This window comes from Coregonus clupeaformis, chromosome 14 (assembly GCF_020615455.1).
Source record: "Coregonus clupeaformis isolate EN_2021a chromosome 14, ASM2061545v1, whole genome shotgun sequence".
Classification (NCBI taxonomy): domain Eukaryota; kingdom Metazoa; phylum Chordata; class Actinopteri; order Salmoniformes; family Salmonidae; genus Coregonus; species Coregonus clupeaformis.
Window position 1 is genome coordinate 20432629 of NC_059205.1, and position 72089 is coordinate 20504717.

The 72089-nt window shown below is 43.5% G+C and overlaps 2 protein-coding genes across 6 annotated transcripts; both read right to left on the minus strand.

Annotated features, from left to right (window-relative positions):
- Positions 1–7164: 7164 nt before the first annotated feature.
- LOC121581609 (SLAM family member 6-like) lies at positions 7165–14003 on the minus strand. Of its 3 annotated transcripts, none has more exons than XM_041897101.2 (7): positions 13862–14003; positions 11096–11419; positions 9471–9613; positions 9111–9228; positions 8475–8606; positions 8168–8214; positions 7165–7885 (listed from the first exon to the last, which is right to left on the minus strand). In XM_041897101.2, the coding sequence occupies exons 1-7, from the start codon at positions 13947–13949 to the stop codon at positions 7724–7726; spliced, it is 1014 nt and encodes a 337-aa protein (XP_041753035.1). In that variant the 5' UTR covers positions 13950–14003; the 3' UTR covers positions 7165–7723. The 3 variants fall into 3 exon arrangements, with proteins under 3 accessions (XP_041753035.1, XP_041753036.1, XP_041753037.1); XM_041897102.2 differs by lacking the exon at positions 13862–14003 and adding an exon at positions 12717–12860; XM_041897103.2 differs by having other exon boundaries at positions 7779–7885; positions 9107–9228.
- A 15773-nt stretch (positions 14004–29776) lies between these two features.
- LOC121581283 (ATP-sensitive inward rectifier potassium channel 10) lies at positions 29777–40384 on the minus strand. Of its 3 annotated transcripts, none has more exons than XM_041896801.2 (6): positions 40082–40384; positions 34687–35032; positions 33608–33819; positions 32789–32920; positions 31405–31582; positions 29777–31018 (listed from the first exon to the last, which is right to left on the minus strand). In XM_041896801.2, exons 2-6 carry the CDS (start codon positions 35030–35032, stop codon positions 30615–30617), a joined length of 1272 nt encoding a protein of 423 aa, XP_041752735.1. In that variant the 5' UTR covers positions 40082–40384; the 3' UTR covers positions 29777–30614. The 3 variants fall into 3 exon arrangements, with proteins under 3 accessions (XP_041752735.1, XP_041752736.1, XP_041752734.1); XM_041896802.2 differs by lacking the exon at positions 40082–40384 and adding an exon at positions 37586–37773 and having other exon boundaries at positions 34687–35000; XM_041896800.2 differs by lacking the exon at positions 40082–40384 and adding an exon at positions 37586–37773.
- Between the last annotated feature and the right edge of the window lie 31705 nt (positions 40385–72089).

Consider the following 72089-nt stretch of genomic DNA (forward strand, 5'->3'; position numbering starts at 1 on the left):
GTGCGGTGTCAAAATGGAGTTTCCTGATTTTTATGTGTGTAGTGTTTTGGACCCAATTCTTGTAAGGGTTGGTGTGAGGTGTGACCCAGGTGTGGTGCAGGATATACAGTAGGCAGTAGGCAGAGATGGTGAAACAAGGATCTTTACTGGTGGTCCCGAAGCCAGAATACAAAATAACGGACTTATCACGATAAAAGAAAGGCGGAGCAAATAAGTCTCCAAAAACCGTCTGACAGCCAAAATACGAAATACTACCTATGACTGAAACAAATAACGAAACAGGGAGAACACTTCTCAAGCACCTGTACATATGTCTCTGACCAGACACTGAGTAGTACTGCTGGACATAGAGAAACTAACAGAGAAAACTGAGCAAGGGAACACAGGGAAGTGAGGGCATAAATACACAGGTGAACAGGTAGACACAGGTGACACCAATAGGATACTGATTAGTCCAGACTGTGAGTGAGGAGGTGCCTAAGGTTGTCGGAGGATGACACCTAGTGGGTCGCTCCGGAACTGCGACCCCCTCCTGTAACAGGTCTATTACTGTTGACAGGCAGGGCCGGTGGCGTCATTAGAACTGGGCTTCCGGTCCTTCAGCCCCGGATGTTTTTAGTTCAGCCCCAAACCTTTTGATGGTAAAAAATAATACTATTCTGTCTGATATGAGTTTCCACAACCACACATCATTGTGCTATGCAGTATTTTTTCAAAATGTTTTACTGAGACATTTTAATGACAAAAATAAACAATACAACATACTGCACTAGGCAGTAGCAGGCACTACAAGAAGCCCATGGAGTGATGCGGTGCCTGCTGTGATTGGTCAAGATTTCACAACGCAGTGGACCGTTCATGTCCCTTGACCCTTCCCCCACCCCAACCACACAGGTTAGATTTCAAGGTCATCAATCAGCAAAATGCCTGTCACTCAGTCAGTCTGCAGCATAGCAAAGAGCAAATATGGATATTCTGAACTTCTTCCAAAATAGGCCAAAAAAAATGGTGGAGAGGGCAGAACAGCCAGAAAGTCAAAGTGCAGCAGCAGTTAGCCACAGGGTTGTGCAGGGTTGGCGGTAGCTAACTAGCTAGTCTCCCTCAGCATAAGGGTTGGCTAATGCTAATAAACTAGCAATTATTAGCATTAGCTAATAAACTAGCATTAGCGCTCAGCATCCTTAAGCTATTGGTTGTCAGTCAGAGTTTTTTAACAATATATTTAGTGAATGGGAAAGCTAAGGATGCTGATATAAGTCATGATATTAGGAAAAGTGTTTATTTCCAGCGAGTGTATTTGATGGGTTTCGTTTTTGTAGCTAACTTGGCTGGCTAGCCACTTCGGTAGCTACTGGCTGGCTAGCTAGCTGAGACCAAAGAGATGAGAAAAAAATTCTGACTGAAACACATATCTGCTGACAGTCACAGAGAGCCCCCCATGTGGACTAAAGCTGAACTTTACTACAATGTTATATTTAACTCAGTATAAATTATCAATGTTGAGGTGGTAGAACTGACAAAATGAAATTAATCGTAGAGGCCTTATAACCTATTCCATTCCATGCTCATGTCTGTTATTTCGATGTAAAAAAATAAATAATAAAAAGCCTGTGAAATTATTTAATTGAGCTTTTATTTTTATTATTATTTTTATTCACTTCGGTACTTACTTTTTCTATTGTTGTTGCATTTTCAAGAGGTTAACCTACAAGTAAGCACTTCATTGCATGGCTAAGCTGGTAGAGCATGGCGCTTGCAACGCCAGGATTGTGTGTTCGATTCCCGGGGCCACCCATATGTAAAATGTATGCACGCATGACTGTAAGTCGCTTTGGATAAAATAGTCTGCTAAATGGCATATATTATCATGTGTATATGACAAATAAACAAACTTAAAAGGTAAAGACAAGGGCAGCCAGAAAGAGAGGGGAAAAAATGGCCAGCTTTGTGGTTAGATTGTAGGTGAACAAAACATTGAAAATGCATAGGCCCTTAAATTATGTGTCCTCAAATGTTATGTAATCTAATCTCACATTCGCTGGTAGAACTGATTAAATGAAAATAATCATAGATGTCTTATTACTTATTCCATTCAACAGGTCAATTTTTTGTCTCATGTCTGTTTATATTCATATAGCCTAAGGGCTATGTAGCTTCTAATCTGTCATGTTTGGAGTTGTGTTGCATCGTTATGGGGACCCTTGAAGTTTTCTTTACAGTTGAGTTGCCCTGGTCGTGTCAGTATACAGTAACTTTAAAGAGCAACTGCCCCTAAAAACCAACATCTCATTTGAGTCAGAGACATTTATTCTACTGTCAAAATTGACAACAAAGTGTAAATAGGATAATTTTGGTCATTTACATTTACATTTTAGTCATTTAGCATACGCTCTTATCCAGAGCGACTTACAGTTAGTGAGTGCATAATTTTTTTTTCATACTGGCTCCCCGTGGGAATCGAACCCACAACCTTGGCGTTGCAAGCACCATGCTCTACCAACTGAGCTACACTCGTCCAAAACTGAGTTTGTGAGAATTTTTGTTTCAATCCTGCCCACATGCCCATAGCTGGCAGCACACAATTCGGAGTGCAGTTGAACGCGACCCAGTCGTAATGCCTGTGGTAAATTTGGGTTGACTTTGGATATCCCTATGGGGCTAGTTAGGGACCATCGGTAAATTACACAGTGTAGATGGGACAATATGTTAAAATTCCAATAGCTCAAAATTTCAATGACTTAAAAACCTCAAACCAAAAATAAATTGTAGAAATTCATATACAAATATTGAAAGCATTAATGAGAAGACTAAAAGGTGTGCAACGTGAAAATATTATCTAATTTACATTGTGTAATTCATTGACGGTCCCTAACTAGCCCCAGAGATAGGCTATCAAAAGTCAGGTCGCACACCAGCCAGCTGACGCTAATTGGCAAAATAATTTGACTAACTCTTCCCACCTGCGAACACATACGAGACATCCACATCAAACCACACCCCCAAACCAACCCATGTTTGAATTCAGCCAAATCAGGAAGTGCAGTCGCCCTTTAAAACTAATCAATGACATATTGCACCTCTATCTTGCTACCTTTCAGATGAGCAGAGGAGGACAGATGCGAACAGCAGGCCAGTGGAGCACTTAGAATAGCAGCAGCCAGGGGGCAACTGGTAGGGAAGAGGATGATTTAGGTGACCCAGACAGGCTCAAAACAAGTTAAACTACCCCAGTATCCCCTTGACCATTTTGGATTGCAAAACTAAACAGACACACCAGACAAGACACAGAGACAACAACTGAAGAGTAGATGATGGAGAGAGACACCAGACAAGACACAGGGACAGCAACAGAAGAGTAGGATATGATGGAGAGAGACACCAGAAGAACAGAACATGCCATAACAGAAGAAGATAGACAAAGGAGACAGTAACAAACAAGAACCTGATAAAGCAACAGACAAGAAACAGACAGCAACAGACAAGACACAGAAAAAGTGACAGAAGAGGGCAGATGGAGAGAGAACAGAGGTGGGTTGAGCACACAGTAGACTGTATAACCTCAAGCTGCTCTAGATTTATTTGCACAAATTATAAAATAAGTGAAATACAGAAATTGAAGGAGTAAAATATGGTTTACAAAGAATTTGCAGGTGAGGTGAAAAGGCCTTAGAAATTACTATTAAAACAATAGTTTACATTGACACTTTTTACAACCAGGACAGAACGAGAGAGGGTAGACAAGAGACAGCAACATAGAATACTAAGAGACAGTAACAGAAGAGGGCAGACGAGAGAGACAGCAACAGACGACACAGAACAAGCGATGGAGAGAGGCAGAGGAGGGGTGAGCACACAGTAGACTGTATCACTTAAAGCTGCTCTATGGATTCTAATTACTGCGCGTGTGTGTGTGTGTGTGTGTGTGTGTGTGTGTGTGTGTGTGAGGGTGTTTGTGTACTGAGGGATTCTTTAATCAGTTAGGCTCTGACCTGTCCAATAAGCCAATGTTTAAAGTTGTTGAGTGGTTTTTGGTAATACACTGTAGATGTATGTGTTCCAGTGTAGAGAGTAGAGAGTGTTCCAGAGTAGAGAGTACCCACATTAGCAACTGTAATTGAGTACTAGCAGTGTCTGCTGTGGCAGGTGGGAAGGTGCAAGTTACCTGAAAAATATCTAATCTCTCAATGTCCTAATCTCTTAATGTTCATCTCAAAGTACACCAAATTCATGCATTTAGCTGTTTGTTTTTTGGCTTGGGAGAATGACGCTGGACCCCCCTAATGGCTTTGGGCTAAACCCGAAATGTCTTCATATCCTAGAAACGCCCCTGGGCAGGGCATGCTCTACCTTTACAGTTGACATTCCTGTTAACCTTGTTCAATAATTATGGAAAAAAGGTTAGGAGATCTCAATCATAGACAGACTGATTAGACACAAGGAAAACCTGCCCATAATGTGACAATAAGAGAACCGTCCTCCTCACTGAAGTTCACAACATTTTGTAATGGTGTAACACCATATTGGGATTGGTAAAAATTGTTCAATCAATTTGTAATAAAACCGATACACAAGTGTTACACTGGAAAGTGAGTAAAGTGCTGTTTATTTTATTTATTTTAAGACATTCACTACAAAGTATTATGTAGCCTACTTAAGTAATGGCCTGCTTTCCAAAGACAAACAAAATAGAGAGTGCATTTATATATTAATGTTCTAATGACTCTATTGATATGGACATTTGAAAATATAAGACAGTTGAATGTCTCCCATAATGGATTAATCAAACACAGGTTACACACTTACACATTATGTATCAAAGATGTAACTGCAGATGTGGTGATTGTACGGGTCATCTCAGAGGTAGCCAGGTTAACACACACAACCAGCAAATTAAACATTTGATATTTACATTCATGTCCTTTTTAAAGCATAATACTTAGCAATATAATGTAATCTAACAAATTGGACCAACACCTCTGCCTATAACTTTGGTTAATAACTTTAGTCAAAAATGTTTTAATAACTTTGGACCCAATACATTTTATAAAAAGAAGGACAAATGGCATTGCTGTTCAATCTATGGAAAGTCAAGTGTATCATTCACTGTGCATTCACACATTTTCTGCCAGACATTTCAAAAGTCTAATGCTGTTCCTTGAATTTCAGACTTGAGGTTTAGTGGGTTCATTGGAGCGCTATGGCTGCGTTTACACAGGCAGCCCAATTCTGATATTTTTTCCACTAATTGTCCTTTTGACCAATCAGATCAGCTCTGAAAAAGAGCTGATGTAAAAGGTCTGATGTGATTGGTCAAAAGACCAATTAGTGGAAGATCAGAATTGGTCTGCCTGTGTAAATGCAGCCATTGTGACGTACATATTTGATCCAGCATGACCCAAGATGGCAGCCGTAGCCTAGTTATTTATTAAAGTCCCAGTGCAGTCAAAAATGTGATTTTCCTGTGTTTTATATATATTTCCATGCTATGAGGTTGGAATAATACTGTGAAATTGTGAAAATGATGATAATGCTGTTTGAAAAGACCGCCTGAAATGTCAGCCTTTTTTGGTGGGATGGAGTTTTGGCCTGCCTGGTGACATGGACAGGCATTAAATTAGTTAATAGACCAATAAGAACCTCTCAGCTTGTGGTCCTCTGTAGCTCAGCTGGTAGAGCACGGCGCTTGTAACGCTAAGGTAGTGGTGTTCGATCCCCGGGTTCACCCATACACAAAAAAAAAATGTATGCACGCATGACTGTAAGTCGCTTTGGATAAAAGCGTCTGCTAAATGGCATATTATTATTATTTCCAGTTGTATCCTCCCCACCCTGGCAGTCCTAGCAAAATTCTTGCTTGAGAAATTGCTCTTTGCTAAGAAGCTATTTTATTTTAAGTTTTGGCCATTTTTATTTAAAGCAATCACGTTAAGGTACTTAATTGTTACCCAGAAATTATTTGATATTGAGATTTTTTTAAATGGCTGAATTTGACCTTTAAAGGACACCCCAGGAGAAGGTGCCGTCACTATTTCGACCTAATTTCCTGTCCTAGAGAGGAAATACACGTTTAGGTTCCACCTCCGAAGAATGACAAAGGCTACTTATACATATTCACGAATTGGGTAGGGGAATTTCCACGTGGAGTTGATAAACATCAACAAATAGGGCTAGCTAGCATGCTAACCCAATCTAGCTAGCTAATGTTATCTGTTGCTGCTGGGTTTTTTAAACTACACCGTATTCAAAAGATGGCTACTAGTTCTGGAGCTGGATTTGTCATAAACATTGATTTAAATTGCGGCCGCAAATCCGCCATTGAAATAGTTTGAAAGAATAACATGAAGCTTTGGTACTATGGATAACTATTGAAAGATATCTGATATGCGTTGGTAGGTAGGCTGTTGGCAGGCTTAGACTGCAGTACAGCAAAGTCAGTCCGTGCTCATGATTCTCAGAAGGGAAGTGAAATGATAGGCTACAATGACTTTGCTCGTGATCATGCACGCCGCAAATTACATGTAACTATAAGTTCCTTGAATTTTCTTTCACAGGTGCTTTATCATTATCTGGATAGACACTTGTGGTTTCTAGCTAATGTTACTACACTCAAAGCAGTGGAGAGTGTAGAGAAGCAAAACTTTAGTGGTCTAAACCATTCATCTTGGGGCGACAGGGGGAGCGGTTTTGCAAAATGCTATCATATCATGCAATTATACCTTATATTAAATTGTCAGATATAGACTCAACAACAAAATTAACGGAAAATGCAACAATTTAAAAGATTTTACTGACTTACAATTCATTTAAGGAAATCAGTCAATTGAAATAAATAAATTAAGCCCTAATCTATGGAGGTGCAAAAACATATGTTTGCACCACCTATTTTAATTTGCTCCATGGCTCAGCCAGCCAGCCAAGTGGACACAACATTTACATTTTAGTCATTTAGCAGACGCTCTTATCCAGAGCGACTTACAGTTAGTGAATACATATTTTTTTATACTGGCCCCCCGTGGGAATCGAACCCACAACCCTGGCGTTGCAAACGCCATGCTCTATCAACTGAGCTACATCCCTGCCGGCCATTCCCTCCCCTACCCTGGACAACGCTGGGCCAATTGTGCGCCACCCATGAGTCTCCCGGTCGCGGCCGGCTGCGACAGAGCCTGGATTCGAACCAGGATCTCTAGTGGCACAGTTAGCACTGCCTTAGACCACTGCGCCACTCAGGAGTACAAGCCTGTTTGGCTCATCTCAGTCGCAAAGAGAAATAACTTTGCAGCTGTTTCTGATTAATAAACAGTGCCATGCCGGTGGGTGGTAACATTCAATTAAAACCCAGCCCTGAAACGAAATGTAGGCTGAATAGAATGTGTCTGTCATATCACAGGAAAATACATCGCATTCACATGGATTTGCACGAATTGGGCCGTTCGGATTTGTCCCTTCAAGACCAAATATATAATACTTTGACTAAAATTATGACATATTGACTTAAATCATTGTTCAAAATCATGGGTAAGCTCTGGCCATCTTCTTTCAGCTAGAAAAAGTGGATTTCTACTGGTGTGGGCATTTAAGGCTCTCCTTGGTTGTGCAAATCTGCCCTCTTGTGGATGAGAGTATGTGTTTTATGCACATACTGTATGTCTTCTAACTTGAATATTTTATTTATTTCCATAGAGAAGATGAATTGTGTAGATGACTGAACTGAGGTGTCTGTCTATAGCTTCGCCAATTTGTACTTGTCCATGGAGTCCCCAGGCAAAGGGAGGGGTAAAGGGGGTTTCCTTCCTCCTGATATACTGTAGACCACTCCGTCCTTCAAGTACTCTGGCAGGTATGGGTACTTATACACTTCCTGAAACTCATGCACGTGCAGCAACTTGGAACGAGAAGGAACACAGACACACACAGAGAGATTTACTACGAGAGCATTGCAAATCTGGGTTAAAATACTATATATTTATATGCTATAATACTATACTATATATTTATTAAATTACTTTCAAATACATTTCGAAATAATTATCTAGACTATGTTTATTTGAAAATACATGTAGTTGAATATTGGAATGTAATTGGGAAATATATTTTGAAAGAGCAATACAACATAGAATTCTGATTAAGGTAATAATTATAGCACTAATAACCATGACAACCATACCTCGATTGAAGCATATTTTATTTTCAGTGGTGTAGCAGTCTTGAAGCCTGTTGATTTGGAGAGAATATGAAACCATGTCTTTAATTAATTATTTTAACAACACACATTTTTCAGATGGCCAAAATAATATTTAGGAAATAAGAACAAGGGGTAAATTAATTGTGAAAATGTGTATGGTTCAATGATGCAGTAATGGTGAGATGTTTCATACAGGGCCTTGAGAGGGGTGAAACATGGGCCGGTGTGTTAGAAATGCACAGGCTGATTTCTGGTCCCAGACTCTAGCTGTGAAACATGTAAAGCGTACCTCCAGTGTGCTTGGGTCGTATGAGGAGGAAGTACAAGATCAGACTTATGAGGAGAAGAGGTGTGATGATGTCTAACACGATCAGGGTGGGTCCCAAGAGTGACATCTTTGTATAGACCAGCACCTCTGTGCCTGAGAGGAGAGGAGAGGAAACACAAGGTCAAGTCGTTATTGTAAAAGAGAATATGTTCTCAATTACTTACCTGGTTAAATAAAGACAAAATAAATACTCTTCAAGAAATGACTGTAATTTCAACACTTAAAACAATGTAAACACACACTTTGTCTTTGCTCACAGGAACACAGTCTATGCATTTATGGATGATCTACTGTATCTATGGATGCCTGGACACCCTTATTCATGCCATCCATTTAAAAGGACATACATCTATGTACTGTAGAAAATACATGGAAGTGTGCACTCTATTTAGTGATCATTCGTCGAATCTATCCATGTCTAACAGAATTATCAACCTGCTAGCCTTTCGGTAGTGTTGTTGGCTAAGATGATGTCAAGGAGGGCGGTCACATGTGTTTGCGAGGCAGTGGTCCAGGGTTCTAGTCTCGGTGTGAGCTGGTGCGGGAGGATGTGGTACGGCTAAGCAATGCAGAGTAACGCCCTTAACACATACTTACACACGTCCCCCATGCGTCCCCACTGGCTCTTCTTGCTGACCAGGTTGCTGGCATTGCACATGATGGTTCCATCGCTCCCGGTAACAGTCATAACCAGGTGGGGCTTGTAGAGAACCACCTGTGTGATTATAACAAGGACCATAATGAAAATGAGTTTGTGTTTTTAATCCTCAATGATTTTTTATGTATGTGTTGTTGTACTCCAATGGCTGCGACAACTCTATGGGCCGGTTTTTAAGCCTAGTCCTGCACAAAAAATCATTATCAATAGAGATCTTCTGAGAAATTGGTCCTATATGTATTTTAAGTATGTCAAATATAATGAATTACTTAATTATATGTATACATTAATTTGTTCACCTCGTCCTCAGTGCAGCCGGACAGGTCACAGGTGTAGGAGGCGTAGCTGTCGTGGGCCGAGCAGGTCACAGAGACGTTACAGAATCCCTCGGAGGAGTTCAAGTAGAGCAGCAGCATCCTCAACTCCACATCCGGTACAGCCTCTGAGAACACAAGGACAGGATGGATGAGAAGGCCGGCCATAGAAATATAATTACTAGAATGAGAGAGCCATGTATTTAGAGAGTTGGGACATTGAGGTTTCTGCATTATGATGCATTTACATTACACTACAACATTATATGGCAGCGGTGGCAGCGCCCCATTAACATTACATGGGGAATATTTAAACAATGCTATGTAACTGAATGTCTAGAATTAGAACTATATTTGAAATTCTAAAAGTTGTCCCAAACTCTCCAAATATATGGCTCTGGGCACCCCTATTCTAGCCAATGATTCCATTTCTATGAGGCAGACATTACAGGCATCATCACACCTTTAGAATCGCTCTGTGTGAGAAGATGAGAAGATGCATGAGAAGATGTGGTTGTTTTTACCCATACTAAACTTAGTTGAATGCACTGACTGTTAGTCACTCTGGATAAGAGTATATGCTAAATGACTTACATGTAAATGTAAGCCAGACATACAGTAACAGACATCATCAGACCTTTCTTTATAATCCCTCAGTGTGCCTATACTTGGGTACAGAGACCTCACACATCTCATACTAGCTTTGTCCCAGATCTGTTTGTGCATGTCTTGGCAACTCTCTATGCTAATTGTCACACCAAAATCAACATGAACATTTCCAGCACACTGAGTAATCTTGATTCTTCCAAAATGTAATGGATCTAATAAAGTTCTTAATGCACCTGATAGCACAGCCTGGTCTCATAGACTAGACCTAACATAGTAAATGTATATCAGGGACACTGAAATGAGTATGATGTGTAACGTTTGGTATGGTTACATAAGACAGATGGATACTTAAGACAAAAATGTAAGTAAGTTGGTTGGTCGGGTGGATGGGTAGGTAGGTGTATAACGTGAACGTTTAGCAACTCAAAGGTTGCGAATTCAAATCTCATCACAGACTAACTCATCTCAACTTCAGCTAATTAGCAACATTTCAACAACTTGCTACTTTGCAACTACTTAGCATGTTAGCTAACTACTTAGTATGTTAGCCAACCTTAACCATTTTAGCTAACTCTTCCCCGAACCCTAACCTTAACCCTTTCAGCTAACCCTTTCCCCAACCTTTATCCTTACTCCTAAACTTAACCTTAACCTTAACCCTAGCCCTAACCCCTAGCCTAGCTAACGTTAGCCAGCTAGATAACGTTAGCCACCTAGCTAGAATTACATAATATATCATAAGTTTAACAAATTTGTAACATATAGTACATTTTTCAAATTCGTAACATATTGTACGTTTGGCAAATTCGTAACATATAATACGAATTGTAATTCGTAACATATACGAAATGGGCATCCACAAATGAATACATACCATACGAAATGTAACATATCATATTAAACGGAGTGTCTTGGTTTACGTACAGAATAATACAAAATGCTCTGATACCAGGTTGGGTAGCACGTTAAGGTGTGCGAGTTTACTTTCTAAATCGACTCACCATGAACAGCCAGCACATGTCTGGCCACGTCCTTCTCGTACCCTCGGTGGTCTGTGATCTTGGCACTGTAGATCCCATTGTCTGTTTCCTGCAGGTTCTTCAGCTCCAGGGTGTAGGATCTGGGGTCCATGCCCACACGGTTCTCGTAGTCTTGGTAGGCTTTCATGGGGTTCTTGGACTCGTTGCTGTAGCGTACCACACTGTGTGTCAGGTTGTACCTCCAGAAGATGTACTCTATGTCCATGCCCTCCAGGGATGTCTGGACGTCCAGCTGGACCGAGCCTCCCTTCACTGCCAGGACTACCGGGTCATCTTCACCAGAGCCTGTGGGAGAGGGGGAGCATTAGTGGTGTACCGTAGTTTGTCATGGAACAAAGAGAAAAATGTGCAGCTAATTATAGCTAATCTCATGCTATTCTACACATTTTGCCATGAGTCTGGGAGTAATTTGTTTCTTAAAGCTAATTTCCGGATATTCTACACATTTTGCCATGAGAGAAAATGTTGCAGTTTTACAGTTAATTTCCTGTAATTCCAATCCAGAGCCCTTGCGGGGGGGTGTGGTACGCCAGTGGGGAGCATAGAGATCTGTTAGTCTCTGTATGTTCCTACAGTAGGTCTCACCCATAGAGATCCTATAATTCAATAGAGTGGATGATTTCATAGACCTGCCCTAGAATGTGCCCTCCATGCCATCTTGGTCAGGAATACATTGGATTGGAATTTATGGCAAGAAAGGCATAGGATATGCATTTTCTCCTTTAATGGAGAAGAATACTGGGTCATCTGCACCAGGGACCGTGGGAGAGGGGGAATGATAGAGATATGTTAGTCTCACCCATATAAATACATAGAACACTAGAATGGATGGACATTGGCATTCTAGGAACATGACTTAAAAATATCTGCCATCTTGGTCAGGAAAACTTTAATTGTAGAAAGTGATCAAATATGGTAAAACATTTTATAAAACTGTGTTTGTAGATGTCTATCATCCACTCTAGTGAATTATTAGATCGTAATGACAAAGGAGATTAATACAGTTGATCTCTAGAGATGGATGTGGTGTGATTGGCTGAATTGTGGTAATGTGGTTAGAGTGTATTTAACTAAACATACATGGGTATTTTGGTGGAAATGGCATTCAGGGTTGGGGTCAATTCCATTTCAATTCCAGTCAATTCAGAAAGTACACTTAAATTCCGATTCTCTTCAATGCTTTTTAGTAATGGAAATTATTAATTGGAATTGGAATTTAGAATTTATTTACTTTCTGAATTGACTGGAATTTAAATGTAATTGACCCCAACCCTGGTGTCATTTCTATCTCAGCAGTGTTTTCTGTTAAGCGCAACACCCCACAACACCACCCTACACAATCAACACCACCCTACACAATCATGTTGCACAACTGCCCCTACACAATCAAGTTGTACAACGCTTTTGGTTGTGACGCAACAGAGAGTTTCCATGCACAAAAACAATGACACCAAACAATTGTTGTTAAAACATTTTTGTGTAGACTAACTCTCTGTTGTAACACAAAAATAGCTGTTGTGTCACAACCATTGTGTCAAATGCGTTGTACATCAGTTGTACAATCCGAGTGAGCCTGTCCTACCTGCTTGCTGAGTCATCCATCCATCTACTCTACTCTCTCTGGTGTCACTCCCCGTCAGAGTTACATCTGGTTACATAAGCGTCAATGTTATGTTCTGTAAAGCAACCTGTCCCAAATGAACATGCCACTTATCGGCCCATCTTTGTGATCAGGACGGTGTGTGCAGGCCAGGCAGGGGTTCTGAGAACCATGAGACGTAGCCCATGTGTAAAAGGTTATGGCTATTTTTAGCTGTGCTCTATTGGTAGAGTACATGGGTGTGGCAGGGACAGGAGTGTGTGCTGAGATAACAGAGACACATCTGGAAACATAAGAAGTGGCTGGTGGGGGGAGATAAAAAAAAAAGGACGTTATCGTTGTAATGGCTGGAATTAAATAATATATGCCATTTAGCTGACACTTTTATCCAAAGCAACTTAAAGTCATGCATAAAACATAATAATATGGGTGGCCCCAGCAGGAATCAAACCCATAACTCTGGAATTGCAAGTTCCATGCTCTACCAACCGAGCCACAGAGGACCACAATAAAAAGAAAGGCATCAAACACATCAAATCCATGGTTGGTTTCTATGTGTTTGATATCGTTGCATTTATTCAATTTCAGCCATTATAATAAGCCCATCCTCTGATATTTCCGACCACCAGCTACCACTGACACACATGTTGGAGACTGATGGACTTCATTGATTTGAATGACGTAAAGGGCTAGCTAGTTTTGCATTTGAGATATTATCAATATCAAGTCATACCAAAACCATCACCTAATGCCAAATGAAATGTCACCATATATTTTGACCCACCTTCTGTATAACATATTATATTGACAGACAGATGTAACAAATTCCACTAAACAAAAACACAGACACACTGATTGAAAAGAGCACTGCAGTCAAACGCAGGGCAGAAGATCATAAAACGCAACATCAAAAGTAATATTACACATAAATGTACTTGAGTAAATAATGTTACCAAAGGGATTGAAGCAAACAGTTTTCAAAGAATACTTCAGTCACACTGCTGATATATATATATATTATTTACTATAAGAGCGAACTACAGGTTTCATGTTGTAACACAATCTAAGAAGATATAAAATGTGATACTACTGTAAGAAAATAAATTACATTTGAATTGTTACTGTACCTGGTTCCAGGATGACAGCCAGTGAGGCAGCACAGAAAATCAGAAGAAAATGTTTCATTTCTGAAGATGGAAGTGGTGGAGAACCCATTCGGCCAAGCACGGCAGTCAACTGTTAGTTACTGTTAAGCTGTTTATCTGTTGACAGTAGCTAGTTAGTTGCTGGATTGAGAGTGAAAGACACAGTAGCTTATTCTCCTAGTACCAAGTTTCACCTAGGTACAGATCTAGGATCAGCTTCCCATCCCCAAATCCTAACCTTAACCGTTAGTGGGGGAAATGCACAACTGACCCAAGATCAGTGTCCAAGGAAAACATCACCCTACACTGGCCCCTTGAGAGGAGGGAGGGACATCACAGACCATGTGATGCACTGTGGACCCTTTGACACAATACTTCTACATAGGAGCAGTTCATATCCTTACAGTGTCAAATACTTTTTTCCCTCACTGTAGTAACCAATAAGTGTTAAACAAATAAAAATATTTTATATTTGAGATTCTTCAAATAGCCACCCTTTGCCTTGATGACAGCTTTGCACACTCTTGGCATTCTCTCAACCAGCTTAATGAGGTAGTCACCTGGAATGCATTTCAATTAACAGGTGTGCCTTCTTAAAAGTTAATTTGTGGAATTTATTTCCTTCTTAATGCGTTTGAGCCAATCAGTTGTGTTGTTATACGGTATGGGGGTATACAGAAGATAGCTCTATTTGGTCCATATTATGACAAGAACAGCTCAAATAAGCAAAGAGAAACGACAGTCCATCATTACTTTAAGACATGAAGGTCAGTGAATACAGACATTTTAAGAACTTTTAAAGTTTCTTCAAGTGCAGTCGAATAAACCATCAAGCGCTATGATGAAACTGGCTCTCATGAGGACCGCCACAGGAATGGAAGACCCAGAGTTACCTCTGCTGCAAAGGATAAGGTCATTAGAGTTACCAGCCTCAGAAATTGCAAATAAATGCTTCACAGAGTTTAAGTAACAGACACATCTCAACATCAACTGTTCAGAGGAGGTCGTGTGAATCAGGCCTTCATGGTCGAATTGATGCAAAGAAACCACTACTAAAGGACACCAATAATAAGAAGAGACTTGCTTGGGCCAAGAAACATGGACATTAGACCAGTGGAAATATGTCCTTTGGTCTGGAGTCCAAATTTGCAATTTCTGATTCCAACCATCGTGTCTTTGTGAGATGCGGTGTGGGTGAACGGATGATCTCCGCATATGTATTTCCCACCGTAAAGCATGGAGGAGGAGGTGTTATGGTGTGGGGGTGCTTTGCTGGTGACACTGTCTGTGATTTATTTACACTTAACCAACATGGCTACCAAAGCATTCTGCAGCGACACGCCATCCCATCTGGTTTGGGCTTACTGGGACTATAATTTGTTTTTCAACAGGACAATGACCCAACACACCTCCAGGCTGTGTAAGGGCTATTTTACCAAGAAGGAGAGTGATGGAGTGCTGCATCAGATGACCTGGCCTCCACAATCCCCCGACCTCAACCAAATTGAGATGGTTTGCGATGAGTCGGACCGCAGAGTGAAGGAAAAGCAGTCAACAAGTGCTCAGCATATGTGGGAACTCCTTCAAGACTGTTGGAAAAGCATTCCAGGTGAAGCTGGTTGAGAGAATGCCAAGTGTGCAAAGCTGTCATCAAGGCAAAGGGTGGCTATTTGAAGAATCTCAAATATAAAATATATTTTGATTTGTTTAATCTCTTAAGGATCGGACCCTTTTTTTCAATTTTCGCCTAAAATGACACACCCAAATCTAACTGCCTGTAGCTCAGGACCTGAAGCAAGGATATGCATATTCTTGATACCATTTGAAGTTTGTGGAAATGTGAAATTAATGTAGGAGAATATAACACATTAGATCTGGTAAAAGATAATACAAACAAAAAAAAAAATGTTTTTTGTTCCATCATCTTTGAAATGAAGAGAAAAGCCACAATATAATATTGCAGTTTAGGCGCAATTTAGATTTTGGCCACAAGATGTGTGTGCAAAGTTTTAGATTAATCCAGTGAAGCGTTGCAATACTGGACTATTTTGTATCAAGTCTGCCCAAATGTGCCGAATTGGTCAATTGATACATTTTCAAGTACATAACTATAGAGAACATACAAAAATGATATGATAATACAAAATGTAAGTTTACACACTCCCAGGACTGTCATACATGATGGATCATTAGCTTATACACTAACTTTCACACATTTAGATGGCCGGGCAGGGTGGGTGTGGAGCCAGAGACAGCAGGGGTTTAAACTGTAGAACCCAGTTCCTATATTTGAATATAAAAATGGATTTTATCAAACAAAACTATGCTACATTTTATCTCTGGATCTCAGGATGACAAATCAGAGCAAGATTACTGAATGTAAGTACATTGTTTACCTTCAGAGGTGAATGTATCAAACCAGTTGATGTGCTAAGTTTTTTGTTGTTGTGCACTCTCCTCAAACAATAGCATGGTATTTTATTACTGTAATAGCTACTGTAAATTGGACAGTGCAGTTATATTAACAATAATTTAAGCTTTCTGCCCACATAAGACATGTCTATGTCCTGGAAAGTTTGCTGTTACTTACAACATATACGGGACACCGATCCCGTAGAGGTTGACACTTGTTTGGTTACTACATGATTCCATATGTGTTATTTCATATTTTTGATGTCTTCACTATTATTCTGCAATGTAGAAAATTTTAAAAATAAATAAAAACCCTTGAAGGAGTAGGTATGTCCAAACTTTTGACTGGTAGTGTATATATACAGTTGAAGTCGGAAGTTAACATACACTTAGGTGGAGTCATTAAAACGTGTTTTTCAACCACTCCACAAATTTCTTGTTAACAAACTATCATTTTGGCAAGTCAGTTAGGACATCTACTTTGTGCATGACACAAGTAATTTTTCCAACAATTGTTTACAGACAGATTATTTCACTTATAATTCACTGTATCACAATTCCAGTGGGTCAGAAGTTTACATACACTAAGTTGACTGTGCCTTTTAAATAGCTTGGAAAATTCCAGAAAATGATGTCATGACTTTAGAAGCTTCTGACAGGCTAATTGACATCATTTGAGGCAATTGGAGGTGTACCTGTGGATGTATTTCAAGGCCTACCTTCAAACTCAGTGCCTCTTTGCTTGACATCATGGGAAAATCAAAATAAATCAGCCAAGACATCAGAAAAAAAATGTAGACCTCCACAAGTCTGGTTCATCCTTGGGAGCAATTTCCAAACGCCTGAAGGTACCGCGTTCATCTGTACGCAAGTATAAACACCATGGGACCACACAGCCGTCATACCGCTCAGGAAGGAGACGCGTTCTGTCTCCTAGAGATGAACGCACTTTTCTGCGAAAAGTGCAAATCAATTCCAGAACAACAGCAAAGGACCTTGTGAAGATGCTGGAGGAAACAGGTACAAAAGTATCTATATCCACAGTAAAACAAGTCCTATATCGACATAACCTGAAAGGCCGCTCTGCAAGGAAGAACCCACTGCTCCAAAACCACCATAAAAAAGCCAGACTACGGTTTGCAACTGCACATGGGGACAAAGATCGTACTTTTTGGATAAATGTCCTCTGGTCTGATGAAACAAAAATATAACTGTTTGCCCATAATGACCATCGTTATGTTTGGAGGAAAAAGGGGGTGGCTTGCAAGCCGAAGAACACCATCCCAACCGTGAAGCATGGGGGTGGCAGCATCATGCTGTGGGGGTGCTTTGCTGCAGGAGGGACTGGTGCACTTCACAAAATAGATGGCATCATGATGAAGGAAAATTATGTGGATATATTGAAGCAACATCTCAAGACATCAGTTAGGAAGTTAAAGCTTGGTCGCATATGGGTCTTCCAAATGGACAATGACCCCAAGCATACTTCCAAAGTTGTGGCAAAATGGCTTAAGGACAACAAAGTCAAGGTATTAGAGTGGCCATCACAAAGCCCTTACCTCAATCCTAAAGAAACGTTGTGGGCAGAACTGAAAAAGCGTGTGCAAGCACGCCTACAAACCTGATTCAGTTACACCAGCTCTGTCAGGAGGAATGGGCCAAAATTCACCCAACTTATTGTGGGAAGCTTGTGGAAATCTACCCGAAACATTTGACCCAAGTTAAACAATTTAAAGGCAATGCTACCAAATACTAATTGAGTGTATGTAAACTTCTGACCCACTGGGAATGTGATGAAAGAAATAAAAGCTGAAAGAAATAATTTTCTCTACTATTATTCTGACATTTCACTTTCTTAAAATAAAGTGGTGATCCTAATTGAACTTAAGACAGGGAATTTTTACTCAGATTAAATGTCAGGAATTGTGAAAAACTGAGTTTAAATGTATTTGTTTAAGGTGTATGTAAACATCTGACTTCAACTGCATACATACATATTTTACAAGGTATATTGACTGAGAACACATTCTCATTTATAGCAATGACCTGGGGAATAGTTACAGGTGAGAACTTGTTTTTGTATTATTTCAACATTGTATTATTACAATGAGTTTGAGAAGATTTTACAAAGATCTCATCAAAGCTCATTTTGTATGTTTTACTACCACCACATGTTCTCGTGTGTGAGAGGTTCAACGGGATTTTAGTTTTTCTTTTCTTTACCACATTTCGCCAGTTTCCATCAATTTTTTTTCAATCTTTTTAAAATCAAATGAAAAGCTGGTGAATTTGAATATCAATATCAGAGTCAGGTGGCAGTGAAAGCTAATGATAATAAATGCAAAGTTATGTACTGTAAATACTAAATATGAATACATTGTCTTAGAAAAGACGAATACCAAAATCTATATCATATTTCAAATACCAAGACTGTACAAATTGTACCTATATGGAGATCATTATACGTTATTAATCACATCATCCAGTTTGTTTACCTGTAATTGAAGAAAATCATATATAGCATGTTCATATTGATAAATAGCAATTCAACCAAAATCTTTCTGTAGAATGCAATTCATAGACTTTCAGAGGCTTTCACAGGCACAGTTTTAATTTATTTTTACTTTCAGAGAACAGTATACACACAAACAGGACAAGTGTATACACACTCGGCAAAAGAAAATGAAGCTTTCAACACACAAATTACTGGAGACGGAGACATGCTAAAACGTACAATGCACAGACAAGACACAGCCGTGTCACTCTACATAACCCAGACTGGGTAGTCTAACACATACTGGAATAAGATTATACTATTTCAGCCTGAGGAGCAAGTATCTAAACTACCAAGTATCTAAACCATAAACCAACTAACTTGGTATCTAACACATCCCCCGTGCTTAAGACTAATCAACGCTGTTTGGACCAATTGGAATCCACGCTTCAAGATTGTTTTGATCACGCGGACTGGGATGTTCCGGGTAGCCTCTGAGAATAATATAGATGTATATGCTGATTAGGTGAGTGGGTTTATAAGGAAGTGTATAGGAGATGTTGTACCCACTGTGACTATTAAAACCTACCCTAACCAGAAACCGTGGATAGATGGCGGCATTCGCGAAAACTGAAAGCATGAACCATGGCAAGGTGATGGGGAATATGGCAGAATCCAAACAAAGTGGTCTTTCCCTCCGCAAGGCAATCAAACAGGCAAAACGTCAATATCGAGACAAAGTGGAGTCGTAATTCAACGGCTCAGACACGAGACGTATGTGGCAGGGTTTACAGACGATCACGGACTACAAAAGGAAAACCAGCCACGTTGCGGACACTGACATCTTGCTGCCAGACAAGCTAAACAAGTTCTTTGCCTGCTTTGAGGTTAACACAGTGCCACCGATGCGGCCAGCTACCAAGGACTGTGGGCTCTCCTTCTCCGTGGTCGACGTGAGTAAGACATTTAAACGCGTTAACCCTCGCAAGGCTGCCGGCCCAGGCGGCGTTCCTAATTGCGTCCTCAGAGCATGCGCAGACCAGCTGGCTGGTGTGTTTACGGACATATTCAATCTCGCCCTATCCCAGTCTGCTGTCCCCACATGCTTCAAGATGTCCACCATTGTTCCTGTACCCAAGAATGCAAAGGTAACTGAACTAAATGACTATCGCCCCGTAGCACTCACTTCTGTCATCATGAAGTGCTTTGAGAGACTAGTCAAGGATCATATGACCTCCACCTTACCTGTCACCCTAGACCCACTTCAATTTGCATACCGCCCGAATAGGTCCACAGATGATGCAATCGCCATTACACTGCACACTGCCCTATCCCATCTGGACAAGAGGAATACCTATGTAAGAATGCTGTTCATTGACTATAGCTCAACATTCAACACCATAGTACCCTCCAAGCTCATCATCAAGCTTGAGGCCCTGGGTCTCAACCCCTCCCTGTGCAATTGGGTTCTGGACTTCCTGATGGGCCGCCCCCAGGTGGTGAAGGTAGGAAACAACATCTCCACTTCGCTGATCCTCAACACTGGGGCTCCACAAGGGTGTGTGCTCAGCCCCCTCCTGTACTCCCTGTTCACCCATGACTGCGTAGCCATGCTTGCCTCCAGCTCAATCATCAAGTTTGCAGACGACACAACATTAGTAGGCTTGATTACCAACAACGATGAGACAGCCAACAGGGAGGAGGTGAGGGCTCTCGGAGTGTGGTGTCAGGAAATAATCTCTCACTCAACATAAAAAAAACAAAGGAGATTATCGTGGACTTCAGGAAACAGCAGAAAGAGTACCCCCCTATCCACATCGACGGGACAGCAGTGGAGAAGGTGGAAAGTTTTAAGTTCCTCAGCGTACATATCACTGACAAACTGAAATGGTCCACCCACATAGACAGTGTGGTGAAGAAGTCGCAACAGCGTCTCTTCAACCTCAGGAGGCTGAAGAAATTTGACCTGTCACCTAAAACGCTCAAAAACTTTTACAGATGCACAATTGAGAGCATCCTGTCGGGCTGTATCACCGCCTGGTACGGCAACTGCACCGCCCACAACTGCAGGGCTCTCCAGAGGGTGGTGTGGTCTGCCGAACGCATCACCTGGGGCAAACTACCTGCCCTCCAAGACACCTACAGCACCCGATGTCACAGGAAGGCCAAAAAGATAATCAAGGACAACTACCACCCGAGTCACTGCCTGTTCACCCCGCTATCATCCAGAAGGCGAGGTCAGTACAGGTGCATCAAAGCTGGGACCGAGAGACTGAAAAACAGCTTCTATCTCATGGCCATCAGACTGTTAAACGGCCATCACTAGCACAGAGAGGCTGCTGCCAACATACAGCCTTGAAAATCACTGGCCACTTTAATAAATGGAACACTAGTCACTTTAATAATGCCACTTTAATAATGTTTACATATCTTGCATTACCCATCTCATATGTATATACTGTATTCTATACTATCTATTGCATCTTAGCCTATGCCACTCTGATAATGACATTGCTCATCCATATATTTATATATTCTTATTCCATTCCTTTACTTAGATTTGTGTGTATTAGGTTTTTGTTGTGGAGCTGTTAGATATTACTTGTATCTCTCCCACTATTGATAAGGCAGATTACGTACACTTACATTGTAAAATCAAGCTGTAGTAGCACAACACTACCCAATATGTCACAGTAATAGTAGTAGTAGTATCAAGTATACTGTATGTATAAGTACCTTCTTGACAAGATTATGTAACTGTTCTGTAACTCTTCTGTAACTGAAGAATAACCAAAGAAGATTGAACCAAGTTTGCTCAACCAAGTGGTCTGAGGAATCACAGTATCTTATTTCCTTGTTTTTGTATCTCATTCGATCCAGAATCTCCTCACAAGTCCAAAGGGTTTGAACAAACAGTTTTGTAGAAACTCCCATGAAGACCTGCCTTGTTTTGTAAGATCTACTCTCACACACTATCCCCACGGTGCCTAAGTGCTATTCCTGCCCCCAAGACCATAGGGCCTGGGTATGGGCCTCTTTGGCCCCACACACTGTCTTTAGACTCACACCCCCACACACCTGTCGTGTACGTACACATGTTTTTTGGGACAAACACCAATTCTACGAATTGTACACATATACTGTACGTACGCACATACGCACATACATTACCAGTCAAATGTTTGGACACACCTACTCATTCATGGGTTTTTCTTTATTTTTACTATTTTCTACATTGTAGAATAATACTGACGACATCAAAACTATGAAATAACACATGTGGAATCAGAGATTCTTCAAATAGCCACCCTTTGCCTTGATGACAGTTTTGCACACTCTTGGCAGAGAGAGAGATGGGAGAATTAGAGGGAGGATACTTAAGTTCACACAGGACACCAGATAAGACAGGAGAATTTCACCAGATAGGACAAACTGACCCTTACCCCCCGGCACATAGACTATTGCAGCATAGATACTGGAGGCTGAGACAGGGAGGGTCGGGTGACACTGTGGTTCTGTCCGACGATACCCCCGGACAGGGCCAACCAGGCAGGATATAACCCCACCCGCTTTGCCAAAACACAGCCCCCACACCACTAGAGGGATATCAACAGACCACCAACTTACTAGCCTGAGACAAGGCTGAGTATAGCATACGAAGATCTCCTCCACCGCACGAGCCGAGGGGGCGCAAAACCGGACAGGAAGATCACGTCAGTGACTCAAACCACTCAAGTCAAGTATAGAGGAAAAAAAGAGAGGGCAGCCGGCTAGACAGAGACAGCAAGGGCGGTTCGTCACTCCAGTGCCTTGCGGTTCACCTTCGCACTCCTGGGCCAGACTACACTCAATCATAGGACCTACCGAAGAGATGAGTCTTCAGTAAAGACTTAAAGGTTGAGACCGAGTCTGTGTCTCTCACATGGATAGGCAGACCATTCCATAAAAATGTAGCTCTATAGGAGAACGCCCCGCCTAGCTGTTTGCTTAGAAATTCTAGGGACAAGGAGGCCTGGGTCTTGTGACCTAATGTACGTGTAGTTATGTACGGCAGGACCAAATCGGAGAGATAGGTAGGAGCAAGTCCATCTAATGCTTTGTAGGTTAGCAGCAAAATCTTGAAATCAGCCCTTAACAGGAAGCCAGTAGAGAGGCTAGCGCTGGAGTAATATGATCAAATGTTTTGGTTCTAGTCAAGATTCTAGCAGCCGTATTTAGCACTAACTGAAGCATATTTAGTGCTTTATCCGGATAGCCACCTTACCTTGATACTTAAAACCTAAATCGATACTGTCATTAATGTGGTTCTTCAATAATCATGCATAATAGTTATTGGATGCGCATTTGGTGTGGAGCAGTTTAATTACTCCATGATATTTTCACACATCATCATCTGATCCAGGATGGAATTTTCCAAATGACAGCCAAGTGACAAGCAGCTGTTCTGATAGCGTATGCAATGCAACAACAGCCCAAGTGCTGGGAAAAGGGTGTTTGTGAGGAATGTCCAGAATATTATGGTACCTTATGCCGGTGAAGACAGTTGTGCGTGGATCCACATTGGATCTAATATCACTAGCGAATTGAGGTTGATCATCTGTTGTTGTCTGCTTAATTTACAGCAGGGTCTCATTAGATTTAACAGAGAAAGCATCAAGGTAATGAGTTCATGTTGTCATATGTTTTTGTGCCTTGGATTGGTCACCGAGTCTACTGTGCGCAATTGTGTAGGATAGACTATTGCGCAACACCCAACGCTCTTCCTATTAATTATTCTGGACATAATGACAACAAATTACATAAACTATGTAAGCTACTGGGCGTATTCACAATATGATCAGGTAATGAAATAACATGACAAATACATTTTGTTGTCCATGTTACACCTGCAATTTTAAACAATACAAGGGGCTTGAAACAGTCTACTTGAACTTGAATTTGGAGCTCAGAAATTCAAGTAACCTACTAGAATAGGCCTACCTAGAGCATTTCCTCAATTTGGTGCTTAAAAAGTCCTTGTAATTATTATAGCCAATTTATACGTTCTCCTGCTCCCTTATAATTATCTGTGATTTCATTTTTGAGAATTTTTTTGTGAGAGATTTGTTTTGTTTCCTGCCGCTTCAATTGAAGGGCCCCTTACACTACGTCTGAATTGGTGACCTGCTAGGTGACCTAAACTGGGACATGCTTAAACCACCTGACCAAGTCCTAAAGCAATGGGACTCCCTAAATCTTTCTCAGACTATTACCAATCCCACAAGGTATGACACCAAACACCCAGAAAAGGCTACTCTCCTTGATGTTATCCTCACAAATAATCCTGATAGGTATCAGTCTGGTGTTTTCTGTAATGACCTTAGTGATCACTGTTTTACAGCCTGTGTTCGTAATGGCTGCTCAGTTAAACGACCTGTCCGGATTTGTCATAGACGCTTGCTAAAAAACTTTAATGAGCAAGCCTTCCTTCATGACCTGGCCTCTGTAAATTGGTATAGAATCAGCTTGATCCCCTCTGTCGAAGACGCTCAGTGTTATTGTTAACAAACATGCCCCCATAAAGAAAATGAGAATTAAAAACAGGTTCAGCCCCTGGTTCGACCGTGATCTGGCAGAGTTACTCCACCTCAAGAATTCCATTTGGCGAAAGGCTCGGCACACGCATACTCAGGCTGACTGGCTCTCATTCAGGCAAATGAGAAATAAGTGCACTCAGGCTATCCGGAAGGCTAAAGTTTGTTACTTTAAGGAGCAGTTCTCACTCAGTGGGTCTAACCCCAAGAAGTTCTGGAAAACTGTGAAAGACCTGGAGAATAAACCCTCCTCCTCACAGCTGCCCATGTCCCTTAATATTGATGATGTGGTTTTTACTGACAAGAAGCACATGGCTGAGCTCTTTAATCACCACTTCATTAAGTCAGGATTCCTATTTGACTCAGCCATGCCTCCTTGCCCGTCCAACATTTCCTCATCTCCCACCCCTTCTAATGCAACTAGCCCCGCTGCTCCTCCCTCTTTTTCCCCTGCCCCGCAACATAGTTTCTCCCTGCAGGCAGTCACTGAGTCTGAGGTGCTAAAGGAGCTCCTTAAACCCTTCCTTCTTTAAGGTTGCTCTCCCTATCATCGCCAAGCCTATCTCTGACCTTTTTAACCTGTCTCTCCTCTCTGGGGAGGTTCCCATTGCTTGGAAGGCAGCCACTGTGCATCCTTTATTGAAAGGGGGAGATCAAGCTGATCCTAACTGTTATAGGCCAATTTCTATTTTGCCCTGTTTATCAAAAGTGTTGGAAAAACTTGTCAATAATCAACTGCCTGGCTTTCTTGATGTCTATAGTATTCTCTCTGGTATGCAATCTGGTTTCCGCTCAGGTTATGGATGTGTCACCGCAACCTTAAAGGTCCTAAATTATGTCACCATTGCCCTTGATTCTAAGCAATGTTGTGCTGCTATTTTTATTGACTTGGCCAAAGCTTTTGATACGGTAGACCATTCCATTATTGTGGGCCAGCTAAGGAGTATTGGTGTCTCTGAGGGGTCTTTGGCCTGGTTTGCTAACTACCTCTCTCAAATAGTGCAATGTGTAAAGTCAGAATATCTGCTGTCTCAGCCACTGGCTGTCACCAAGGGAGTACCCCAAGGCTCGATCCTAGGCCCCACACACTTCTCAATTTACATCAACAACATAGCTCAGTCAGTAAGAAGCTCTCTCATCCATTTATATGCAGATGATACAGTCTTATACTCAGCTGGCCCCTCCCCGGATTTTGTGTTAAACGCTCTACAACAAAGCTTTCATAGTGTCCAACAAGGTTTCTCTGCCCTTAACCTTATTCTGAACACCTCCAAAACAGTTCATGTGGTTCGGTAAGAAGAATGCCCCTCTCCCCACCGGTGTGATTACTATCTCTGAGGGTTTAGAGCTTGAGGTAGTCATCTCATACAAGTACTTGGGAGTATAGCTAGACTGTACACTGTCCTTCTCTCAGCACATATCCAAGCTGCAGGCTAAGGTTAAATCTAGACTTGGTTTCCTCTATCGTAATCGCTCCTCTTTCACACCAGCAGCCAAACGATTCTTAAAGTGGTAATGGCCTACTTTTTACTTTACACTTTTTGCATGTTTTTTGGGGGGAGGGGGGTTCTATATTAGGCCCTATACATAAATTATACAATTGTATAAATTTGAGGTCTGTGAAAATTACAATTAAGTGCTTGAAAAAGTCCCTGAAAGTCCTTGAATTTGACTTGCCAATGCCTGTATGAACCCTGCATAAATGATGTATAGTCCTAGACCTATGTTGTTGTATAGGTGGAGTTATGGACCAATTTGCATACACTACCGGTCAAAGGTTTTAGAACACCTACTCATTCAAGGGTTTTTCTTTATTTTTACTATTTTCTACATTGTAGAATAATTGTGAAGACATCAAAACTATGAAATAACACATATGGAATCATGTAGTAACCAAAAAAAGTGTTAAACAAATCAATCAGATTCTTCAAATAGCCACCCTTTGCCTTGATGAAAGCTTTGCACATTCTTGGCATTCTCTCAACCAGCTTCACCTGGAATGCTTTTCCAACAGTCTTGAAGGAGTTCCTACATATGATGAGCACTCGTTGGCTGCTTTTCCTTCACTCTGCGGTCCGACTCATCCCAAACCATCTCAATTTGGTTGTGGTCGGGGGATTGTGGAGGCCAGGTCATCTGATGCAGCACTCCATCACTCTCCTTCTTGGTAAAATAGCCCTTACACAGCGTGGAGGTGTGTTGTGTCATTGTCCTGTTGAAAAACAAATGATAGTCCCACTACACCCAAACCACATGGGATGGCGTATTGCTGCAGAATGCTGTGATAGCCATGCTGATTAAGTGTGCCTTGAATTCTAAATAAATCACAGACAGTGTCACCAGCAAAGCACCCCCACACCATATCACCTCCTCCTCCATGCTTTACGGTGGGAAATACACATGTGGAGATCATCTGGTCACCCACACTGCGTCTCACAAAGACACGGCGGTTGGAACCAAAACTCTCCAATTTGGACTCCAGACTAAAGGACAGCAATTCGACCATGAAGGCCTGATTCACACAGTCTCCTCTAAACAGTTGATGCTGAGATGTGTCTGTTACTTGAACTCTGTGACGCATTTATTTGGGCTGCAATTTCTGAGGCTGGTAACTCTAATGAATTTATCCTCTGCAGCAGATGTAACTCTGGGTCTTCTTTCCTGTGGCGGTCCTCATGAGAGCCAGTTTCATCATTGCGCTTGATAATTTTTGCGACTGCACTTGAAGAAACGTTTCAAGTTCTTGAACTGTTCCGTATTAACTGACCTTCATGTCTTAAAGTAATGATGGACTGTCATTTGTCTTTGTTTATTTCAGCTGCTCTTGCCATAATATGGACTTGGTCTTTTACCAAATAGGGCTATCTTCTGTATACCCCCCATACCTTGTCACAACATAACTGATTGGTTCAAACGCATTAAGAAGGAAAGAAATCCCACAAATTAACTTTTAAGAAGGCACACCTGTTAATTGAAGTGCATTCCAGGTGACTACCTCATGAAGCTGGTTGAGAGAATGTGAAGAGTGTGCAAAGCTGTCATTAAGACCAAGGTTGGCTATTTGAAGAATCTCAAATATGAAATATATTTAGATTTGTTTAACACTTTTTTGGTTTCTACATGATTTGATATGTGTTATTTCATAGTTTTGATGTCTTCACTATTATTCTATAATGTAGAAAATAGTAAAAATATAGAAAAACCCTTGAATGAGTATGTGTTCTAAAACTTTTGACCGGTAGTGAATATTCACTTTTATTCCTCTAAGTACACTGCATAAAAATCTATTGAATTTTGGTTTCAAACCATTTTGAAATGTTTGCAATTCTAAAATGTTCCATGGCATATGAACTTACTTGATAACCTGTTTCCAATACATTTTAAATGTATTTAGGAACGGAAAATGCACTCCAAACTCGGGTGTTTGTGAAAGCAATGATGGGGTAGAATGCATTTTCATGTTACAAGTCAATTTGTGCTACAATAAGATTTATTGTTGTGTAATTATAGTATTTTCAACATGTACATTTCCAGTAGGGCAGCCCATACCAAATGACTGACACCCAAATAGGGGATTCAGTGTTATAATTTAAAGAATGTACAAAAATAAAATAATACTACTCTATTCTTCGATCATTTTTATTTGAAATTAGCTTACATTGTTAAACATCTGGAAGACAACATTCAAGTTTTCCAGTGAAAACCTAGACAAGTTGAAGACAAAATATCAAACCTCTCTCACACTTAATAGTTCATATCAACAAAGCACTCAGGCTTCAAGGCCTCTGAGAGATCCTAATGGCAAAATCATGATCAGACCTGGCTTCAAATACTATTTAAAATCTTACTTTTAGGACCAGTTTCCCAGACACAGATTAAGCCTTGACATGGACTAAGAAGCACTTTCAATGGAGAATCTCTCCATTTAAAATTGTTTTTAGTCATAAGACTAGGCTTCATCTTTGTCTGGGAAACCTGCCCCTTATTCGATTGGTTCCTTTGCGCCAGGCAAGCTCAATCAAGGCCAGCAATTTTTTTTTTTATGACTCCAATCGCATTTAAAACCCAAGTCTAATCATGGACACCACACAATAGTCACATTTGCTTCCTCTCAAAACATCTCAGCAATACCAACAGTCCATATACGTTCTCTCCTGTAAACCAAATTAAGGCATGGGTTAATATATTCTAATCTAAAGCCATGATTAGGTCTTGACACACCTCTCTCAACTTAAATTACCCCACCCGAATTTCCCCAAAACTTACTTTACACATGAAACAATGATTACCACCAGAGGAAGAAATAGAAATTTGTACTCATGTGAGTCACTGGGTGTGCATCCCAAATGGCACCCTATTCCCTATATAGTGCACTACTTTTGACCAGAGCCCGATGGGCCTTGGTCAAAGGTCAAAAGTAGTGCACTATAGGGAATGGAGTGTTTTTTGAGTCTATTAAAAGGCTCTCTGGTGTCTAGAATAGGCCTGGAACGCATCCTCCTGCTAGTGTTGAACCTTCTAAATGGCTGTTTGTGATTATTTACAAAAATTTTATTTTCTATCAATGTGCTTCTAGCCACAGAAACAACACATTGCAAACATGAATAAAGAGAGGAAAATCGACAAAACCGTCATTCTTAAATCACAATCATAAAATATGAATAGAAAGCATAATTAAAACCTTTCATTCAGTGTTAAAGTGCTTTAAGTCGGGTTAAAAGCACAAATCTATATACATTCCAGTAATAAGAAGTGCTACAAACGTTCCTAAGGTGCAAAGGTACTTAATAAAGTGCTAACTGCATTCCTCTGTATCAACAATAACAGATACAGTGGGGAGAACAAGTATTTGATACACTGACGATTTTGCAGGTTTTCCTACTTACAAAGCATGTAGAGGTCTGTAATTTTTATCATAGGTACACTTCAACTGTGAGAGACTGAATCTAATCCAGAAAATCACATTTTATGATTTTTAAGTAATTAATTTGCAAGTAAGAGCATTGAAGATGGGTCGTGGCTGGGTCTTCCAGCATGACAACGACCCGAAACACACAGCCAGGGCAACTAAGGAGTGGCTCCGTAAGAAGCATCTCAAGGTCCTGGAGTGGCCTAGCCAGTCTCCAGACCTGAACTCAATAGAAAATCTTTGGAGGGAGCTGAAAGTCCGTATTGCCCAGCGACAGCCCCGAAACCTGAAGGATCTGGAGAAGGTCTGTATGGAGGAGTGGGCCAAAATCCCTGCTGCAGTGTGTGCAAACCTGGTCAAGACCTACAGGAAACGTATGATCTCTGTAATTGCAAACAAAGGTTTCTGTACCAAATATTAAGTTCTGCTTTTCTGATGTATCAAACACTTATGTCATGTAATAAAATGCAAATTAATTACTTAAAAATCATACAATGTGATTACAGACCTCTACATGCTTTGTAATTAGGAAAACCTGCAAAATCGGCAGTGTATCAAATACTTGTTCTCCCCACTGTATATCTGTGCAGACAATGCATACTGACGACTATACACAGCACCTTATAATCATCTTCTCTTGTCTTCTTCATATCCAGTCAAAGTCCACAACAGGTCTACATTATTTTTGTATTGATACATTAGTGTTATCATTTCACCAAAGTGCTTTAAGCTAGCATATTCTATAGTACATTGGCACGTACCAATAACAAAATCATAAAACATTCTACAGTGTTACATATTTGTATGTTTTTACAGTGTATTTATGGACGAATGTCCAGTTCGTTGACAGAGAAGCATCAGTAAAAAAAACGCATCCCAAATGGCACCCTATTCCCTATATAGTGCACTACTTTTGACCAGGGCCCATAGGGGATATAAAGGGAATAGGGTGCCATTTGCGATCCACCCTAAACATTCAACGCCTTTCCAGGGGCTTCCCCCTCCCCAGCCCTTACACATTTTGCTCCTCTATATTTCTCTATACATACCAATTTCATGTAAATGAACAACAAGCAATGAATTAATCATTTGAATATTTGTAGTAAACTGTAACAGACCCTGCTTAGAATCCAGTGTATGCCAGACCTGGGTTCAAATACTATTTTTTATCTTTTGAGTTTGTTTAGTCTTACTGAAGTGCCAGATGGGCGGGGTTTGCAGTTTCCGGACTATTCTATTGGTTCCATTAAGCCAGGCAAGATCAATCAAGCATGGATAAAGTATTTAAAATTATTTCCAATAGTATTTGAACCCAGGTCTGGTGTATGCGTCTCAGTGTGTAGGCTCTCAGACATTGCTGATGCGGACACTGAGAGGGCTACTGTCTCTGACCCTCCCTCTCCCTTCCTCTCCTCTCTCCCTGTAGCTCTGCTCCAATCGGATCTTCTCCGGGTCAGTCCCCTCCACCCCCACCCCTCCTCCTCCTCCGTTGCCATGGTAACTCTGTGGGCGGGATGTTTTGAAGAGGGGCGTGGTCTTGGTCTTGGCCACTTTGTCGAAGAAGGCGAAGTCGGCCACGTACTTCCCTGAGGGGGAGAGGGAGACCACAGGGGGGAACTCATACCCCCACAGAATCTCGTCAGGCAGGTAGGAGGTGCGCACCTGGCAGGTGGCCGAGGTGGGCTCTACCGTTGCACTCATGATAACCAGCAGCTCAAAGTCCGCCAGCTCAGGATCTGTCCATCCCCCACCTGAGGAGAGAGAGAGAGAGAGAGAGAGAGAGAGAGAGAGAGAGAGAGAGAGAGAGAGAGAGAGAGAGAGAGAGAGAGAGAGAGAGAGAGAGAGAGAGAGAGAGAGAGAGAGAGAGAGAGAGAGAGAGAGAGAGAGAGAGAGAGAGAGAGAGAGAGAGAGAGAGAGAACACAAAGATAAAATTAAAGGCCCTGACAAACACACACAGATCCATTCCCGCACTTCTAGGCTTGTCCCAAATGGCACTCTATTTCCTATACAGTGCACTGGTCAATAGGGCCCTGGTCAAAAGTAGTGCACTATATAGGGTATAGGGTGCCATTTGGGATGCACACACAGATCCATTCCCACACACAGATCCATTCCCACAGTAATAACCAGGCGTACCCTTGGCAGCCCAGGCCCTAAGCGGGCTGCTGTCGTCTATGATGTGGTAAAAGGTGAGGGGGAGGATGAGGAAGGGGCTGTCGCTGGACGTGTCCACCTGGAAGGGAACGTTCCTCTGGTCCAGACGCACCGTCTCCCCCTCCTTGGTATGAGACGTCTGCAGCAGCTTCCCCGTCACCTGGGGGGCGCACACAATCCCTAGGGCAGGTGTTTTCAAACTGAGGTCCACGGACCCCCGGGGTTCCACAAGGGGATGCCAGGGGGTTCGTGGAAAATGTTTATAAATAAACAAAAAGCAATATTTTTTTTTCACTTAATTAAATATTGGTCTTATAATACCTACAGAACATGTGTTTGGTAAAATCTTGATCAATCTTCATGTCTTTCCTATCCACCCCCAATGGCAATCATATTTTTCCATCAGTATACAAATAGCCTTTGCATTTCCCTGTCTCACTCTGCCCTGGGGCCCTGACCTCCAGGGGGCCCCCAACTAATATTATTATTATTTCCGGAGGCGGGTGGGGAGGCCCCCAAACAAAACTTATTTAGGGGCCCAAAAGGCTGTAGCAGGCCCTGGTCAGATAGCATATATATTTAGAACAGCAGGTAATTTGCTTTAAAACTGCACAATTTTCTCTCAGCCTCATGGCAAAGTGTTTCTTTGTTGTTGTAGGGGTCCTCACCCAGGGGCTCATAATATGTGTGGGTCCTTGACATTAAAAAGTTAGAAAACCCCTGCCCTAGGGGGTCACGTTTGGTTTTAGAGGGGTTCCACTCTCCATTATTCAGACAGGTTGTGAAAGAGACAACAAAGTGGGATGGATCCTTTGCCAAGATAATCCATCCACCTGACAGGTGTGGCATAGCAAGAAGCTGATTAAACAGCATGATCATTACACAGGTGCACCTTGTGCTGGGGACAATAAAAGGCCACTCTAAAATGTGCAGTTTTATGGGTACGACAGCGTGTTCCAGTTCCTGGCAGTATCCAGCAACGTCGCACAGCCATTGAAGAGGACGGACAACATTCCACAGGCCACAATCAACAGCTTAATCAACTCTATGGGAAGGAGATGTGTCGTGCCGCATGAGGCAAATGGTGGTTACGAGATACTGACTGGTTTTCTGATCCACGCCCCTACCTTTTCTTTAAGGTATCTGTGACCAACAGATGCATATCTGTATTCCCAGTCATGTGAAATCCATTGATTAGGGCCAAATGAATTTATTTCAATTGACTGATTTCCTTATATGAACTGTAACTCAGTAACATTAAAAAAATTATTGCATGTTGCATTAATATTTTTGTTCAGTGTACTTTACACTTGCTGTTGAACACACACACACACACACACACACACACACACAGTTGAGCATTTACCTGGCACCCCAGCAGCAGGCTCTTCCGCATGTTGGCCACTCGGATCATGAGGCAGGGTCGGCCTTCGTGACTGGACACCACGGCGTGCTGGCTAAACTTCACCGTCTCACCTCGCTTCTTTGGCCGAGCCACCTGAGGGAAGCAGTAAAGGAGACTCTTAAGTCAGATACTGTATCTTGAGTTCAGGTTTGGCATCAACCTTTCATTCAATAGAATAAAATAAGAAGAGTATTATACAAAAATAACGGGTATTAGAATAAAAACGTCTATAACAATAATGTAAACGACATCAACAACAACAAAAAGTTCATTTGAGTATGATTTGCCCTCAAAAATAAATAAGTAAACATGCTTATGCTATTTTTCAATCTTTTTTATAGTATATATTTTTGAGGGCAACATTTTTATTGATTTATCTGTCTGTGTTCAGGTTTGGCATCAATTCCATTTCAATTCAGTCAATTCAGGAAACATTCAACAATTGAAGTACACATAGAAGATAATGAGCAATTCAACTGACCGCAATAATGTGTGTATCAGAGATTTCATATAGTGATGATGACCCAAGTGATGTAAGAAGGTATGACGGACAAAACACACCATGCCAACGAACGGCTGAAAGCAGCGGGTGGCCACAAAATCACATGTTGGGTGTCCATGAATGGTGGCAATTCAAAATGTAGAGTAGTCGGGAAAAGAACAGAGCATGACGGCAATGTTCTGTTCAGAGGCGACAGGACGGCCACCTGCTGCTTTCAACCGTTCATCGGCACGGTGTGATTTGTCCTCAAGTGCAGTGCTCAGTGAGCCATACTGTACCTTGGCGAGGAAGGTTCCGGTGATGAAGATCTCCAGTACCATGGTGATGACGAGTTGCAGGATCAGGAGGATGATGGCAGCCGGACATTCCTCTGTGATGCAACGGAAGCCGTAGCCAATGGTGGTCTGGGACTCCAGCGAGAACAGGAATGCCCCAGTCAGCGTCTGCATCTGCAGCACACATGGGGTGTGGTTCGACGGCGGGTCGAACTCTGAGAGGGCACAGGAGCGTGAGGGAGACAGAGAGAGGAGAGAAAGTGAGAAAGAGAGAGGAGAGAGAGGGGGAGAGAGAGATAAGGAGAGGGAGAGAGAGGAGAGAGGGGAGAAGACAGAGAAAGAGAGGAGAGGGAAAGAGTGAGGGAGACGAGAGAGCGAGCAAAGGGAGATTGAGAGGAAGAAAGAGAGAGAGGACAGAGGCATTTTCTGAATTAGATTTGTTCAACTCCTGCATCCTCTCCGTCCTCTCTGGCCTCCTTTTGAAAAAGGTCAAAGGTAATCGAAGAGGAGAGAGGCGGAGAGTGAACGTGGCCGAAAATGCGCTTGTATGAAATGAGAAGCTCCTTCTCCACTCTCGCGTCGTTTACAAGGGTGGATCCCAAAATACATGTGTAAAGTGATAAAAACAAATTACGTTAGTTGTGCAAGACATTTTGTAAATATAAGGATAAGTAGCATATCGTTTTTAAATGTGTACATGCTTTTCTCCTTCGACAATACAAGAGCTGATTCAAAGGGGGTGTGCTTCCTCGCCACTTAGGAGGCTATCGAGGACGGGAGGACCATCTTCACTTTGCCTACTAACAAATTGACACACTCCTCGAGCACTTATTGGTTTCCGGGTCATAGAGGAGAGAAGACAGAGGATGGACTTTTGCCCAAACGAGAAAAGGACAGAGAGTGAGAGGAGAGATTGGGAAAGGGGCTCTGGTTAGAAGTCGTGCACTAACCAAATAGGGAGTAAGGTGCCAATGCACGTTACACAAAACCTAGTTGGTGGTTTTGTTTAGTTGTACTGATCTAAAACAACAGTGGGACAGCGAATTGTACTGTATTATTCTCTATTCTCTCCACTCTCTCACCCAGCAGATCTCCATGCACTAATGCCACCAGGTACCACAGAACCCCGAACAGGAACCACGTCCCTGTGAAGGTAAGGGTGAAGAGAAAGAACTTCCATCGCCACTGCATATCCAGGAATGTCGTCCAGAGGTCACGCATGTACAGGGCCGACCGCCCGCTGATGTGCTCGATGCGTACGTTACTCCGCCCATCCTTAGACAGAACACGCCTCCGCCTCCTCAAGGTCCCGCCCCCGCCGGAGCCCCCGCCGCCCAATAGGGGCTTTAGAACGTCTGTCTGCGTCTGAGAGTGACACACCTTCTGAGAGGAGCAGCTTCGGGAGGAAGGGGGTGTGGCAGATGTCATCTGTCAATGCAACAGGAAGGAATTAGAGATGGATTAGGTGACGTCGTTGTCACAGTAACAGGGCATGAAATAATAACTGTGGATAAAGTTTTGGCATACTGTAGTACAGATGTTAACCAGTTAACCAGTGCTATTAAAATTATATTATATTCTCAAACCACACAAGAGCAACAAAAGAGCATTGCAATTAATTAACATTTAGAAAGTTACTCGAGCTTTGATGGACAAACATCAAAACCGGTTGTGAGAGTTGAGTCTCAAAATGGCACCCTATTCCCTATATAGCGCATTACTGGTCGAAAGTACTTCACTATAGCCTATAGGGAATAGGTTGCCATTTGAGATGCAACTCAGGTTTCTGTGTTGAGTTTTTAAAAAATATGCATATTTTGCTGGAAGATTGCAAAACAGACAAAGACACTTACAAACACAACACGAAGAGGGACTAAACAAGCACATGCTGTATGAACGCAGATTCCACACGTAATGTCCCAAATGGTACAGTATTCCCTCACTAATTTTGACCAGGGCCCTATGAGCTCTTGTCAAAAGTAGTACACTATATAGGGAATATAGTGTCATTTGGGACAAAAACAGTCCTACACATTAACAACGTTTCCATCCACAGTTTTTATGCGAGTAAAGTCATACCATATTTTTTTTTACTCACGACAGTTTCCGTACAATTTTATAAAATGCCAACATAATTAGTTAGACATGGTGGGATCTTTTTGTGTCGGTAAAATTAATTGTTCGAGAAATGGTGGTGGAAATGGTTTTATGCGCATATATTTATATAATAACCATCATCATATCGAAGTAAACTTTGAGTCACGCGATGATATGGTGTGTGGTCCTCCCACTACAACTCGGGAATAAATTATTGATGATGAACTTCACAGGGTGGTGAAAGTGCAAGGTGATGAGCTTGATACTCCTTTCCAATAAATATCGAGGGTCTTATTCTGGTGACATGATAATCAATGCTTAGCTGCCGTTTGACAAATAAACATATTCTTGCACTTTTGTCCATAATAATCTCATCATGTAGGCTATATTCATACTGTATCTGCGAGCTGTTAGCTAGAGTGCATGAACCAATACCAAAGTGGGCACATTTGCTATATAACACAAATTGGTTTGTGACAAAACCATTAAATATGCGATGGAAACCCATTTAACTTGTATTTTTATTATTATGCATTTTTAAAATTCACGGGAATTTAACTGCAAAAGTTATTTTTATGTGCGCTATTTCATCACACACAGACTTTTATTCACAACAAGTCAATTTGATGGAAACACATCTCTGGTGGGACAACTTGCATATTTTATTTATGCATATTTTAGAATATTCGCATGAAAATCTGTCACCAATTGGATGGAAACCAAGCTAATGACATTCTCTCACTTACTTCCACAAAGCACGTAGACCAAAGTTGAACATGGCAAAGAGAAGTGGGAGAGACAGAGATGAGAGATAAAAGAATTTGATAAGGGAAAGGGGAATGAGAATGAGAAGAAGGAGGTGTAGAATTAGGATGACCAGATTTACATTACTGCATCTAAACAGACAATAGATACAGGCACTCACTTTGTGAGCCGGACGAAAAGGGAAACTGGACCGATTTAATTAAGGCCAATTCTCTGTTAAAAACACTGAGTTTATCTAGATTAAGTAAAAAAAAAGACGTGACTGTACTGTTGATTCCAACTAGAGGGACCTTTAGTGGACAAAGAGTGAACTTCTGTCTAGAAACAGGATATGGTGATAAGAGTTAGCAAGGAAAAAGGCCAACATTCCCTTTCTGGTTGCCCTGCACCTTTCAAGCTGTCCCTTCTTGAATTAAAAAGGGAATTCCCCAACTCCTAGAGGACAATGGATGATATAAATGCTTCTTTATTGTTAAAACCGTTACCATTTGGCCCGTAGCGTAGCCTTCATCAGGGTTTTACAGATGGAAAATTGAAGGAGGCTTTTATAGCCCTTCCCTTCTTCACTCATGCTGGTCTTTCACACACACACACACACACACACACACACACACACACACACACACACACACACACACACACACACACACACACACACACACACACACACACACACACACAGTATTCCCCCAAACGTATGTCATTGATGTAACCAGGCAGGGACTGTAGTCTACGGCAGGAGTATAGTAATGAGACCTTTGACAATCACATTGACACACAAGACACAACACACAAACGAAATTCCAACTAAGTGACGTAAAAAGTAAACACCGAAATAGCTCCTCTACAATGCAGAGTTTTACGTAAGTAATTACTGTTCATTACACATCTCTGGTTATGCAACTCTTTCATAATTACAATGACAGTATTGAAAACGTTCACCGTGTCCCCCTTCTTCACTCTCTCCCTCTCTCACACACACGCTCTTTCTTTCTCATCCTCCCTTTTTTTCTGAATGTGCAGCCTCTAGGCCTACAACTTGTACACAAACCAAGAAGATAACATCTTATTAATAAAAACTTTAGCGAAAGAAGAAGCGTAAACGTAACCAACCAATACCTTTCCAATAGGATGTATTCCATCTCCATGACAACACATCTACTTTTGTACAATGGTATTTTTACTGTAATATCAGAATGATCAACTGAATCAAAACTTCTCCCTCTAAACTACAAAGGCGTGTTGCATGTTTTCCCGATCTCCCTCTCCTTTCCCTCTCCTGCTCCGTCTCTCTCCCTCTAGCTCTCTCTCTCTCCCTCTTGCTCTCTCTCCCTTTCTCTCGCTCTCGCTCTCTCCCTTGCTATCTCTCCTCTCTTTCCTGTGTACACAGGAATGCTTTGTTTGGGTCAGAGATGAAAGGAACAAAAGACACCATTGACAAAAAACGACAGTGTGTGTGTGTGTGTGTGCCTGTGTGTGTTTGTTTGTGTGTGCCTGGTGTGTGAAAGGAAAAGAGAGAAAGAGATCTGTGACAAAAGGCCCTCGTTAATATTCCGGAGTGTAGAGTAATCCCCCACAAGTAGATACTGAAACACACTATTACCCCCACTGTTGCGCCCATTCTCGTTCTCCCTTTTAACCCCAATCTCTCTCTTTCCCTCTCTTCCTCTCCCCTGCTCTCGTTCTTTATCGCTCCCTCAGTCTCCCTCCCTCTTTATCTCTCTCTCACACACACACCAAACTTGGTTCATTGTGTACTGAAGTTGTTGCATGGCATAGAAAGATCATTACTTCCAGATCCATACGGAATAGTTCCATACAGCTCTAACTTACAGCTGCTCCTCTCATCACTAGCTACTGTTATTATTGACTAACACTATTTTCTCCAGACCACACTAAAGCTGCTTTTCGACTGTGACACAGGTCTTACACTGGTGAATTCACCCTGAAGTTATGCTAGGGAAATTGTGTTTCCATAGCTAGGGCTGACACTGAGGACTTGTGAAGAGCAGAATCAACAACCTCTGCATAATGAAAATAATTGCTAAGTAGACCAAACTGATGGCCAAACCATTGAGCTCCACAACCCCTCAGATTCCACTCTCTGCTCCAGGACCACAATGGAAATAAATACACTGTACCCACACTTTTGGTTGAATTGAAGTTGATATTGTCCAATAAATCAAATCAAATGTAAAAAATATATTTTGAAAAATCCATGTGCCTACCACTACCACTGACCACAGTTCACCACCTCTGAATCTACAGTGACTGTCCTCAGTTCCCCTATTGCTCTCCCCTGATCTTACTACCAACTACTTGCTATATACCAATACTGGAATAAAATATTGGTTATAGAGGGTAGCGACATGTTCAGTCTAATTGTGAGATGTGGAACTCTGAGAGACAAAATATTTCAGAGTTAATTAGTTGTTTTGGTTAACTCAGGGATCATTGAAAATAGATGCATTTTCACAAAAACTTAAATTCAGTTTACTTCTTGATCTGCTAAATGACGTAAATGTAAATGTAAATTTGATTTGAACTGAGCCCAACCCATGCAGTTGACATGTAACATGGTGCAGGAATCCCCGAACCTGTGGTGAACATTTGATTCCCTTATTAGCCTACTCTTTGGTAAACTATCTGGCACACACCAATTGTCATGTATCACCTCCAAATAAGAGTACTTTAGTCTGTGGGTTATTTTGTTAATGATAGGCATTAGGTTGATGTGTATTTGACCATTAACAAACATCTGAAATAAACACCTTTTAGGATGTTATAGGGTCATGACCTTTGATCAACAGTCATATGTCACTCATCAACTGCAAAACCCTCCCACTGACGCCTCACGAAAACAGACAAATTAGAAGTTATTAATACATAAAGGGGAGATGAAAAGGTAGTCAATGAAAACTAGAGAAATTGATTATGTAAATGATATATATTCTCTTCATATTTATTGAGGTATTAATGTAGGCTACTCTGATCTAAGTCCTTATGCAACCTTGAACAATTAACTAATAAATATAATTTTCATCTGATAGCATTGTTTTTGCCCGCACTAAAGACAGCTATATTCAGGACTAGTAAAGGCCCGATGCACTACTTTTGTGAATATTTTTTTATTAACATATATATTTTCCTTTTTTTATTTGTAAGGGTTGCACCCCTACTTCCCACGGCTATGGGTCTTATTCTGGTGACATGATGATCGATGCTTGACTGCCGTTTGACTTGGCTCTTTTGTCCATAATAATCTCATCTTGTTGGTAGGCACCCGCACTGTATCTGCGTGCTGTTTGGCCAGTGCAAAGACAAACACAAACAGCACTTTTTTGTGACAAAACGATCAGTAGAGTTGAAAATGCGATGGAAACCCATTTTCTTGTATTTTTTATTCGGTACATGGGAATTTAACCGCAAAAGTTATTTTAAATTTTTTATGTGTCCCACGTCATCACGCACAGCTAGTAATACTGAAATTGATTATAAATTATTATTTCCCAATCTTTATTTGGAGAGTAGGCCTAATTGAAAGGCCAATCTGCAAAATACATTTATATCTTTATCTGAATTGATACTTATTTGCCCCCAAAAAGTATAACTTACCTTAACTTGATGTGTCTTGCAAGCTGTGTTTAAAAACTAATTGAAACGTGCAGCAGAAGAAGGCAAAGTTCTTCTAGTATTAAACCATAAGACTCCTTGACATTTGTCTTGTGCACATGTCGGCATTGTTATCATACGCATGCTCATGCTACCCAGTCATTGCAATCCAACTTGGACGGTGTATTGGAATAAACTACAGTAAGATTGTCAACTAGAAATAGATATCCTACACCTTCTTTAAAATATACAACATACAAAACTATCATTGATAGGTCAGGCTCTTCTCTTGAACCAAGCCTTAGATTTGTGACAAGATTTGTGTTGGGTTTATAAGTGGTCAGTTGATCTCTCTCTCTCTCTCTCTCTCGCTCTCTCTCGCTCTCACGACTGTCCATGTAATTGTTGTAATTGGCAGCACTTTGTCAATAGGCCTATCCTACCGAGCATGTCCGATGCTGGCTCTGGTCCAGGGTGTTACGTGCGTATTGCTGATGCTTAAGACTCATCGGCAAGCCGCACGTAACGCACTGGACCAGAGCTAGTCCGAATCTTGCTGTGGTGGTTTGAAGTGTTGCAGCTTGGTCGTTTACCTGTCTTTGCAGACGCATTATCTGCAGTGCCAATGTGCTTATTAACCCCTTGGTCATCTTTAACAAAAAGGAATAAATTAATTCTATACTGAATTGTTTCCAATCGTTTTGGAAGGGGGCAAGTTTTCTAGTTGTCAATTGCACTAAATCATGTATGCTATATCAATTGCTTTCAAGATGGCCACCTGTTCTTTTGGGCATCTTGCTGTTAATCCCCCTCTCTTTTTGTTTGCATCCCAAATGACACCCCTATTTCCTATGAAGTGTACTATTTTTGTGTGGGCCATGGTCAAGAGTAGTGCACTATATAGGGAATAGGGTGTCATTTGCAAAATACCCCTTAGCATGCCCTCAATGCCTCTGTATTCGCTGCCCGCATTGCATGTGGCCAAGAGCGTCTGTACACAGTGTCCTGTTGGAGGGAAACACATAAAGAGAAACATCCGTGAGGAGAATACTGCTTTTCTCTTCAAATGGCACCCTATTCCCTATATAATAGTGCATTACTTCTGGCCAGGGTAGTGCACTATATAGGGAATAGTGTGCCATTTGGGACTCACACCTGGCTTATGAATAAGAGGGTGACCAAGCATTTCTCTAATGAAAGAAAGAGAATGAATAAGATTTCAGGGGAAGTGTTAACACACACTAAAAGTGGACAACGAAGGGCCAAAATAAAGTAGCATATAATCAATGAAAGTTCAAATATACCTCTATTTTACCACGGAAGCCTAATAATTGACCCCCCCATCCCCCAGGTTAAAAAGCTGGTCAAAAAACACTTTCAGTGCAATGCAGAATTTCAAGTATTGTGATCCCATACGGGGAAAAAATTAAATATAGTTTACGAAAGTTCAGTCAGTAAGGCTGGTCTGAATGGGTGTCACTTGTATATTTATTCAGTAAGCATAATATGGGTTCACTAGTGCTCTTCCAAATGATGGTCAGTGCTTTCCGTGTCGGAAGTTATGTCAGATGGCGAAATCTCCCCTGAGGGAGAGGATACGTCCTTTGTTCCAACGATCAATCTACACCCACGCCCAGGCAATCCAGGTGATTCCTCTACAACCAGGATTTTCCCGAGAAGGAGTGAGAGAAACGCCAACTTCTGGGAATTCTGTCCGATAAGGGTATCACAGTGGGAGAAGGCATGTCCAGCCATGAGCTCCTCCAACTGGCTACGAATGTGCTCGGCTCTTCTCTGCAACTCCCAGATGATGGCATCCCTTTCTCAGGAGAAGAGATTGGTTCACCCAGAGGCAACAAAAGACTCCAGAATTTGGCTTCATCAGCGAAGGGGAAAATTCCAAGATATGAGGGTAGAAGTGCTGGTCCTTTTTCCGCCGCTCCCCACCCCGCCGCTGAGGCTACCTTCAACAGGGCCCCTCTTGCTGCCACCGTAAACAACGACCCAGTGCCCTCGGCACCATGGACTCTATTGAGGCATGACTCGAAGTGATCGAAGGAGGTAGCTCCGCTTCCGGTATCGGTTCCAGCCTCACTGCACTGCCCCAGAAGCAGTTGGGGTTCCTGCGGCCATTTCTGAGATGTCCTTCCCTGGAGTGCCCATGTTTACCCTGGCCTCGGCTACAACGGCGGCACCCAATGGTAGACCCTATGTGTCCTCCGCAGCCTATGTGTCTCCCCGGCTGAGGAACACCATGCTCCAAGGGAAAGACGTCAACCTCGTCAGCCTCCTGCTGCCCTCCCCAGAGTGTGACCTGAGGGTTGAGGCTTGCGGAGATGTCACAGCTGTCTTTAAGATGTCTGATCCCAGGCTACAGCATAACCTCTCCATCTCAAAGTTCGTGGTAGCATTTAGCATTTGCTGCGATATTATCTGCTCCATGTTTCTCCTCAGGTGCAGGGAGCTACATAGTTACATCTCTTAGATTTGCGACCTTAGCATTAAGTATGGGGGCGTTTTTTTCTATAGGTACCACTGTGCTTTCTCCGCTAAAGCTGCCCTTCATCTAGCTACATTCAACAAGGTTATCGACTGGTCTGACCTCGACACGGAGTTAGTGGTGCTGCATGCTAGGGCCCTAACCTGCTCAGATTGTGGCCAGCAGGCCCCCGAGATGTGCCCAAAATCTGCTTTCAGAGTTAAGCCTGCAGAGGTTTCATTGTCAAGTCTGAGCAAGCAAAATCCTCCCCTGCCCCCTTCACTGACCGCCAGGGACGCCAGGTGAAGTTTCTGAAGGCCACCTGGAAGGGGAATGGTTCAAAGAAATTCTAAAGAAACATCCACTCCAGTCAACATCCAAGCCCTGGCCCACAACTGTCGTACCATCCTGGCACCCACTTTGTAGATTACTTGGTCACGGGTCTTTCCCAGGGCTTTAAGGTGGGGGTTCTCAACCCTCTGACAGATTGTCACAAAGTTCAGAATCTCCAGTCCGCTCTCAATGAGCCAGCGGAAGTGCAGCAATTGTTGGATAAGGAGATCAATTCCTTAATTGGCCCCTTTGCTTCCCCTCCTTTCTTTACGTTCAGAACCAATCCAATAGGCGTGGCCACGTGTCGATAATCGGGGAGGAAACATTAGCGCCCTGCTCCGGTCCGATAGCCAGCGTTAATGAGAGCTTTTTCTCTGTATTATGCTACTGTGGATCATGCTATTAAGCTCATAATGCTGGCAGGCATGGGCTCCCAGTTATCCAAAGCAGACATCACAGATGCTTTCAGAATCATGCCACTCCACCCCTCACAATGGCCAATGTTTCGTGTCACGTGGGAATCGCAGTATTATTTAGCTGTCAGGCTCTCCTTCGGGTGCAGGAGTAGCCCCCATATTTTAAATTCTCTGTCAGAAGCCTTGTGTTGGATCTTGTTAAATAACTGCCATTTGCCTTTTGGGTTGCATCTTCTAAACAATTTTCTTGTTATCAATTTCCCTCCCGAGAATTCAGGCCATGCTATCTCAGTACAAATTCAAAGCTCCAGGCATCCCTTTGTCAGAGGAGAAAACTGTCGGCCCCCTAACCTCTCTCGAGTTCCTAGGCATAATTCTAGACAGCATCAAGATGTGCACATCCCTCCCCCTAGAGAAACTGTTACGGATCTGAGAATCAGTGCAGTCCTTCACTGATGGGCAACCCATCACTAAATGCAACTTATTGTCTCTACTGGACACCTTATCTTTGCGATGCGGCTCATCCCTCAAGGGCAGGCCTTTATATCATGGCTCCTAACGCTAGCTTCCTCAGCCCAGGTTCTCTCAGACCCAGTCATCCTGGATGAGGGCTGCAGTTCAGACCTCCGGTTTTGGCCTATTTTGCTTAATAGCTGGAACGGCATCTCGAATGCCCTCGAGTTCTTCATGGACAGTGCCCTATCTGTGGGGTTTGGGGGGTATTTTCATCTTTGACAGTATAGCCAAAGACAGTACAGTATGAAAATAGGTTAAAACTGCTTCTCCGATAGAAATCCCCAATCACACTTGTTGGCAATGTCATGGTGGCTATCTAAGCTCATGCATAGAAACACGTTATCGGGTCTAACAGTCGTCTCACGCCGAACTGCACATCAATGCGCCTGCGCAGGCCGTCAAATCCAAGGCACTCCATCGATATAAAGTTGTTTTTGACTAAAATAAAAAACTTGTCAGTTTGTCACTTTCACAAGGTTGGAGTAAAAACATGTTCAGTTACTTAAGACATTGGTTGTGCCTTTAGATTTAAAAACAAATTAACAACAAAGGATTTCTTTTTTTTTTCTCTCATTGACTTCTCAACCCAGCCTGCTCTGTTTGGTCTGTTTCGCAAGCGTTCCCGGAAGTGGGTGCCCTCCCAGGCCCACCCATGGCTGCACCCCTGCCCAGTCGTGAAATCCGTAGATTAGGGCCTAATTAATTTATTTCAATTGACAAATGTCCTTATGTGAACTGTAACTCAGTAAAATCTTTGAAATTGTTACATGTTAGATGTTATTCTTTTTTCAGTATATATACAGTTGAAGTCGGAAGTTTACATACAATTAGGTTGGAGTCATTAAAACTTGTTTTTCAACCACTCCACAAATTTCTTGTTAACAAACTATAGTTTTGGCAAGTCGGTTAGGACATCTACTTTGTGCATGACACAAATAATTTTTCCAACAATTGTTTACAGACAGATTATTTCACTTATAATTCACTGTATCACAATTCCAGTGGGTCAGAAGTTTACATACACTAAGTTGACTGTGCCTTTAAACAGCTTGGAAAATTCCAGAAAATGATGTCATGGCTTTAGAAGCATCTGATAGGCTAATTTACATCATTTGAGTCAATTGGAGGTGTACCTGTGGATGTACCTGGTGCATCCTTGGGAGCAATTTCCAACCGCCTGAAGGTACCACGTTCATCTGAAAATACTAGAAAAGTTCTAGAAAAGTGAACACCAAATAGGAATCCTCTTATAAAACATTTTATTTTACTGACAGTGAACCCACAAGATTGAGACATTCACAATTTTACATGTATTAAAAAAATATATACAGTTGAAGTCGGAAGATTACATACACTTAGGTTGGAGTCATTAAAACTCATTTTTCAACCACTCCACACATTTTTTTGGGGATGTATTTCAAGGCCTATCTTCAAACTCAGTGCCTCTTTGCTTGACATCATGGGAAAATCAAAAGAAATCTGCCAAGACCTCAGAAAAAAAATTGTAGACCTCCACAAGTCTGGTTCATCATTGGGAGCAATTTCCAAATGCCTGAAGGTACCACGTTCATCTGTACAAACAATAGTACGCAAGTATAAACACCATGGGACCACGCAGCCGTCATACCGCTCAGGAAGGAGAAGCGTTCTGTCTCCTAGAGATGAACGTACTTTGGTGCGAAAAGTACAAATCAATCCCAGAACAACAGCAAAGGACCTTGTGAAGATGCTGGAGGAAACAGGTACAAAAGTATCTTATCTACAGTAAAACGAGTCCTATATCGACATAACCTGAAAGGCCGCTCAGCAAGGAAGAAGCCACTGCTCCAAAACCGCCATAAAAAAGCCAGACTACGGTTTGCAACTGCAAAGATCGTACTTTTTGGAGAAATGTCCTCTGGTCTGATTAAACAAAAATATAACTTTTTGGCAATAATGACCATCATTATGTTTGGAGGAAAAAGGGGGTAGGCTTGCAAGCCGAAGAACACCATCCCAACTGTGAAGCACGGGGGTGGCAGCATCATGCTGTGGGGGTGCTTTGCTGCAGGAGGGACTGGTGCACTTCACAAAATAGATGGCATCATGAGGAAGGACAATTATGTGGATATATTGAAGCAACATCTCAAGATATCAGTCAGGAAGTTAAAGCTTGGTCGCAAATGGGTCTTCCAAATGGACAATGACCCCAAGCATACTTCCAAAGTTGTGGCAAAATGGCTTCAGGACAACAAAGTCAAGGTATTGGAGTGGCCATCACAAAGCCCTGACCTCAATCCTATAGAAAATGTGTGGGCAGAACTGAAAAAGCGTGTGCGAGCAAGGAGGCCTACAAACCTGACTCAGTTACACCAGCTCTGTCAGGAGGAATGGGCCAAAATTCACCCAACTTATTGTGGGAAGCTTGTGGAAGGCTACCTGAAACATTTGACCCAAGTTAAACAATTTAAAGGCAATGTTACCAAATACTAATTGAGTGTATGTAAACTTCTGATCCACTGGGAATGTGATGAAATAAATAAAAGCTGAAATAAATGATTCTCTCTACTATTATTCTGACATTTCACATTCTTAAAATAAAGTGGTGATCCTAACTGACCTAAGACAGGGAATTGTTACTAGGATTAAATGTCAGGAATTGTGAAAAACTAAGTTTAAATGTATTTGGCTAAGGTGTATGTAAACTTCCGACTTCAACTGTATATACAGTGAGGGAAAAAAGTATTTGATCCCCTGCTGATTTTGTACGTTTGCCCACTGACAAAGAAATGATCAGTCTATAATTTTAATGGTAGGTTTATTTGAACAGTGAGAGACAGAATAACAACAAAAAAATCCAGAAAAACGCATGTAAAAAATGTTATAAATTGATTTGCATTTTAATGAGGGAAATAAGTATTTGACCCCTCTGCAAAACATGACTTAGTACTTGGTGGCAAAACCCTTGTTGGCAATCACAGAGGTCAGACGTTTCTTGTAGTTGGCCACCAGGTTTGCACACATCTCAGGAGGGATTTTGTTCCACTCCTCTTTGCAGATCTTCTCCAAGTCATTAAGGTTTCGAGGCTGACGTTTGGCAACTCGAACCTTTAGCTCCATCCACAGATTTTCTATGGGATTAAGGTCTGGAGACTGGCTAAGCCACTCCAGGACCTTAATGGGCTTCTTCTTGAGCCACTCCTCTGTTGCCTTGGCTGTGTGTTTTGGGTCATTGTCATGATGGAATACCCATCCACGACCCATTTTCAATGCCCTTGATGGTACATGGCCCCGTCCATCGTCCCTTTGATGCAGTGAAGTTGTCCTGTCCTCTTAGCATAAAAACACCCCAAAAGCATAATGTTTCCACCTCCATGTTTGACGGTGGGGATGATGTTCTTGGGGTCATAGGCAGCAATCCTCCTCCTCCAAACATGGCGAGTTGAGTTGTTGCCAAAGAGCTCCATTTTGGTCTCATCTGACCACAACACTTTCACCCAGTTCTCCTCTGAATCATTCAGATGTTCACTGGCAAACTTCAGACGGCCCTGTATATGTGCTTTCTTGAGCAGGGGGACCTTGCGGGCGCTGCAGGATTTCAGTCCTTCACGGCGTAGTGTGTTACCAATTGTTTTCTTGGTGACTATGGTCCCAGCTGCCTTGAGATCATTGACAAGATCCTCCCGTGTAGTTCTGGGCTGATTCCTCACCGTTCTCATGATCATTGCAACTCCACGAGGTGAGATCTTGCATGGAGCCCCAGGCAGAGGGAGATTGACAGTTATTTTGTTTCTTCCATTTGCGAATAATCGCACTAACTGTTGTCACCTTCTCACAAAGCTGCTTGGCGATGGTCTTGTAGCCCATTCCAGCCTTGTGTAGGTCTACAATCTTGTCCCTGACATCCTTGGAGAGCTCTTTGGTCTTGGCCATGGTGGCGAGTTTGGAATCTGATTGATTGATTGCTTCTGTGGACAGGTGTCTTTTATACAGGTAACAAACTGAGATTAGGAGCACTCCCTTTAAGAGTGTGCTTCTAATCTCAGCTCATTACCTGTATAAAAGACACCTGGGAGCCAGAAATCTTTCTGATTGAGAGGGGGTCAAATACTTATTTCCCTCATTAAAATGCAAATCAATTTATAACATTTTTGACATGGGTTTTTCTGGATTTTTTTGTTGTTATTCTGTCTCTCACTGTTCAAATAAACCTACCATTAAAATGATAGACTGATCATTTCTTTGTCAGTGGGCAAACATACAAAATCAGCAGGGGATCAAATACTTTTTTCCCTCACTGTATATGAAGAAAAATCCATATAGTTTTCACCTCATGTGAATTTCAGATTGTGACATTTCAGATGTGAAAAACAATAACTTCAAAAATCAGACTTTCACATGTGGAATTGCAAGTTCACGTGTGGGGTTGAAATAATGTTATTCTCCTCATGTGAAAAGGGAATCTTAAGAAGTTGCAGTAGCAATGTTTCCACATGTGGAATTGCAAATTCTTAATGCCATTCTGTAAAAAGGTAGCTTAGCCTGTCCCTGGAACTTTCCCAGGGAACATTCCCCACTCTTTTGCGTTAAAATGTATTATTTCTTATTTCTGAGCCATCCACTGTATTATTATTGTAGTTCTCCATGGTGTTGCATTACATAAATACTTAGTGCTACGACTAGGGGGAGGCATTTGCAGTGTTACTGCTGTTGCGCGCCTCTCTCTTCTTCACATTTGTCTGTGGCCATTGGAATAAAAGCTAGAAATACTCAGAGAAGTTAGCTAGCTCTCTGTCTCCTTATTTATACTATTTTCAGGTAGTTATGTATGGTTTCGTTTTCAAAATCAAAAATCTAGAGATAACATGTTAAACTAAACTGTGATGAGTTGTCTGGTCATTTTGATGTATAATTTAAGTGTTTTGACTGAGTGGGTTTTTCCTATTCATGAGTGTAGCCAAGAAAAGTAGATAGCTAGCTAGATAGCTCACATTTGTATGCAAGTCAAAGAAAACAAGATGGCGTCGAGGGAATTTTATTTCTGTTATACACGTTTTTGCTCTTAAATAGTTCAATTTTTTACAAACGATTGCTCGTATAAGGTGTTCTTACATCAAATTGTACAACGGGTGTAGACTTTACCCTGAAATGCTTGCTTACGAGCCCTTCCCAATGATGCAGAGTTGAAAAAGAATAATACAAATGAAAATATAATAGGAGAGGAATATACCCGTACAAGATCAGGTATCTGTATATGAAGGCAGGGTAAAGTGACTAGGCATCAGGATAGATAATAATAAGAGTAAAATAAAGAACTGAGTAGCAGCAGCATGTGTCTGTGTGTGTGTGTGTGTGTGTGTGTGTGTGTGCCTGTGTGTGTGTGTGTGTGTGTTGTGTGCGTGTGTGTGTGTGCGTGCGTACGTGTGTTTGCGTGTGTTTGTTTTCGGAATGTGTGTGTGTGCGTATGTAGTGTATGTGAATGTTTGTGGGTTTTGTGTGAGAGTGTCAGTGTACTGTGTGTGAGTGAGTGTGTATATAGTGTGTGTATTATAGTCTTGTGAGTCTTGTGGTTCTTGTCCATATGAACCGCGCTAATTAAATGTATTTTAGAAGGTTACTTTTTTATGACAATTAACAGTCACATGCTAATTGCTAACTGCTAGCTATCTTAGAGCTAGGTACCCTGCAATTTTGCCTTAGCTTTGTTTAGCTTCTGTTGTTGTTTGCTCTCCATTGGTTTTTGTTACATTTAATACACAGGCCTAAAAGGGTAATAATGTATTTGAGAATTTGTTTTGTTTCCATAGCCTGCATGGAGAGAATATGCTGTGCAGACCTGAAGACGTGCAAAGAGCAGAGATGAACAAGCCTTGGAATTGTGTGGGTCAATGCTAGGTAAGAATTTTGACCAAGGGAATAGACAAAATGCGTCAGAATAATGTTAAACTGTAAATCTTCAGAACCATGTAAAACCATGCAGCCACTTTTAATTCTAAATTGCTGATCTGCAATGAATACACCCCCCTAATTACTAATTAACCTGTCCAATGGCCACAGACAAATGTGAAGAAGAGAGAGGCGCGCAACAGCAGTAACACTGCCAATGCCTCCCCCTAATTAACCGCAGAGTGAAGGAAAAGCAGCCAACAAGTGCTCAGCATATGTGGGAACTCCTTCAAGACTGTTGGGAAAGTATTCCAGGCGACTACCTCATGAAACTGGTTGAGAGAATGCCAAGAGTGTGCAAAGCTGTCATCAAGGCAAAGGGTGGCTACTTTGAAGAATCTCAAATTTAAAATATATTTTGAGTTGTTTAACACTTTTTTCATTACTACATGATTCCATATGTGTTATTTCATAGTTTTGATGTCTTCACTATTATTCTACAAAGTAGAAAATAGTACAAATAAAGAAAAACCATTGAATGAGTAGGTGTGTCCAAACTTTTGACTGGTAATGTATGTCACTTTAAATTCAAAATTGCTGATCTGCAATGAATACCTACCCCTAATTACTCATTCCCCTGTCCACAGCAACATCGATAGTTCAAACTGAGCATGCCTGCCTGATGGCTTAAAGGCTCAGTGTCATTATTGAAGGTAAGATTGAACTTTAGTTGAATATGTTTTCAATAAACGCTCAAGCAATCTACATTTTCCCCCCAATTTGATTCAACATTTGTTTTGTCTTTACAGATATGAAATTAGATCAAACACCCCACTAGAGGCAATCAACAGCAGATTCAGTTGCAGAATTATTTTAAATAAAAAAATTACATATTAAGGGGTAATGCAGTGTTTATTTTATGTTACATTTAATTGATATGCATGTAAAATATATTTTGGGATGCATTTCCAGAATGTATGTGAAATATTAAAAATGTTATTTGTGTTACATTTCAATTTCAGGTGCATTTGAAATACATGTTGCATTATATGTCAAAATGCATCCCCCCAAAATATTTTAAATGCCTTTTTTTCCCCATATGGGATGATGGTGGTCAGTCAGAGTTGTACACTGCACAACTAAGAAGCGTCTCCTGAAAGCATTTATTTTCTGGCCTCTCTCACTTCACCTTTGGCAGTTTTGAAGTTGCTCTAGAAACTTATAGTTTTTGGTATGCTGAAGATGTTTCATATTAAACCAAACCACTTCCTCACTGTAAGAACAGGTTCAGAGAGGGGTTAACGGATAGACAGAGGAAGAGGAAGGACAGAGTGGAAAAAGAGAGGAGGAGAAAGTAGGGGGTATTGTACATGGTCAGTGCTCTTGGCTCATTGCTACCGATAATGTTACCTCCGCTTTACACACACACACACACACACACACACAGTGCCGTTTCTAGGCATAAGTGACATAAGTGGCCGTTAGTGGGCCCACAAACCAGGAAGTCAGTCGGTGTCTCAACTCGCTGTTAGTTAGGAAAGTAGAATGCATAACGTGCAATTTTGAAATTACATTTAATAATAATAATAATAATATGCCATTTAGCAGACGCTTTTATCCAATGCGATTTACAGTCATGCGTGCACACATTTTTACGTATGTGTGGTCCCGGGGATCGAACCCACTATCCTGGCGTTACAAGCGCCATGCTCTACCAATTGCATCAGCAGTTTCCCTCTTGTTATGTCAGTCACTGACAGTCACTGAATTAACCCATGTCAGCTACCATTTTATAGATTGATAGGTAAATTAATCTAGCCAGCTATCTTAACCTTGTAGTAATCATGGCTGAACAACTGACTGGGTACTCAAGGCATGTGCCTAGGGGCCCTGACCTCTAGGGGCCCTCATGGATTTTGTTAGTCACATTCACTCATATCATATGAACATGGCATAAGTCATGGGAAAATGTGTAAAATTACAGGACATTTGCTTTAAAACTGTAACATCTTCTCTCCATCCCATGGCAAAAATGTATAGAACTGAAGAAAATCAGCTTTAAAATGTCAAATTTGTCTTTCAACCGCATGGTAAAATGTGTACAATTGCAGGAAATGTGTTTTAAAACTGCAAAATGTTCTCTCTGCCCTATGGATTTTTTGGTTATTGAATTGCAGGACATTAACTTAACGACAAAATGTTTCTCTCCGCCGCCAAGAGTTGGGGGGGGGGCAACCAAATCTCTCTTAGGGCCCCCAAAAAGCTAGAAACAGACTTGCACACACACACACACACACACACACACACATACACACACACACACTCACACACACACACATATCGGAGTGTAGAGTGTTACCTCCGCTTTATTCATCTGTTGGCTCTCTCTACAGCCTTTTGATGCAGTTTCCTATTATGTCATCAGCATTAGCATTCACTTCCTTTGCACAATCTGTCTTCATCCCAAATGGCACCCTATTCCCATTTTTTACCAGAGGGGTCAAAAGTAGTGCACATTATAAGGAAAAGGGTGCCATTTGGGACGCATACTGTCCTCTGCTCCTTTCGGTTTTTGTTTGTAGCTTGTAGCTCAGTTCTTCTTCAGGTCCAAGCTTCGTGAAACCAGACCATTGCGCTCACGATCGTTTCACTTCACTTGATACGTGCAGTGAAAAAGAATGTGAGCTTGTGAGATCAGGCTGGTTTAACAAGCCAATAAAGCTCTTTCCTCTGCATAATCACAATTTAGCTCTACATTTCCTTCCCATATTTCAATCCCCAAAACTAATAATATGATCATAACAATCTTCATTATAATGCATGATTCAACAGTAGAATACAAAACAAAAAAAAGTAATCGCAAAGGACCTTTAAAGCATCACATTTTATTAAACATTATATTATAATTATGTTAATACATTCCTTTCTCACTCTGGCCATTCAGGACTGGGTCTGCCACTGAGAGGCTACACAATGAGACTCACCAGAGTTGCGTTCATTAGTGCACACCGTAGCAAAACATTTTGCAACAGAAACAGTGTTTCTTATTGGACAAATTCAGATAGTCCCTCCCTGTTTCAGTCCGTTTTCTTCCGTTTGGTTACAAATGAACATGACCCAGAAGTACCAGTATGTGACAGTGTAACTAATGAGCTACGACGCAACTCACAGTTTACCGTTTGGCCAGTAGAAGGAGCCAGATACCTATTCTTCTTCTTACATCTTCTCAGGCATTGGTTGATATGCAAGGATTTAGGTTGATGTAAGGATACACAACCAGCTAGTGTGATACCTCTTCTGGAGCATTCCAGTAAAGCTATTAGGCTTCTGCAGTTTAGCTCAGTCTTCATACCTGAAAGTGCAGCTATACAAGTTAAGTCCCAAATGGCACCCCATTCCCTATCAAGTGCACTACTTTAGACCAGAGCCAATAAGTAGTGCACTATGTAGAGAATATGGTGCCATTTGGGATGAAGGAAAAAGTTTCCAAACAGTACCATTTTAGTGATTAATTAAAGATGCACTCTCAAACTTTTTGAAAAGTAGTTTTGAAAGTGGTGCTCACGAACGTCATCCAATTGTGTACTATGTCATCCATTTCGTATGATATGTTACATCCTGCAAAACATTTCAAATTTAAATGAATAATCATACAATATGTTACAAATGTGTTGTGCTTAACATCACGGATTGCAACTTTAAGTGATTTATTAAGTGATTGAAAAATGTTTGGTTTTTTCATTGTTGGACAAAAAAGACTGTACAATCACCAGGAAATCAACTCAAAGTAATTTTTATTTAGGTAATCTGTTCCCAAGTATTCCTACGCATAAATAAAGATATATATGTAATGATATCCCAATGTAATTAATTATTGTGTTTTCTGTTTTGGCTTCTTGCGGTCAATTTGCAGTGTACAAATTATTTATAATTATGTTCCGGCCCCCTGACCAGAAAAAATTGGCCCACGGCTGAATGTAGTTGGGGACCCCTGGTCTACATTCAGAGTATTTGCACAATTGATCATCATCTCATGAAATAATCAGATTTCTCTTGGATCCGTTACATCGGTCTATTGAAGACTGTTACGTTAAGGGTGTGTCAGACATTCAAATGACCATTTCCTCTTTTACTGGCCACAGTCTGCTTGGTGGCTGGGTGTAGTACACCTATAATTGCACAATCAAAGAATGAGAGTTGGGAATGCCTTCCCTGGAACATGACAGTAAAGATGACATTTTAGCAGTGATGCCATTTCATCAAGAAGATGCAACACCTGCCCAAAGATGCTGGGGAGCAGTTGGGTGGGCAAAGTTGGAGAGGGAACTGTCTGGTCTGCAGCATAAACTGAGGCAGATGCTGGCTAAGCAAGGAAGTAATCCGAAAGTAATCAGATTACGTTACTCATTTAGAGTAATCTTCAGTTCAACATCTAGTTTTGATTTATATTTGGTTGAGTTGTCAACTAACTTGAATTATAACATAATATAATATAACATGCCATTTAACAGATGCTTTTATCCAAAGCGACTTACAGTTATGCGTGCATACATTTTTACGTATGGTTGGTCCCGCGGATCGAACCCACTACCCTGGCGTTTCAAGCGTCACGCTCTACCAATTGAGCTACAGAGGACCAATGTGAAATCAACCAAAACATTCACCATATCATTGGATTTAAGTTTTAAGTTAGACAAAATTCCCTTACATTGATGACTTTTTTCAAATCCAATCAGTTTTCCACATTGATTCAAAGTCATCACATTGAATTTTTTGTTTGAAATGGCGTGGAAACAACGGTGATTCAACCGGTTTTTACCAAGGGGGTAATTATTTTTATTGTCATGTAATCTGTAACTGATTACTTTTTAAAAGTAGTCTGCCCAACCCTGCACACACACACACACACGCACAGACACAGACACACACACACACACCCTCCCACTTGGATTGAAGTCAGACAGCTTGGAACTGGGACAGACTCCCAGCATGTCACATTTCCTTTTGGATGGGAGAGTCAATTCTCTAGAATTCCTCACCTCTTTTTGGGTAGAATATAGCATGGCATTCCAACATGTGAGGACATATTGTTTCAAGACATTCAATAGATTAAACCTGTTGGACAAACAGTTCTAGTACAGTTCTTGGACCAACATCCTCATTCCTCAGCGTAAATGTGGGACAGACTCCCAGCATGTCACATTACAGTTACAGTAACAATGATGAATATAGCGCCTCCTCCTACCTCAGAAATTGTGTTATTTTCCAAAGTCATTTCAGGCCAAGTAAAGGCGTAAAGGCGACAAACTCTGTTTAGAAAGATTTACATGCATAACCAGGGACGAGCTGGGATCAGAAATTGGCCTGAGCATTTCTAACACACTGACCCATGTATTTAATTGAGGTCCTCACACTGGACCACATATCCATCCCCCAAAGGTTTGTGTGTGTGTGTGTGTGTGTGTGTGTGTGTAATATATTGAATATTATTAAAACAATGTTCCACAACACCTGGGTCTAACCCTTTTCCCTTACTGTGCTACAGCCACCTACAGCACCAGCTGTTCCGGACGACTGTGTGATCACGCTCGCCGTAGCCGATGTGAGCAAGACCTTTAAACAGGTCAACATTCACAAGGCCGCAGGGCAGACGTGTACTCAGAGAATGCGCTGACCAACTGGCAAGTGTCTTCAATGACATGTCCCTGGCCGAGTCTGTAATACCAACATGTTTCAAGCAGACCACCATAGTTCCTGTGCCCAAGAACACCAAGGTAACCTTCCTAAATCGGTAGCCATGAAGTGCTTTGAAAGGCTGGTCATGGCTCACATCAACACCATCATCCCAGAAAACCTAGACCCACTCCAATTTGCATAGCACCCCAACAGATTCACAGATGACGCAATCTCTATTACACTCAACACTGCCCTTTCCCACCTGGACAAAAGGAACACTTACATGAGAATGCTGTTCATTGACAATAGCTCAGTGTTCAACACCATAGTGCCCTCAAAACTCATCACTAAGCTAAGGACCCTGGGACTAAACACTTCCCTCTGCAACTGGATCCTGGACTTCCTGACAGGCTGCCCCCAGGTGGTAAGGTTAGGCAACAACACATCTGCCATGCTGATCCTCAACACGGGGGCCCCTCAGGGGTGCTTGCTTAGTCCCCTCCTGTACTCCCTTTTCACCCATGACTGCGTTGCCAAGCACAATTCCAACACCATCATTAAGTTTGCCGACGACACAACGTTGGTAGGCCTAATCACAGACAACGATGAGACAGCCTATAGGGAGGAGGTCAGAGACCTGCAAGTGTGGTGCCAGGACAACAACCTCTCTCTCAACGTGATCAAGACAAAGGAGATGATCGTGGACTACAGGAAAAGGAGGGCCGAGCACGCCCCCATTCTCATTGACAGGGCTGTAGTGGAGCAGGTTGAGAGCTTCAATTTCCTTGGTGTCCACATCACCAACAAACTATCATGGTCCAAACACACCAAGACAGTTGTGAAGAGGGCACAACAACGCCTATTCCCCCTCAGGAGACTGAAAAGATTTGGCATGGGTCCTCAGATCCTCAAAAAGTTATACAGCTGCACTATCGAGAGGATCCTGACTGGCTGCATCACCGCCTGGTATGGTAACTGCTCGGCCTCCGACTGCAAGGAGCTACAGAGGGTAGTGCGTACGGCCCAGTACATCACTGGGGCCAGGCTTCCTGCCATCCAGGCCCTCTATACCAGACGGTGTCAGAGGAAGGCCCTAAAAATTGCCAAAGACTCCAGCCACGCTAGTCATAGACTGTTCCTGAGCGCCAAGTCTAGGTCCAAAAGGCTTCTTAACAGCTTCTATCCCCAAGCCATAAGACTGCTGAACAGCTAATCAAATAGCTACCCGGACATCCTATGACGGTGCCACATTGAAGATCACTGAGCTCTTCAGTAAGGCCATTCTACTGTCAATGTTTGTCTATGGAGATTGCATGGCTGTGTGCTCGATTTTATCCACCTGTCAGCAACAGGTGTGGCTGAAATAGCCGAATCCACTCATTTGAAGGGGTGTCCACATACTTTTGTACATATAGTGTAGTAATATGTATTCTAAAAATGTGGGTGTGTTCCTCTGCCCAGGCATTGCTGACACATGCCAGATCTTACAACGTCTGGATAGGTATTTTACGTATCAGCTAACCACATCATATGTAATAGCAATCTGGTTCCCGACAGCAAAGTCGATGACGTGGCACACAACCATTGGTTGATGCATGCAATGTCTGAACAGGGGAACGCGACCATAGGCTACGTGATCTTTGCTGGGAAGTGAGCAATCACAGCCTCAACGCATCTGAGCAACGCCGGCACGACTGTCCAATAGGATCGCGAGCTGTCAGCGTATGCAAAGATTATCTATTATATTGACAAGATAGCAGAGTGACCGCTCTAACAATGAAAATACATGTCCTCAATAGGCCCTTTTCACGTGACGTCAGACAACTTCCGTTCTGCCGCGATGCAGGTTATGTTTAAACCTGGTGTCGCTTAGGAACGCTTAGCTAGTAGCACATCATTATGGAGTTCACCCAGTCCCTTTCACATCTGCCACCAATACGACTTAACGACGTAGAACGACTTGCTGACAAGTGGTCCCTTACTTCAAGATCGAAGCTTGATAAAGGCTACAAGTTCTTCGTTGAAGGTTACCTGTTTGATTATGAAGGTACGTGTTTATCTTTATTTAGCTTAAATTAGCCCTATGCTAGCGAAGGTTATGAGCTGACGAGTTTCTGTTTTGCAGCCTCTTTTTAATATTACTGCTGTTTGTATCGACCGTAAGATAAGAACCATATGCTTGTCATGATACATTTTGGTAATCACTTTTCAGTCCCTAAAATGACAAAATGTAGCAGCTATATTGCATCAGGATTAAATTATTAAACATTTTGTACAAGTAATATATTATTGGATTACAGTAGTATTACGTTTAACGCTGTCTACCTATCCTTACCCCAATCATTCCAGTGGAATCTAGACGGCACTGATCCCTGTTTAATACGGATCCGTCCACTGGCCGATGTGTATCTATCCTCAGGGGGAAAGTGCTGACTGCAAACAAAGGTGCTCCCACGAAGAATCTTAAAACTTGGTCCCTCATCTCTCCTAATCGCCTCACCCAACGGGCACGTATTTCTCCATCAACAGGGAAATCGTGAAAACTCAGATACGGGAATTTCTGTTTGTTGTTTGAACAAAATGGTACACTGCAATAGCATCTTCTCGAAGATTGTGCCATGCTTCGGTGTTGGATGGGATACTGTTGCGATACAGACACCGAGAGAAAAGAAACAGCTAAATTAACATTCAGCTTTGACCAGGAATCAATATTTATCTAGCTATCATGCACAACAGTATTTGAATAGGTGAGTTACTATACATTCATGAATAAACTAACTGCCTAACAAAGGGTTAGATAGCTAGCTAAGTAAACTTGTTACATTACAGCCAGGCAGCAATGTAACGCTACCTTTAACGTTATCGGTATCTGGTACTAAGTTGTTGTTAGCTAACGTTAGCCCACTTTTAAGTAACTAAGGCAGTGAACAATTATGAATTAACAATAACGTTAGCAAGTTACAAACCATTGCATATACGTAAACATTATTACTCTTAACTTTACTAATTTAACTTAAACGTACCTTTTGGAATTTCTTCAAGTAGCTAGCTTGCTAGTTAGTGGTCAACAGTTGTATTTTCGTTGAGAAGTCTCAGGTTACGGGCGAACGGAAGTGAAGTTAACCTGCTACGCGGAAAGGCGGAAGTTAGATGACGTCATCGTGAAAAGGGCCTATTGAGCGAAGGCAAGTGAGGTCAGGTGGGACCATTCTAGCCAATGAGAGGGCAGATACGCGTGTGAACAACAGGCACAACTAAGTAGTTTTTAGGGTTTTTTGCCAGAATGCCACATCCATCCACTTATATCCGTAAATTTGAATAGCCTAAATATTACAAAACTTATATTCGATCAAATAAGCCTTACGTAGTTCGGCACTCTCTTATAGACCTCCATACAAAAAAGGGCTTATCTCAAGCGGACAGATTTTGGGCAGAGTAAATCCTCTCGCTTTGCCTCTTTGCCATATGTAAGGTCTGTAGAATCTATATATAGTGTCATTTCATGGGGCACTGAATAATACAGACAGTTGCTGGCCTTTTACTCCGCCCATTACATTGGCCACAATGCAAATCACCATATCTGAAATACATATAGGCTTAGAGTGAAAAACGATTATTTGTGCCGATGTAAAAGTGGGGTTTCTGTGTCATACGAGCATGTAAAAGTAATTTAAAGTGACAAGCTGGTGAACTCTGTAGAAAAGTGTACAGTAAGAAGGAATACCGCAAATCTTAAATCTCACCTGAGATTTAAAGAGATTTTCATCAACCTATTCAACAGTACTGTTAAACAAGAAAAGCATAGCTATCAGTGAGGTAGACTTCAAAAATGCAAAACATTTATATTTAGGTGATAGAAAAAAACGGGTTGATGAATTTATTGTTAAAATGCATACTTTGTACATAGCCTACCAAAATGCTATCAAAAAAAGAGGAAAAGACCACAAATTTAACCACAGCCTGCATACAGTATAAGCCAATACAAAAAGCATATACAGTGATTTGCATTGGGGCCTATGGAATGGGTGCAGTAAAAGGCCAGCAACACTCTGTATTATTCAGCCCCATGAAATGACACCATTTATATATTCTACAGACCCTACTGAGTACTCCCAACCCCACCTTTACATTGGCACAAAGAATAGTTGTTTCACCATAAGCCCAATATTGTCAACACCCACCACAATATTTTTATCATCAACTTCTCTCAGCCAATCATCAGTCATTTGTGTAAGTGCTGTGCTTGTTGAATGTCCTTCCCTATAAGCGTGCTGAAAGTCTGTTGTCAATTTGTTTACTGTAAAATAGCATTGTATCTGGACAAACCAATTTTTTTCCAAAAGTTTACTAAGTGTTGGTAACAGGCTGACTGGTCAGCTATTTGAGCCAGTAAAGGGGGCTTTAACTATTCTTAGGCAGTGGAATGACTTTTGCTTCCCTCCAGGCCTGAGGGCACATACTTTGGCTTAAATTGAAGATATGGCAAATAGGAGTGGCAATATCGTCCGCTATTATCCTCAGTAATTTTCCATCCAAGTTGTCAGACCCCGGTGGCTTGTCATTGTTGATAGACAACAATAATTGTTTCACCTCTTCCACACTCACTTTACGGATTTCAAAGTACAATGCTTGTCTTTCATAATTTGGTCAGATATGCTTGGATGTGTAGTGTCAGCGTTTGTTGCTGGCATGTCGTGCCTAAATTTGCTAATCTTGGCAATGAAAAAATAATTAAAGTAGTTGGCAATATCAGTGGGTTTTGTGATGAATGAGCCATCTGATGATCGAATGAATGAAGGAGCCGAATTTGCCTTTTTGCCCAAAATATAATTTAATGCGCTCCAAAGCTTTTTACTATCATTCTTTATATCATTTATTTTTGTTTCATAGTATAGTTTATTCTTATTTTTATTCAGTTTAGTCACTTGATTTCTCAATTTGCAGTACGTTTGCCAATCGGTTGTGCTGCCAGACTTATTTGCCATACCTTTTGTCTCATCCCTCTCAACCATGAAATGTTTCAATTCCTCATCAATCCAAGGGGATTTATCAGTTTTTACAGTCATTTTCTTAATGGGTGCATGCTTATTAGTAACTGGAATAAGCAATTTCATAAATATGTCAAGTGAAGTGTCTGGTTGCTCCTCATTACACACCACAGACCAAAAAATATTCGTTACATCATCAACATAAGAATCACTACAAAACGTATTACATTTACATTTACGTCATTTAGCAGACGCTCTTATCCAGAGCGACTTACAAATTGGTGCATTCACCTTATAGCCAGTGGGATAACCACTTTCCAATGTTTTTTGTTTTTTTTGGGGGGGTAAGGGGGTGTAGAAGGATTACTTTATCCTATCCCGGGTATTCCTTAAAGAGGTGGGGTTTCAAATGTCTCCGGAAGGTGGTGAGTGACTCCGCTGTCCTGGCGTCGTGAGGGAGCTTGTTCCACCATTGGGGTGCCAGAGCAGCGAACAGTTTTGACTGGGCTGAGCGGGAACTGTGCTTCCGCAGAGGTAGGGAGCCAGCAGGCCAGAGGTGGATGAACGCAATGCCCTCGTTTGGGTGTAGGGACTGATCAGAGCCTGAAGGTACGGAGGTGCCGTTCCCCTCACAGCTCCGTAGGCAAGCACCATGGTCTTGTAGCAGATGCGAGCTTCAACTGGAAGCCAGTGGAGTGTGCGGAGGAGCGGGGTGACGTGAGAGAACTTGGGAAGGTTGAACACCAGACGGGCTGCGGCATTCTGGATGAGTTGTAGGGGTTTAATGGCACAGGCATGGAGCCCAGCCAACAGCGAGTTGCAGTAATCCAGACGGGAGATGACAAGTGCCTGGATTAGGACCTGTGCCGCTTCCTGTGTAAGGCAGGGTCGTGCTCTCTGAATGTTGTAGAGCATGAACCTACAGGATCGGGTCACCGCCTTGATGTTAGCGGAGAACGACAGGGTGTTGTCCAGGGTCACGCCAAGGCTCTTCGCACTCTGGGAGGAGGACACAACGGAGTTGTCAACCGTGATGGCGAGATCATGGAACGGGCAGTCCTTCCCCGCGAGGAAGAGCAGCTCTGTCTTGCCAAGGTTCAGCTTGAGGTGGTGATCCATCATCCATACTGATATGTCTGCCAGACATGCAGAGATGCGATTCGCCACCTGGTTATCAGAAGGGGGAAAGGAGAAGATTAGTTGTGTGTCGTCAGCGTAGCAATGATATGAGAGGCCATGTGAGGATATGACAGAGCCAAGTGACTTGGTGTATAGCGAGAATAGGAGAGCGCCTAGAACTGAGCCCTGGAGGACACCAGTGGTGAGAGCACATGGTGCGGAGACAGCTTCTCGCCACGCCACTTGGTAGGAGCGACCGGTCAGGTAGGACGCAATCCAAGAGTGAGCCGCGCCGGAGATGCCCAGCTCGGAGAGGGTGGAGAGGAGGATCTGATGGTTCACAGTATCAAAGGCAGCAGACAGGTCTAGAAGGACAAGAGCAGAGGAGAGAGAGTTAGCTTTAGCAGTGCGGAGAGCCTCCGTGACACAGAGAAGAGCAGTCTCAGTTGAATGACCAGTCTTGAAACCTGACTGGTTTGGATCAAGAAGGTCATTCTGAGAGAGATAGCAAGAGAGTTGGCTAAAGACGGCACACTCAATAGTTTTGGAGAGAAAAGAAAGAAGGGATACTGGTCTGTAGTTGTTGACATCAGAGGGATCGAATGTTGGTTTTTTGAGAAGGGGTGCAACTCTCGCTCTCTTGAAGACGGAAGGGACATAGCCAGCGGTCAAGGATGAGTTGATCAGCAAGGTGAGGTAAGGGAGAAGGTCACCATAGATGGTCTGGAGAAGAGAGGAGGGGATAGGGTCAAGCGGGCAGGTTGTTGGGCGGCCGGCCGTCACAAGTCGCAAGATTTTATCTGGAGAGAGAGGGGAGAAAGAAGTCAAAGCATAGGGTAGGGCAGTGTGAGCAGGACCAGCAGTGTCATTTGACTTAACAAACTAGGATTGGATGTCGTCAACCTTCTTTTCAAAATGGTTGATGAAGTCATCCACAGAGGGGGGGAGGAGGATTCAGCAGGGAGGAGAAGGTGTTAAAGAGCTTCCTAGGGTTAGAGGCAGATGCTTGGAATTTAGAGTGGTAGAAAGTGGCCTTAGCAGCAGAAACAGATGAAGAAAATGTAGAGAGGAGGGAGTGAAAAGATGCGAGGTCCGCAGGGAGTCTAGTTTTCCTCCATTTCCGCTCGGCTGCCCGGAGCCCTGTTCTGTGAGCTCGCAATGAGTCATCAAGCCACGGAGCCTCTTATACACTATACTGTATTAGGTCCAGCCTTTGGAACTTTTTCTAGAGTTGGCAGCTTGATGAAAGCCAGTCAATATTGAAATCACCCAGAAAATATACCTCTCTGATGATATCACATAGATTATCAAGCATATTCTCCAGATACTGATTGTTAGCACTTGGTGGCCTATAGCAGCTTCCCACAAGAATGGGCTTAAGTTGAGGCGGATGAACCTGTAGCCATATTACTTCAACAGTATTTAACATGAGATCCTCTCTAAGCTTTACAGGAATGTGGTTCTGAATATAGACTGCAACACCGCCCCCATTGGAGTTTCTGTCTTTTCGGTAGATGTTATAACCATGTATTGCTACCACTGTATCATCAAAGGTATTATCTAAGTGAGTTTCAGAGATAGTCAGAATATGAATGTCATCTGTTACTAGCAAGTTATTGACTTCATGAACCTTGTTTCTTAGGCTACATATGTTAATATGGGGCATTTTTAGCACTTTTCTGGGATGCTTGATTGTTTTTAATGCTTTACTGGGAAGCTTATCAGAAGTTGACTTGCTCATGTTATTTATATTGGAGCTGATAGTGCAGGGTGAGCTGCACACCGTGGACTTCCTACTAGGGCACACCGCCTCAGTGCTAACAGTATAAATCTGGTTCATAGGCACATGATTACTGCATACAATAGCTGTAGGATCAACAGAGGTATTCAGGGCAGTTAGGGGGACATAAATTAAGTTACTTACATTGTGTCTGCCAACGACCCTGGGATAATGTATATTTGATGCAGCATTATGACAACTCAGCGACACAATGGTAGAGATTAACTGAGCTGGTCTTGGGTCATTGATAAATAATTGTCTCAATGCAGCCTTGAAATGCGTGGACAGAGTCCAGGAGCCAAGATGATTTGGATGGACTCATTCCTGTAGAGCATCTTCTGTTTCCAGAAGGTGTCAAAGTTATCTATAAAAGTGATTCCAACAGAGCTACAGTAATATTTTAGCCAGATGTGTAATGCCAGTAGCCTGCTGAATCTTTCACACCCACAGCCCAACGATGGTACCGGAACTGAAATGATTGGCTGTCACGGTTTCGGCCGAGGCTGCTCCTTCTCCTTGTTCAGGCAGGCTTCGGCGGTCGTCGTCTCCGGAGTACTAGCTGCCACCGTTCTATGTTTCTATGTTTGATTGGTTTTGTCTGTGTTGCTACACCTGTTCCTTATTAGTGTTTATTAGGTGTCCTATTTAGTTCTCTTGAGTTTGGTCAGGTGTTGTGTGTAATTGTTTCCGTGTCACGTTGTGTGCTAGTTCGACATTTTCTGTTCTCTCTGTATTTTGTGTTTTGAGAGAGAGTTCCGCACTTTGTGCGCCTTAGCATACTTTACTGTTGTGCGTAAAGTTCGCCTGTAGCCTGTTGCCGTGTTTGGCTCATTTTGGACTTTACTAAAGACGCTGTTCGTAACCTCTGTGTGTCCTGCGCCTGATTCTACACCACCTCTACACTCAACCCTGACATAATTACACACCGATCATGGAATCAGCAGGAGCTACCGCACCCAGTGAAATTATCGAGGAGCGTCTTCGTGGACAGGAGGACAGGATCAATCAAATCGGACACGCTCTGGATAGAGTTATGAACACCCTCCATCGATGGGAGACCAGCGGGGTACCCACGCCTCCACCTACCACACCATCACCATCGATCAGTCCGCCTGTCCAACTTCCGGAACCCAGTGGGATTCGGCTCTCGCTCCCAAGGGCATACGACGGCACCGCTGCCGGGTGTCAAGGGTTCCTGCTGCAAGTGGAACTCTACCTCGCCACCGTACACCCGGCACCCTCGGGACACGAGAGCGTTTCCGCCCTCATCTCCTGTCTCACCGGCAAGGCGTTGGAGTGTGCCAACGCCGAATGGAGGAGAATAGACGCCGCTACTATCACCTATGCGGAGTTCTCCCGCCGCTTCCGTGCAGTGTTTGACCATCCACCAGAGGGGAAGGTGGCGGGGGAGCGTCTATTCTACCTCCAGCATGGGATGAGGAGTGCTCAGGAGTTTGCACTGGAGTTTCGGACTCTAGCGGCAGATGCAGGGTGGAATGAGCGGGCCCTCATAGATCACTTCCGCTGCAGTCTCCGGGAGGACGTCCAGCGAGAGTTGGCGTGTAGGGATACCACGCTTTCGTTTGACCAATTGGTTGACATGGCCATTCGGCTGGACACCCTGCTTGCCACTTGCGGGCGTCCCGGGTGGGGGTCGCCCATTCCACCCTCCAGCGCCTCCGAGCCGAGTCCTATGGAGCTCGGAGTTGCTGGCGCTAGAGAACAGAGGAGAAGGAGCCCGAGGGGGGCCGTCCCCTGCACCAACTGTGGCCGTGGAGGGCACACCGCGGCTAGGTGCTGGGGAGGGTCTCCTGGTGGAAGAGAAGGCAGGCCACGCATTGAGGAGTCCTCCCAGGTGAGTAGGCGCCCCACTTACCCAGAGCTTTCTGTCGTACACATAACTATACCTGTTTGTTTTCCACAGGTTGCACCGCGTTCCCAGCATAAGGCGCTAGTAGATTCAGGCGCAGCTGGGAATTTTGTAGATCGTAAATTCTGTGTAGAGTTAGGGATCCCTCTTCTTTCGGTCAATAATCCTTTCCCAGTACATGCCCTAGATAGCCGTCCGTTAGGATCCGGGTTGATTAGGGAGGTCACAGTGCCACTTAGGATGGAGACGCAGGGGGGTCATGAGGAGACGATTCAGCTTTATCTGATCGACTCTCCTGCGTATCCGGTGGTACTGGGGCTTCCCTGGTTGATTACCCATGATCCTACTATTTCGTGGCGAGAGAAGGCTCTTAAGGGGTGGTCTGCCCAGTGTGAGGGGCTATGTCTGGGTGTTTCCGTAGGGGCGACCTCGGTGGAGATTCCAAACCAAATGCCCGCACTGCACATTCCCTCCGAGTATGAGGATTTAGCACTCGTGTTTAGCAAGACGAGAGCGGCGCGGTTGCCGCCTCATAGACGGGGGGATTGTGCGATAGACCTCCAGGCAGGAGCTGCGCTCCCGCGGAGCCATGTGTATCCTTTGTCACAAGAGGAGAAGAGGGCGATGGAGACATACATTGCCGAGTCTCTGAGACAGGGATACATACGGCCCTCCACTTCGCCCGCGTCCTCGAGCTTCTTTTTTGTGAAGAAGAAGGATGGAGGTTTGCGCCCGTGTATTGATTACCGCGGTCTCAATCAGATTACTGTAAAATATAGTTATCCACTCCCTCTGATTGCGACTATGACGGAGTCATTACACGGGGCACGGTTCTTCACAAAATTGGACCTCAGGAGCGCATATAACTTGGTGCGCATTAGAGAGGGCGATGAATGGAAGACAGCATTTAGTACTACCTTACGAGTATCTCGTCATGCCATACGGGTTAATGAATGCTCCATCAGTCTTCCAATCCTTTGTAGATGAGATTTTCCGGGACATGCAGGGGCAGGGAGTAGTCGTGTACATAGATGATATTCTGGTGTACAGTTCTACCCGAGCCGAGCATGTAGCCCTGGTGCGCCGAGTGTTGAGGAGGTTGTTGGAGCATGACCTGTATGTCAAGGCAGAGAAATGTCTGTTCTTCCAGGAGTCGGTCTCCTTTTTGGGTTATCAGTTGTCTGCGTCAGGGGTGAAGATGGAGGTTGACCGTGTGTCAGCCGTGCGTAATTGGCAAACCCCAACCACGGTTAAAGAGGTGCAGCGGTTCTTGGGTTTTGCGAATTACTACCGGAGATTTATCCGGGGTTTTGGACAGGTGGCAGCTCCCATAACGTCCCTTCTGAAGGGGGGTCCGGTGCGCTTGCGGTGGTCAGCTGAGGCGGACTGTCACGGTTCAGACAGACGACAAGAGGACCACAATTGCGTCACACCAGAAAGTTTATTAAAACTTAAGGGAAAAGGGAAGTAGGGAGTGAGTGAAGGCTCCAGGGGTTATCCCGTCCAATGTGCTGGGTCTGTGCCCCCCCCCAGTGGCAGCGATGCGTCCGATGACGCCGGTGGTTGGTGGTCCAGAAGTCCTGGGGGGGGAGGAAACACAGACACAACGGGGCGGATGAAACAAGGCAGAAGTACAGTTCAAGGGAAATCCAAATACGTTGTAGCAAGGCAGAAGGCTGGTCAGAGTTACCGGGGGTCGAAGAGTAGTCAGGAGTCGTAATGGCAGAAAGCAGGTCTGGTTTTCCTGGGGCAGAAGAGTATCCAAGAATCAGGCAGGTCCGGGGTCACAAAACAAGGGTGAGCCAGAGCGCGAGCACACAGGTTCCGGGTGTGAGCTCTGCAGACGATCTGACAAAGGAGAGCTGCAAGACAGGACTTTAAATACTGGGAGAGGTTAGTGGGTAATGCAGCGCAGCTGGCAGAGTAATTAGAGCCGAGCAGAGCAGGGACAGGTGGAGCTAGTTAGGCTGAGTAGAGAGAGAGAGATGAGCAGAGTGGAAGATAGTGGAAGCACATTAAGGTGGTAACCCGGTGGAGTGAGAGGGCTCATGACAGAACCCCCCCCCCAAGGGACGGCCCCAGAAGTCCCAAGAGCAACACCACGCCGGGCGGGAGGAGGGGAGCCGGAGGAGGGCTAGAACTCCTCCGAACGGTCCGAGCGAACGCCCTCATCCTCGGAGGAAGCCGGAGGGCCGTGGTCGGGAGATGGGACAGGTCCCCGAGACAGGATCAGGCACAGGACAGGAAGCCGAGCGGGCAGGACGGTTAGGGATCCCTCTGGGGCGGCCCCTACGGATTGCAGGTTGATCAGGATGCCGTTGGTGGAAGGCGGTGATGAGAGTCCTATCCACAATCCGACTAGCTGGCACCCAGGTCCTTTCCTCAGGTCCATAGCCCTCCCAGTCAATGAGGTACTGGAGACCCCTACCCCTCCGTCTGGACCGAAGCAGGCGGCGGGACGGTGTAAACCAGACCACCATCGATCGAGCTGTGGAGGAGGAGGACAAGGCGCAGCAGGGACCAGCGGACTCTCATGAATGGGCTTAATCTTAGACACATGGAAAGTGGGGTGCACCCTCATGGAATTAGGCAGTTGGAGCCGGACAGCAGTTGGGCTAATCACTCTTATGATAGGGAATGGGCCAATGAACCGAGGTGCCAACTTCTGCGACTCCACCCTGAGTGGCAGGTTCCTTGACGACAACCACACCCATTGACCAACATGGTAGGTGGGAGCAGGGATTCTCCGACGGTTGGCCCCGGTAGTGTAGCTGGCAACGGATCTGAGAAGTGTGGCTCGGGCCTGTGACCAGGTGCGGCGACATCGACGGGCAAACGCAAGTGCAGATGGGCAAGTAACCTCCCCTTCCTGACTGGCAAATAGAGGAGGCTGGTATCCATAAACACATTGGAAAGGGGACATACCGATGGCAGAGCAGGTCAGAGAATTGTGTGCGTACTCCACCCATGTCAATTGCTGCGACCAGGAGTGGGGGTTGCGTGAAGTCATGCATCGCAGTGCCTTCTCGAGCTCCTGATTTGCCCGCTCTGACTGCCCATTGGATTGGGGATGGAATCCGGAAGTCAGACTGACTGTGGCTCCCAGCAGGTGACAGAACTCCTTCCAAAAAGCGGAGGAGAATTGTGGACCACGGTCAGAAACTACATCCTTTGGCAGTCCGTGGATCCGGAAGACGTGTTCCAGGACCACCTGGGCGGTCTCCTTGGCGGTTGGGAGCTTGGGGAGGGGAATGAAGTGTGCCATCTTGCTGAATCGGTCAACTATGGTGAGAATGACGGTCTTGCCCCTTGAAGGGGGCAGCCCCGTGACAAAGTCAAGGGCGATGTGAGACCAGGGACGTCTGGGCACAGGCAGGGGCTGCAGCAATCCGGCTGGGGGCTGGCAGGACGACTTGTGTTGGTTGCAGATGGGGCAGGCTTGGACGAATTCCCGTACATCCTTTCTCAGAGCGGGCCACCAGAACCTCTGGGCGAGCAGGTTGTAAGTGCGGGTGGAGCCAGGGTGACAAGCTAGGCGGGAGTCATGTCCCCACTGAACGACCTGGGACCTTAGGTTTTCGGGGACAAAAAGGCGGTCAGCTGGGCAAGTGCTGGGACCGGGCTGGTTACGGAGAGCTTCCAGCACCTGTTCCTCAACAGCCCAGGTCAGAGCTGCTACGATGCAGGGACTTGGCAGAATCGACACAGGATCCTTGGAGGGGTTGTCATCCTTCTGGAATTGACGGGAGAGGGCGTCTGGCTTGGTGTTGCGTGATCCAGGCCGGTATGACAGAGTGAAATTAAACCTGGTGAAGAACAGGGCCCAGCGGGACTGCCTGGAGTTCAACCGTTTGGCCGTGCGGATGTACTCCAAGTTCTTATGATCGGTCCAAACGAGAAATGGAATGGTGGACCCCTCCAGCCAGTGACGCCACTCCTCCAAGGCAAGCTTCACAGCCAGCAGCTCTCGGTTCCCTATGTCGTAATTGCACTCAGAGGGGGACAACCGACGTGAGAAAAAGGCACAGGGATGGAGCTTCCTATCCTCCGCAGCCCACTGAGAAATCACAGCACCAACTCCCACATCCGAGGCGTCCACCTCCACAATGAATTGCCGGTCCACGTCAGGCATCTGGAGGATGGGAGCGGAGGTGAACCTTACCTTGAGGGTACTGAAGGCCTTGTCGGCTGCTGGGGTCCAGGTGAAGGGTTGCTTGGTGCTGGTTAGAGCAGTGAGAGGGGCAGCAACGGTACTGTAGTTCCGGATAAACTTTCTATAGAAGTTAGCAAACCCCAGAAACTGTTGCAGCTTCTTTCTGTTCTCCGGAACTGGCCATGAAGTGACTGCTGATACTTTGGCAGGATCCATTTGGATACTTCCCTCTGCCACTATGTACCCCAGGAAGGCCACTGTCTTGACATGAAACTCACATTTCTCTGCCTTGGCGTAGAGGGAATTCTCCAGAAGACGATGAAGGACTTGCTGGACATGGCGGGTGTGTTCAGACAGGTTTCTGGAGTAGATTAAGATGTCATCCAGGTAAACGAAGACAAACTTGTTTAACATGTCCCGCAGTACATCATTCACAAGAGCCTGGAACACAGCAGGAGCATTGGTGAGGCCAAAAGGCATAACCAGATACTCGTAGTGGCCTGTTGGTGTATTGAATGCGGTCTTCCATTCATCTCCCTCCCGGATCCGCACTAGGTGGTAAGCGTTTCTGAGATCCAACTTGGTAAAAACAGTGGCTCCCTGGAGCAACTCAAAAGCAGAGGTGAGCAGAGGGAGAGGGTAACGGTTTTTCACTGTGATGTCGTTGAGTCCCCTGTAGTCGATGCAGGGGCGAAGAGATCCGTCCCTCTTCCCCACAAAGAAGAAGCCAGCACCAGCCGGAGATGAAGATGAACGGATCAATCCTGTGGACAGAGAGTCATTGATGTAGTCCTCCATGGACCTTCTTTCAGGAGCAGACAACGAATAAAGACGGCCCCTTGGAGGGGCTGTTCCAGGGAGGAGGTCGATGGCACAGTCGTACGGTCGGTGAGGGGGCAGAGATGTGGCTCTTGCTTTGTTAAACACTTATCTGAGACCATGGTAGCATTCTGGGACATGGGAGAGGTCAGGAGCGGAGTTAGTAGGTACTGGCCGAGGGGGTAGTGCGGCAGCAAGCAGGCAGGTTCGGTGGCAGTCCTCTCCCCACTCCCTGATCACCCCGGTCACCCAGTCGAGCTGAGGGTTGTGCCGGGCGGAGCCATGGGTAACCCAGGATGAGGGGTTGGCCTGGAGAGGGGAGCAGGTGAAACTGGATAGTTTCTTGATGGTTTCCGGACAGACCCATCAAGACCGGGGCCGTGACATGAGTGACCGATCCGAGTAAGTGTCCGTCCAGTGCCCGGGCAGGAATAGGAGGTGTCAAACGGAGGTTCTCCAGTCCCAGTTGGCGTGCCAGCTTGATGTCCATTATGTTGGCTTCGGCGCCAGAATCCACCAGAGCAGCCAGGGTGTGAGTTGAGTCAGAGAGGCGGAGGTGAACTTGCAGCAAGGGTTTGCGGTCGGAGGACTGGATGGTCATTGAGCTCAACCGGACTCCCCCTATGCCCGGTGAGCTTCGGCCTTTTAAAGGGCAGGTTACCACACGATGTCCATCACCTCCACAATAGAGGCAGAGGTTTGAGGTGAAGCGGCGCTGGCGCTCTGCAGGAGTGAGAGAGGCTCGCCCAATCTCCATAGGCTCAGACTGATCAAGCTGACTTGGGTGAGTGGCAGTAGCTGACAGGAGCCCAGTCGGATCTCTCCGAATGCCGGTAGTTGGTGGACCTTGGCGCCCCCTCTCACGACGACGGGTCTGTATCCTTCTGTCGATCCGGACCGTCAGTGCGATGGCTTCATCAAGAGTGGAAGGCAGTTCATGGGAGACCAACTCGTCCTTGATATAGTCAGCCAAGCTATGGAAGAACGCGTCCACCAACGATGGTGTGTTCCAAGAACTTCGTCTTGCCAGGGTTCGGAAGTCGATGGAATGGTCTGCGACTGCACGTCTGCCTTGTCGAATACTGAACAGTTCACGAGACGCCTCTGCGGTTGGTGAATCCAGGTCAAACACCTTCAGCATCTCCTCAGCAAACAGGTCGAAGGTTGCACATGCGGGGGTTTGACGTTCGAACTCTGCTGTTCCCCAGAGTCGAGCTCGGCCCGTCAGGTGAGTGATGGCATACCCGACCCTAGCCCCCTCCGTGGCGAAGGTCCTTGGCTGCAAGGAGAACTGAAGTCGGCAGCTAGTCAGGAATGGCCGGACCTGGGTAGAATCGCCGTTGAACCGCTCGGGGTTTCCAATCTTGGGTTCCGGGGCAGCGGCTGCAATGACCGGGGCAGGTAACTCGGAGGCAGGGCTGGTGGGCAGACTGGCTGGGGTAAGGTTGGTGAGGAGTTGGATGATCCTGGCGAGTTGTTGTTGCTGCTGCTGGGACTGCTGCTGGTGCTGCTGGAACTGCTGATGCTGTTGGTGGCCGACCTGAAGCAGAGAGGTGATGTCGCCGCTCATGCGGCCTAGCTCTCTCTCAGTGTGTTCCAGGCGTAGCATGGCGGTGGGTTGCTCAGGTTCTTCGGTTTCCATGTCGGGGGAGGTGTGCGCTGAGTCCATGATGGTCAGATCGTACTGTCACGGTTCAGACAGACGACAAGAGGACCACAATTGCGTCACACCAGAAAGTTTATTAAAACTTAAGGGAAAAGGGAAGTAGGGAGTGAGTGAAGGCTCCAGGGGTTATCCCGTCCAATGTGCTGGGTCTGTGCCCCCCAGTGGCAGCGATGCGTCCGATGACGCCGGTGGTTGGTGGTCCAGAAGTCCTGGGGGAGGAAACACAGACACAACGGGGCGGATGAAACAAGGCAGAAGTACAGTTCAAGGGAAATCCAAATACGTTGTAGCAAGGCAGAAGGCTGGTCAGAGTTACCGGGGTCGAAGAGTA

What these genes read in the sequence shown, in the direction of transcription:
- LOC121581609 (XM_041897101.2), bottom strand. Translation starts at nt 13,949, where the DNA reads ATGGGTTCTCCACCACTTCCATCTTCAGAAATGAAACATTTTCTTCTG. An exon ending in ACATGTGCTGGCTGTTCATG is followed by an intron (nt 9,614 to 11,095) that starts GTGAGTCGATTT and finishes TTGTGTTCTCAG; the next exon opens with AGGCTGTACCGGATGTGGAG. An exon ending in TAAAATATGCTTCAATCGAG is followed by an intron (nt 7,886 to 8,167) that starts GTATGGTTGTCA and finishes TCTCGTTCCAAG; the next exon opens with TTGCTGCACGTGCATGAGTT.
- LOC121581283 (XM_041896800.2), bottom strand. Translation starts at nt 37,624, where the DNA reads ATGTGTTGTCATGGAGATGGAATACATCCTATTGGAAAG. An exon ending in GAATACATCCTATTGGAAAG is followed by an intron (nt 35,033 to 37,585) that starts GTATTGGTTGGT and finishes TTGCATTGACAG; the next exon opens with ATGACATCTGCCACACCCCC. An exon ending in AGTGCATGGAGATCTGCTGG is followed by an intron (nt 33,820 to 34,686) that starts GTGAGAGAGTGG and finishes GTGCCCTCTCAG; the next exon opens with AGTTCGACCCGCCGTCGAAC.